Source organism: Chelon labrosus, assembly GCF_963514085.1.
Source record: "Chelon labrosus genome assembly, chromosome: 5".
Classification (NCBI taxonomy): domain Eukaryota; kingdom Metazoa; phylum Chordata; class Actinopteri; order Mugiliformes; family Mugilidae; genus Chelon; species Chelon labrosus.
In genome coordinates this window covers 29592052-29649374 of record NC_140341.1, presented here as the reverse complement: position 1 = coordinate 29649374, position 57323 = coordinate 29592052, and the positions used below count along the sequence as shown (strand labels likewise).

At 39.9% G+C, this 57323-nt stretch overlaps 2 protein-coding genes across 2 annotated transcripts; one reads left to right on the top strand and one right to left on the bottom strand.

Annotated features, from left to right (window-relative positions):
* Positions 1–10141: 10141 nt before the first annotated feature.
* On the top strand, positions 10142–38946 carry gpr39 (G protein-coupled receptor 39; the record flags this gene model as incomplete). The annotated part of the gene is made up of 2 exons (XM_084544185.1): positions 10142–10916; positions 37412–38946. The coding sequence occupies 2 exons, from the start codon at positions 10142–10144 to the stop codon at positions 37915–37917; spliced, it is 1281 nt and encodes a 426-aa protein (XP_084400311.1). The 3' UTR covers positions 37918–38946.
* Positions 38947–39334: 388 nt separating this feature from the next.
* Positions 39335–56349, bottom strand: LOC311487806 (ly6/PLAUR domain-containing protein 1-like; the record flags this gene model as incomplete). Its single annotated transcript, XM_084544186.1, has 3 exons — positions 39335–39686; positions 54991–55122; positions 56301–56349. The coding sequence occupies 3 exons, from the start codon at positions 56347–56349 to the stop codon at positions 39445–39447; spliced, it is 423 nt and encodes a 140-aa protein (XP_084400312.1). The 3' UTR covers positions 39335–39444.
* Between the last annotated feature and the right edge of the window lie 974 nt (positions 56350–57323).

Here is a 57323-nt window from a genome sequence, read left to right as displayed (position 1 = left end):
CTATCCTGTTCATCTATAGTTTGTCCCTATAGCTCAGTGGTTTTGCTGATATTGGTCTTCAGGCGTTGTTGCACACTATGACAAACCTTCTTGTACAAAGAGTATCATGTTGTATCACCAGATCACCAGATGATTAAAGTGTGTCTAAGTCTAAAAGACTCATTGCCTCAAAAAAGACAATAAATTCATTCATTCATTCATCTTCTGCAACCGCTTATTCTTGTTAAGGGTCGCGGGGTCTGCTGGAGCCTATCCCAGCTGTCATCGGGCAAGAGGCGGGGTACACCCTGGACAGGTCGCCAGTCTATCTTAGGGCTAACACAGAGAGCCAGACAACCATTTGATTTTTTTGATTTTATTTGGATCCCCATTAGCTGATGCAGAAAACATCAGCTACTCTTCCTGGGGTCCACACACAACATATAACAGACAAGAAATCAACATACAAACAAGAATTCAACATACAAGACAATAGATATAAAACAGGAAAAGAGTAAATGCTTTTCCTGGGGTCCACACACTAAAACAAACAAGAAATCACAACAACAATAGATAGGATGACAGAAAGGAAAAAAAAAAAGAACGTGAGTAAATAAAAATTCAATTCAGTAGTACATACTAGGATTTAGTGCAATCAGCTATAAGGTGTCGCTTTACTTGTTTTTTGAAACTAACTTTGTTCTGGATTTTTGATATCTGATCTGGAAGGGAGTTCCATTCAACCATAGCTCTACATAGTACCGTGCGTTGTTTTAGTGTTGTTTTGATTGTTGGAATTGTGTAGTTACCACTAGTAGCGTGTCTAGTGGGGTATGTGTGAACATTGGAGCTTAGTGTGAGCTGTCTAAACAAACAGTCTGGTTTCTTTAGTATATTAATGTTCTTTATGAAAGAAAGAAGGGATGCTTTCACCCTCGCATCAACTGTCAGCCAGCCGAGTTGGTCATGCATGTTCTTCACATTGGCTCTGTGTGTGCATTTAAGGGCAAGCCTTGCTGCTCTATTTTGTACTCACTGAAGTTTCCCTAGATTCATTTTAGTGGTACCTGACCAGACCACTGAACAGTAGTCTAAATGCGACAGCACAAGGGTTTGCAGGACCTGTTTGGTTAGATGAGGTGTTAAAAAAGAAGAGCATCTTTTAACTACAGATATATTTCTCCCCATCTTTTGCGCCAGTAAATCTATATGCCTTGACCATGACAAGTGACAGTCTAAGTTTACCCCCAGAAGCTTTGTTTCTTGTACTTGCTCAACCGCAACATTGTTCAGTACCAAATTCAGCTGGGGCTTAGAGCTTAGTGAGTGTTTTGTTCCAAATATAATGCTCTTAGTTTTTGATATGTTCAGGACAAGTTTGTTATCAGAGATCCATTTGAATACCTCCTGCAACTCTTTGTTGAGGGCTGAGGAGATTTCCTCAGCTGTTTGTGCAGACATATAGAGAGTTGAATCATCTGCATACATAGACACACAGGCTTTCTTACAAACAAGTGGGACATCATTTGTGAAAATGGAGAAGAGCAGTGGTCCATATACACTGTGGAATCCCACAATGTATATGTTGTGCATTCGAGATGCTACCGTTAAAGAGAACTGTCTGTGTCCTGTTGGTTAGGTAACTTTCAATCCATGCTATGGCAGATGGAGTAAAGCCATAACACTTAAGTTTGTTCAATAGTAAGCTATGATCAATGACATCAAAGGCAGCACTAAAATCTAATAGTACTGCTCCTACAATATTCTGTTGATCAATATCTTTCAACCAATCATCTGTCATTTGCGTGAGCGCTGTGGAGGTTGAGTGTCCTTCCCTGTAAGCATGCTGGTAATTACTTGACAAGTTGTTCAATGACAGGTAACAATGTATCTGATTAAATACAATTTTTTCCAGCAGTTTGCTTAGAACAGGTAACAGGCTGATCGGTCGGCTATTTGAGCCAGTAAAGGCAGCACGAGTATTTTTTGGTAGAGGGATTACCTTTGCCTCTTTCCAAATTTGAGGGAACTTATTACTGTCAAGACTAAGATTAAAGATGTAGCATACAGGAGTGGCAATATAGTCTGCTACAATCTTCAATAACTTCCCATCCAGGTTATCAATGCCTGATGGTTTCTCATTACTAATGGACAATAAAAGTTTTCTCACTTCATCTATAGTCACATTGCAGAATTCAAAAGAGCAGTTCTTGTCATACATTATTTTGTTTTGTATACATGAATACAATGGCTCATTGTGTGTTGTTGGCATTTCCTGCCTAAGTTTACACACTTTGCTAGTGAAATAGTCATTAAAATAATTGGCAATATCCATAGGTTTAGTTATGAATGACCCTTCCACTTCAATAAAAGATGGAGCCGAGTTACTCTTTCTACCCATGATGTCATTTAGGGTGCTCCATAGCTTCTTTGCATCCTGTTTTATGTCGTTTATCATTGATCCATAATACAATTTCTTCTTCTTTCTGTTCATTTTAGTGACATAGTTCCTCAGTTTACAATATGCTTGCCAATCAGATGTACAGCCTGACCTTTTCGACACTTCTTTTGCCTCACTTCTCTGAGCCATGCATTCTTTTAATTCATCATCAACCCAGGGACACCTAACAGCTCTTACAGTTAGCCTCCTAACAGGTGCATAACCATTCACACTAACATGCACACCTACGGCCAATTTAGAATCACCAATCAACCTAACCAGCATGTCTTTGAACAGTGGGAGGAAACCGGAGTATCAGGAGAGAACCCACGCAGACACAGGGAGAACATGCAAACTCCACACAGAAACGACCCAGTCAGCCCATGGATTCAAACCTGGGACCTTCTTGCTGTGAGGCATCAGTTCAGTGCTAACCTGTATCAATACATGTGATTCAAACTATTAAACTGTGGTTGATGTCATTTCATTCAGTCATTCCATTCAGTAGTAGAGATGATATACAAATGTTTATGTTCAAAAAATCAGTATTTTGTTTTGAAAAACAAAAACAGAATGCTCCTGGATTCCATGTCCTGCTTTAGTAACTACTGGACCTGAACCCACTGCAATTTGCATACCAGGAGAAGGTGGGGGTAGAGGACATCATCCTCTACCTGCTCCATTGGACTCTCTTGGACAGGGGAAATGCAGTTATGAGGATCATGTTCTTTGACTTTTCCAGTGCATTCAACAACATCCAGCCTCTGCTGCTGAGAGACAAGCTAATAGACATGGGAGTGGACTCACAACTCACTTCCTGGATAGCAGACTATCTCACTAGGAGACCTCAGGATGCCAGGTTGGGGACCTGCATGTCCAGAACTATCGTCAGCATTACTGGAGCACCACTGTGCTCTCCTCTGTCCCATTCACCCTGTACACCTCGTTCAGTGACAGGATGCTGTCTCTGTCTTGCTCCACATAGAGGATGAGGAGGTTGTTTGTCCCTCAGGCCATAAGACTCTACAGACTCTACAATGAGGAACCAACTGGACTATAATTATTGCTGCCACTATTGATATATATAGATATATAGGTGAGCTAATCTGTCACCACTATTAACCTGACAGCCTCAAACACTTTGGAGATTGTAACATATTTTCTTGAACATATACAATCACTTAGTAACTGTTGTAAAACATTTAACTCATTATTTTCCTGAACATATAAATATTAACATGTCTCCGTCTATAATATGTTAATCAGGGAATTCCTCCGACAATAGAAAACCACTGAAGACCTGTATTTGCTTACTCTGTCATTTAACATGTAAACTGAGATATATAAAAACACACTCACTAGTCACTTTCTTTCTCTCTTCCAGTAAAATGGTTGTCCGGTAGCTCCTATTGTTGGACAGATACTGTACAACATGGCAACCATGGCAGGATTGTTTATCAGAGAGCTTATGCAGCAATACATGTGTGATTCAAATTATTAAACTGTGGTTAATGTCGTTCCATTCAGTCATTCCATTCAGTAGTAGAGATGATACCCAAGTGTTTATGTTCAAAAATTCAGTATTTTGTTTTGAAAATGTTTATGATTGAATCAAACAAAAACAGAATGCTCCTGGATTCCATGTCCTGCTTTAGTAACTAGTGGACCTGAACCTGCCAGTCACTCACTGATCTTACTGAGAGAAAGTACTCAAAGTTGTTTTTGCTTGTAAACTATGTCAGACAGATTTTTCATCAAAAGACTTTTCGAAGTGGACCCACGGGAAGTGCAACAATGGTGGCGTAAGTAACAATGACCTACTGAAGTTTTTGATTCAAAAAACTGAATCACAGAAAAACTTTGGCACAGTAATAAGTCAGTAGTAATGCTTTTATAACACTATGTTCCACAGCACACTGGAAGCCACTGTAGACAGTATCCTGGAGAGTCCAGGATACTGGATGTACAAAAGGCTGACAAAGCTAAGAGGGATGCATTAATGCGGCATGCGGAAGGGTTGTGCGCTTTGCAGAAAAAATGCTGTTCTTTAGAGACTCACCATTCAGCTTTTCACACTGTCTTCACCTCAACCACCAGCCCTTCACAAAAGAAAGAAACTGTTCTCACGAGAATGGAGGTCTTTCTTGCCAGTCAGGTGGCTGCCCTTGCTTGCAGGAAGACTCCAATGGCATCTGTTACAACCATTTTGGTGGTATCTGTACACTCCAACCATCAGACTCAGGGTACTAATCTGTCACCACTATTAACTTGACAGACCAGCATTTGCTCCTAGTGTTGGACAGATCCTGTACAGATACTGTACACATGGGAAACCAAGACACGATAGCTTGTAAGAGAGCTTCTGCGGCCGTACTGTACATGTGTGATTGAAATTATTAAGCTGTGGTTGATGTGGTTTATGTTCAAAATTCAGTATTTTCTTTTGAAAATGTTTATGATTGAATCAGACAAAAACAGAATGCTCTTGGATTCCATGTCCTGTTTTAGTACCTACTGGACCTGAACCTGCCAGTCACACACTGATCTTACTGAGGGAAAGTACTTAAAGTCGTTTTTGCTTGTGAACTATATCATAATGATTTTTCTGAAAAGGATGGAAAAAAACAAATCATCAAACATCTTCCATTACTTTTGGAAGTGGACCCACAGGGAGTACAACAATGGTGAGTAAATAACAAGACTAATGAGCTACTGAAGTTTTTGATTCAAATCGTTTAAATGCTCAACGAACTTGAATTACAGAAAAACTTCTGCACAATAATAAGTCAGTAATAATGCTTTTATAACACACGTGTTCCACATCACACTGGAAGCCACTGTAGACAGGAAAACCCTTGTGGTCTCACTGGAGAGGCCAGGATATTGGATGTACAAAAGGCTGACAGAAACACTGAAAAAGACTGTTGTTCATGCTTATTCCCAGCTAAATAATTTATTACTTTTGTTTTAACATAAAAGGAGATGTATGTATTTTTAAACAGATCAAAGCACACTAAAGGAAAGGGAAAAAAATGGTATTGGTGTATTGTGTATTTTTAAAAATAGACTAATTTATCATTGAAATGTTTTAAAGTATTAATATGCTTATTTTAAGTGTATTTGAATACTATTATGCTAACAATGCCTTGAAAGACTTTTGAAAGTAGGAAAGTTGCACATGACAATAGTATATGAAAATTCACTGAAAATGAACTGATCTTTAATGCATTCAAAGCACACTACTAAGTAATGCACTAAAAAACATATTTTTGAAAGTGTAAAGGTGTACCTTTTATCAATACAACAAAAATCTGTTTAAGTATAAGTGATAATTAAAGTACTTATTGAAAGTACACTTAAGTACTACTGGGGGAACAATTCACTTTTAACTAGTATGTTTGTAATATACATTTATTTCACTTATGTTTAACACACAAAATGAAAGTGTACTGCAAATGTACTCACTGATACTGAAGTACATTTTTATTACATTAAATACACTTCATTTTTATTTGGGAAGACTCCCAAATAAAAAGAGTCCCACACATCCTTTGAGCACAGGGCCAACTGTCTTTTGGAAAGCACTGTTGAGTTTTCACCTGTCCTGCCATGTCCTAGTTGAGCAGTTCCTGCATCAAGGAACAGAGTGTCTCGACTGCCAGTGCTGTTGGCAAGTGAAAAGAAAAGGTTGGTTCCTCTGAAGACATACTGTTGAATGATCATGACTGTATTTAGTGGAAAAACTTGTCTATATGTCTGGACGCTTGTGAACTACTTCATAGTATTTTGCTGCAAACAGATGGAAACAAATTCTCTCTAAGACACATCTCTTGGATGGACTGGGACGCATCATCAGTGTTGTTTTCTGGGGTCAACAGGTGTTTCGGGTCTTACAACAGACACCCTCGCCCAGTCAACCCAGTCGGGGCTGATCAGTATGTCACCAATTTAATGGTTGTACACACTTTTATCATATGTCATCATTTTCCATAGTCTAGTTAATGTATTTCATGTATGAGTGTAACACATTTGGTCTTGTTGATCTGACATTAAACCGCAATGAAAAAGATCAGGTAGCCAGTACTTCTGCCTCATGGAAGAGGTGCTAGTGAGCCACGGGTTCATGCTGTTGCTCTTCTTCTACACTGAGTCAACTGTACGGCCGTGATCCGTTTATTGGGATCCTTTCTCTGTGTGAAACAGTGGTTAGCACTGATGCCTCACAGCAAGAAGGTTCTGGGTTCGAATCCATTGGCCAGCTGGGACCTTTCTGTGTGGAGTTTGCATGTTCTCCCTGTGCCCGCGTGGGATCTCTCTGGGTTCTCCAGCTTCCTCCCACTGTCCAAAGACATGCTCTTTAGGTTCATTGGTGATCTAATTGGTGTACCCTGCCTCTTGCCTAATGACAGCTGGGTCCCCCCCTGCAACCCTCCAGAGGTTACAGAAAATCACTGAATGTCAAAAATGGAAGCTTGCATATCTAAGCTTAAACGGCAGATTTGCTCTCTCTCTTATTCTCTCTTAACCACTATTGATTTGATATTGTCCCTTTGGCCAGATATCTACCTTATTCCTATATATGTGTAAATAATGCTCATTTGAAATATAAAACGTAACCAGTTAGTGTGTAAGCACCCAATTGAATGGCGAATTAAAGTTATTCCATTGGGTTCATAATTGTAAATCGGTGCCTCACCAGCCACGAACCTCGCCGCACATCACTGCTGTCAGTGTATGAATTCAGACAGCAGAGAACAGAAGACAGACTGTGCACCCCTCGCAATGACATCAGATCTTTTATCAGACTAATGACACATTGTTGACTCTGACGTGGCGTTCCATAAAGCAGTGATCACTTTCAGTCTTCCAGAAGGGAGTTTCCATTTTATCTGAGGCACTTAAAGTACATTCAGTGTGTCACTTTTTAGTGAGAAGTGGGCATTGAAGTGAATAAGACTTTTGTTTTTCTAGATATCCTTAAGTTTTCACAGTAAAATTTGGAGTTTGGCTATTTGATTTATTTTTCCCAAATATGTTTGACTTTCGTTATTTTATGTAAACACACACTATCATCACTGACATCATTTTCTGCCTCTGTGCTTCTGTTCACTCGTATAACAGCATCTTTATGAGCACACATGCCATAAATAGTACTTATGCATCCCTAGAATCATGTAATCTGGTTTGTATCACATATGCTACATGCATGCTTTAACCAGATCGATGAATGATATTATCACCTTGCTTGTGCTTCTCTCTTCTCTTCCTCTACTCCCTTTTCTTCCATCCCACATCTGTCTCTTTTACGTCTACCTGGCTGGCAACAAGTAGATAGGTGCCCAAATATGAAGTGGGTTTAGGCTTTGGGTTCCGTAAAGCATCTAAAAATAATTTGGATTGTTACTGACATTACAACACGGTGGCACAGTGGGTAGCGTTGGTGCCTCACAGCAAGAAGGTCACTGGTTTGAATCCCCGGGCCGGAGGCCTTTCTGTGTGGAGGCCTTTCTGTGTGGAGTTTCTCCCCGTGTCTGCGTGGGTTTTCTCCGGGCACTCCGGTTTCCTCCCATCATCAAAACATGGTAGGTGTTAGGCACCGGTCAGGTAGGCCCACAGTGGCGGCGTGCGAGTGCAGCGGCTCAGGACCAACCCTCCATGTCTGACCATGCAATCTCGTTATATGATACTATAAATAAAGGCTCTTTATCTTTATCTTTATAAAATACAGCACAAAAATGGAAAAGCAGAACAAGAGATGAAACTAAAAATTCTAGTAAAGTTATATATAAAAAGCTAAATGAGTATGGGTCATTACAGTTACAGTGCAATGAGCTAGTTAGAAAAGGGGAGTTCAAAATTAGCAGCAGAATGCTTGCAAATCGTGAAGCCACTTGGGAATTACTAAAAAAATTATGTGGAATCCATTTCTTTTGAAATGTTTCCTTGACCATCAGACAGCTCAGGCATGCAAGAGGAAAACACTCCGTAACTACAGTATTATGTGACACTGTGAGGATTGTGATTGTGCCACTTTAATGATAAAGAAATGTTCTCATAATATAAATTGTGAGACCATGAATCCATTTGTGTCGTTTAGAAATACAGTGGGAAACGGCCAGCCGTGCATATAATAAAAAATTGGCCTTATCTGCCTGATCCCTGAATGCCTTTCTAATGTCAACAATGGAGCATTAGTTAAACACTTATCATGTTCGCCAGCCATTTTATGTTGCCTTATTTCCTCCAACAGCTGCGGATGATTTCTAGCAGTAGAACACTGTTCAATATGTGCTTATCTCAGACTCACGAAGACAAGTTTGTGCAATCTCATAAAAGGGAGCACTTTAGAACTGAGGTATGACAAATGCATAGTCTCATGCTGTGTAATTACAAATAGGCGCCTGAACACAATAGCAGATCATTCAAGCCATAAATTAAGAAGCTTCTGTCTCATACTGAACAATCAGCTTTGATTTCACTCATTCATTTTTGTCGTTAACATCTGCCTGACAGCGTGATACCATGCAGTGCACTGTGGTGTAATTGACGGTATCTGACAATACTCAATCACAATGAGAGGTTAGTCAAAGCCTTTATCTAATCACGTTCAACCTGTCTTTATTATTTCAGCTGGGTTCTGTTAGAGGAATCTGCCTGGCGATGTTTTGGGAGGAGGGGTTCTTTTTTATTTTAAATGATGACAAACGTCTGCTTTTTGGATTCATGCTACCAGGTGTTCTTAGTGTTTAAAGAAAGAAATGGCCAAACATGAATCACTGCTTATCGTTAAAATACAGGAAAAACATAGAACACCGTATCTCTCTAGCCCTGGTGCTGAACTCAGTGAAAAATACAATCATCTGGTTTATTTCAGACTGGTTCCTGTTTGAAGAACTTCCCTACCCCTTCCCTATAATCAGAAAACAACTGACACTCTTGACTTCACAGTTCTCTTCTTCTAGGGGAACATGCTCAACCATATGATAGGTAAATGCAATGCTCAGAATCACTGAGTCATATCTCCATTTTTATCTTTAACTTTTTTATCTTGAACACAATCACCAAACAAAAGTCTAAAACAGGTATTATGGTCAAGTTTGAGGAAGTTATTTTTTTTCTTCTTATAAGTTTGCAATTTGAAACATCTTTTTAACTACCTCCATAAAAACCTGAAGTAATGTTTATGTAAAAAGGAGGTGCATTAGTACCAGTGATAAGAAGTGAAACCATTGCTCATGCTGCCTGTTTAATGTTTAACTACCTCCTCTCATATGAGGGAGGAGGAAATGTCTCTGAGTTGAACGCTGGCGAACACTTTGCTCAGACTGAGGTGAAACAACCCGTTTCTACACAAGGGCTCGTGAGGACTCCAGGGAATACTAGATGATCGTTTAGGCTGGGAAGAAATGGACCAGGCTTGGGGCCATACACTGGACAGGTGCATTTATTAAGACAGTGAGTATTTAGAATATAACTGAAAGTACAGAAGAGTCCTCATATTTTCTTCTGTGAGTGTTATACCTGTTGTGATCTGAGCTTCCCGCCCACTGGGATACTAACTTTGAAGAATCAAGAATAATTTCAAAGCAAATTCTTCAGTATAAGCTGTTACCTTGCAAAACCGGTCACCTTCGGATCTTGGCTCTAAACCGTGGGACTGCGCCCAGAAGGACTGATAAGCTAATCAATACCTGGAAAATCTCAGCTCAACACTGTGTAGCCATGAGTGAAGAACCAGAGATAGCAGATGATAAAGACTGGAGTGAGCTTGAACCCAACTACCCTCTCAAAATCTTCCTGACGATCTTTTACAGTGCCATGTTGGTGACAGGTATTGTGGGGAATTCAGTCACTATCAGAGTGACCCAAGTGCTGAAACGTAATGGCTACCTGCAGAAGAATGTGACCGACCACATGGTTAGCCTGGCGTGCTCAGACTTGTTAGTGCTCCTCATCGGCATGCCAGTGGAGCTCTACAGCGCTATCTGGTTCCCCTTCTCATCGATGTCAGGCAATGTTGCCTGCAAGATCTACAACTTTCTGTTTGAAGCTTGCAGCTATGCCACCATCCTCAATGTAGCGACACTTAGCTTTGAACGCTATGTTGCTATCTGTCACCCCTTTCGCTTTAAAGTCTTTGGTGGAAAACGCACCTCTACCCTTATCGCCTCTGCCTGGCTGATTTCTGTGCTTGTGGCCCTGCCGTTGCTGTTTGCAACAGGTACACAAGGACACATTCCCCTTCGATCAGATACACCCGTCCAGAATCTGACTTTCTGCACCAATCTGAGGGAACGTTGGGTAATGTACAGAGTCAGCATCTTTGTGGCTTTCATCGTCTACATGATCGTGTTGATCTGCGTGGGCTTCATGTGTCGGGCCATGATCCTGGTCCTGCAGAAACCTATGGCATCCTCAGATCCAGGGATCAATGGAACTCCAAAGCATGAAAGTTCAAGGGTCAAGACAGCCAGGAAGCAGACCATAATTTTTCTTGGTGAGTTCTGGTTTAATATCTTAAAAAGACACCTCCCTGTATCTGATCTAATTTATAGCTCTGTTTGTGTATGTTTGTACTGTGTTTGTACTGCTTGAGTTTTAATACTTGTTTGGATCTAAATCTCTGAATGATGCTGGCAGAAATGTTAGTGGGTGATATTATTGGGTACATTAAGTGTGTTTACCATTGCTGTTCATGATATGCGGATGTGCTTGACAGCGATTTCATCTGTTTACACCGGCAGTGTAAACACCACTTTGACTCAGTGCCACAAATGGAAGTGATGAAGACAAGGCCAGGCTATGTCTCCAGTGTTATGACAATTCAAATGATTGATTGCTTACAAAGACACCCACACACACAGACACACACAATGCTTTTATTTAGGGTGTGGTCTTAGCCTAAAAACATACAGCACAGATGATACCGTCTGTGATAGTAATTATGGCTTGTTTACACATGTTCAGTCCTTCCATGCTGTCAGGGAGTAGCTCCTTTCTGTTCTGTCAGGAGGCTATATTGGCCCATGTTGTAAATTGAGTCATATAACAAGCAACAACTGACTTCATTATTTGTCCAGATGTGCACTGGGTGCAAAAACTACCAATAGTTGGCCAACACTGATAAAAACTGGTTACATACAGGTTGCGAGCGCTAGGGTGGGCATCCTCTGGACAAGAGCGCGCCTTGTTCCACTGGGATCAGCTTGGGTTCGACATGAGAAGAGAGGGACATGAGGAGAGAGTTGATATGCTCCACTGCAGACTGGCTGGAATTAAAATTGATAGGAGACACACCATTACAGTACAGCAAACTTCTGACAGTCCAACAGAAGACTGGTTTCAGGATGAAGTCAGAAGGATGCACTGTGCTGACATTTTAATAAGATTCCAGCGTGCATCCTAAGATGTGGATTTGTTTGAATAAAGGCATGGGAGCCACAGCACTGGAATTTCTTATGCACCCTGCTGGCTGATGGAGCTGGCGGATGGCTGAGTCATTTCTGTGTTCTGTTCGCCTTGCAACCTGTCCTAGGTATGCAGGGTCATGCTTAATGATAATGGAAAGATGACTGTAGAGTTGTTGAATCTCTCTGTTCTCAGGAACATTTGAAGTTAAATAGTAGATTTTCCTCCTAAACTTTAAACCATGAGCATTGAAGGGGGCAAAAAGGAGAGACTGAGGGAAAGATATGGCGTGATGTGAACACAATGGGAAGCTACTTATAGTGCAGTGGCTGTGACACACAGTTAATAGAGCCAATTAAGATACTTGGAAACCTGTAGAGCTGATTGATGCAATTTGTGTCAATAATGATGCTTCTCCTCTGAGATATAACTCTGTCAAATAATGCACAGACACACATAATTTTAGATTCAGTGCAAATCACACCTTCCTAGCATATCACAATTATGCATCTATAAAGCTACTCAGAATGAATACAAAAAAGACACTCCATACAACTCCACAACTTCCTGAGAACCACTGACTTTGTAATCCAGTGATAGCATCACATCTATGCCATAGATGCATCAACACTGAAACTGCATGAACAGTTTCAAGTTAAGAAAGCTAGCATTGTTACAGACCCGAGTGTGTACTGTCAAGTACTGTGCGAAGTTAAAAATTCTCCTTTTGTGAAACTTAGTTTTACTTGTTGTATTTCTGAATGTTGTGAGAGAATAATCATCTCTGATAGAAGTACTACAACAAAGAATGACACTGGGAAAGCTCTTTTCATGTTGCAATCATTATACATTCTACTTCTACCTCTGTGGATCAGGCTTGTTCCAGTGCATACCACAGATACTTGATCAGTTTGGGATCTAGTGAATTTGGAGGCCAGGTCAACACCGTGTGCCGTTTTTCATGAGTTGTTCCTAAAGCGTTTTTGTGTGTGTGCCTGTGTCAGGCTGCATCCTGCTGGGGATGGCTGCTGCCATCAAGGAGTGTCATTGCTATGGGGTGGGGGTGCCTGGTCTGGTCTAGGTGGGTGGTACATGTCTAAGTAACATCCACATGAATGAAGGTCCAAAAGTTTCCCAACAGAACATTGAAATGTTATGAGATGGTCAATTTTATTCACTTCAGTGGGCTCAGTGGTCATAATGTTATGCCCGATCGGTGTACTGTATACTAGAACACACAACAGAACAATAATGATGAGACACTAACACCGATGACGATCACAGAGCTTCCATGTATTTTTGGAAAGTTCAAAGGTAAACTAAAACCTGTACATCAAAAAGGAGCGTACAAAATAAAGTACACGAGTGCGCTAAAATAGTTACAAAGGGACACATGAAAATTGGAGAGGGTGTGCTTAGTCACATTATTAAAAAATGAACAAAAAATTGTTCTGAATCATCACTTATCTCGAGTGTGGATCCTTTCCAGAAGATAGTGCTGTGACTTTAACTAAGCTTACGTCCTCTGGTTAGCTATGTATAAGCCACACTGAGACTCACTCAGACAATCAATCAGCTTCACAGCTTCCTGCGGGAAGAAACTGAATGCTGGATACATGCTTAAGTTTGGTCGATTCCTTTGCTATTTGTATTTTGATGAGATAAAACTCACATAACAAACAGTTTTTCTTCATTGCTTGCCAAACAGTTCCTGATTGATCATTATGTTCCATCTATGCATACACAGCCGGGTAATGTTTCAGTTTCCTGGAGAACTGGACTGTCTCCCTCTAGTCGTGCTCTGATTCAATTACTTTTCAGTCCCCATCAGCGTAGTTATGTATTAAGTGTTGGACAGAATCAGATTGAGTGCATGCACTCTTTCAACCTCAAATGGATGGCAAGGAGGGGTCAGCTGCATTACAGACAAGTCATAAAATGGGCTCATGTCCATTTTATACAACCACTGTACAGCCTAATTGTGTGATAGCATATCATTTGTCTTGATGGACATGTGGACATGATTTTGAACCAGCTTGCAAAAACTTTTGATGGACTGTCATTATCTGATGGTGGATGGTGACACAATGATAACTATGGTGATGGTGATGTTTATCTTTATAATACTTGAAGGAATCTCCGTGTACACAGTGTGTGTTTGTGTGTGAGGCAGCATACTTAGTTAAGACACTTCTAATTAAGTGAAGATATTGATAATAATAATAATGATTGAACAGGGAGAACAGGCACACTCCACACAGAAAGGCCCCAGACAGCGACACAGTGCCGACCACTGCAGCACAACTCTACATACAACACAAAAAAGTAGTTACATCAGCCAACAGCCAAGTCAGTACCCTGAAAATGTGATCTAAACTTTAGAGTACATAACAAATTCCAGCACCATGACTCAGTCCCACATAGCCACAAGTTCAATGTCAGACTGATCCAACTTGACATCATGGATGCCTTTATTCAAACAAACTGTGTGAAGTCAGTAAAAAAAAATCCCTACCACAGATAGATACTGGATTCATTCCTCCAAACAGGAACCACTGTGTTTGCTGTCTGATTCGTGAACATATCTCATGATCACACTAGAATCTTATTCAACTTTTAATTAAACTGGACTATATTATATGCTGCTCTCGCCATAGTACATCCTGATCTGATATGCAAATAATGAAAATATTACACCTGCTCCTGCCCTCCAGTGCAGATGACTGTTGTGCAATATACTCAGCCATGTGCCAACCATATTTGAAAAAGGTGATTAGTTATCAGCAGCAGATAGCCTATGGGATATAGAAGACACAATCGAAAACCTTTTAGGTGACGGAGCCTTTTCGCAGCACACTCCAGTTTCAGCGTTTGACACCTGCAGTTGCTGAGGCAGATTTCCAGAAATTTCCTGAACAGCATCAGCTACAACACTGAGGTACATACACAGCTGTGGTATGGTTACCTGGACGGTTATAGCATCTTTCAGCTCACAGTTTTGGTTTTACAACATACAGTTTGGTGCAGCCTCACCACCACAGCGGGAAGCTGTTCTCAGTAAATCTTTGCTAAGCCCGCTGTATGCAGACTGCCCAACACTAAATGCCAAGATTAGTAATTAACAGTTGGGCATTTAGTAGTTGGGGCCATTTCCCCCTGGAGCTGGTTCACACGAATTCCACCACTTTTACGCATGATTACCAGTTAATCTGTCAACAGCAGTCCGAATTACTGGAGTACACTAGTATACCACTGAGATCCAGTTAGTGGATCACTTACAATTATATATTCACTTCAGTAGCATCTCTGTTGAATACAGTTGAGACAGTTACCTGATAAAATTAATGTTAATGCAATAATCACAGTTATGAGGGAGGGGACAAACAAGCTATATGTATATGTTTGCCATTTTATTGGGTTGGCATTGATGCTTCTGCTGGATTTGATGTACTGTATGTGGTGCTGGTGCACAGCTGCAGTGAGTGAGAGGAGACTTTTTGAATTGTTCTAAGTGAGTTTCTTGCTTTAGTAATGGCATTCATCTCACTATATGAGATACCTGTCTACGACGCAACGTCTTGTTTTATTGCATATCCATATGCTGTTGATGGTTTCTATAGCAGTGGCATCATGACGATCGTACTAAGAGGTGTTTTCAATAAGGTTGGAGGGCAGTGAAGGCCTAGGTGGAAAATGCACGGCCTGCCACTGAATAGTGCTATAATAAAGCTTCAATTTATGGAAATGTTTGCATAGGCACATAGTTCGACTAACGGAATAGATTAACTCAGTAACAGAAAGTAATAATGGGTTTCTTAATTAGACACACAATACAAAGTGAGTGAATAAGCTGAAAATGAAAAGGGAATGCTCTGAAATTGCTTTGGCGGATTGTCACATATTAGAGACAATTACACAAAAAAAGTTAAAACTGTGGGAAAGTTCATTCTTATGGCTCAATAGAAACCAATGAGCCAGATTCAAGACTGTCAAAATATTGTAGATACATCAACAGAGGCACTACCCAGAAGATGCAGCTGAGTACAAATTTATCCACTTTAATATGGAAATTCTGTGGAATGATAGCACTTGCTACACTGTGGTTCCCTTAGTCTTACACAAAATTTAGGGGTGCTCAAGCACTACTACTACTTTGCATGTCCGCATCTAATTTGATAGCCCTGACTGATTTTTAATCATACAGTGTGTGATGGCACTTCTTAGTGTGCGATGCAAAACATTGTTTTATGCAAACAGTTTGCTCGTATTTAATCTCAGTCAGAACTGTGTGGGATGTTCGTAGCACACACTCCATCTCCACTCCCTCCTCCACTTCTAACCGACAGCCTGGAATATTGATATCTTTATAAATATTGATGAGGATGTATATAGAGTGGATTTTGTGGTTCTTATGGTTGAGATGCAAGTCAGGATTTTTTTAATATTTCTACCTTTATTGAACCCAAACTCCAATAAATCAAAAACTCATTATCTCCCAACAACCACATGGCCATATTCTTATCACTTCACTTGTTGTCTTCTCTAACATTCACTACTTAAAAATTCACAACAGCACAGGCCTCGTAAACAACAATTCAAGCATAAATACACAGTGAACTGGACTTCATTATCTTCATAATGGAATATTACATTTCACTGAATATTACTTTGAAAGTCATGACGCAGTGTGCTAGTATAGCATCAACAATATTTTCTGTCCTTATTGACTGCTGTCTTATTCTGCTGCAAGAATGAAAGATGCAAGAACTCCCACGCTTGCTCAAAGACAGTCGTCCCCGTTGTAAGCCCTGATGTCAGCTATCTCTCGAGTGGCCACGGTCCAGTCACTGCTCCACTTTACCTTGAAATAACTTTTAATCCTGGTTTGGCTCTGTGACTTTGGAGAGTAATTAAAAGCAGAGAACATCCTTGTTAAGTTGCCCACATATCACGTCCATGACAGAAGGTTAATTGCTTTAGATGGTTTTTTCAGTCGCAGGGAGCCAGCATTTGTGAAATGAATATTTTGCTGCCTTCTGCTTTTGGCCCCCGACCTTTGACTTTTCACAGGCCATTTGTGATAGGAACGTTCAGTGAGGCTGAAAGGATGAAGAAAGAAGGAACGCTTGTAGACTTGAAATTAAGAGAGCGGGGAGACTGCTGTTATTTTCCTTTGACACGTTCCTATTCAATATGTGCACAGTGATAATCATGCGTTTTCGCCTGTGTTACCACTGCTTAGTACCAAACAATATTTTTAACACAACTCACACATAGACATGACCTGACCTTTTGTAATGCTCAGGCAGTTAAATAATAAACACACATGCACATTTTGTATCATCACAAAATTTAAATATCAGATCTCCTTGTTGTATGTTGAATTTACCATTCAATCAATAGCCTGTTCTCCGGATAAAGAATAAATAAAGGCATAATCACTCTATTATTTGAAGTACTGTAGATTCAAGTAAATAGATACATTTGTGTTGTCCTGCATCAGTAATGCGTTTAATTATGTTCTGTGTGTTCCAAGTACCACCTACATGGTGCTTCACACAGATCTAAATACAGAAATGGGTCACTAAGGTTATTTGACAGAGAAAGATGGCCACGACATTCACAAGAACAAGTGTTTTATATGGATTATGGACAACAGGTCTTTATCCATCCATCCAACAAATATGTTATCCATTTTGTCCATCATTCATTCATTCACACAGAGAGACAGACAACCATTCACACTCACATGCACACCTACGGCCAATTTAGAATCACCAATGAACCTAACCAGCATGTCTTTGAACAGTGGGAGGAAGCTGGAGTACCCGGAGAGAACCCAAGCAGACACAGGGAGAGCATACAAACTTTGCACAGAAAGGCCCCGGTTCGATTTGAACCTTTGACCTTCCTACTGTGAGCCATCAGTGATAAATACCACTAAAACATAACTTATTTCTCATTTTTAGCAGCAAAGACAGATGAGTTTGAGCCAGTTATCATCTGTACCCATAATTTAGCCTGTAACCATTTACAAGTGAGGAGTTTTTTTCAGTGAATATTTTCAGGAGGCATCAGGGGGTTATTCAATCAGCATATGTATGAGGACATTCATTTCATGTGTTCTAGAAAAGTGCTCCTATTTCAGATCAGTTGGAGGTGTGCTGTTTAAATCAAATCCAGTCCAAAATCCAATGCTGTTCCTATTTTAAGAAGGGCATCTATAGACTGATTGCCTTGAACACTGCCAAAATCTTCAGAAAGCTTGTTAGTAAGAATTGTTGATATCATGAAAACCAGACAGGCTGTCAGAAAAAAATATAGATGTTAATGGGAAAAAACATGTGAAGCAGAGGTATATGTTTTGTAACTGCCCAAAGTAAATGCCTTTACAAAGTATTGAGAAATATCACCAATCTCTCTAATCTATGATCCAGTCTGCAGCGTACCTTGTTTTCTTTGTGTTTTTTTCTCACTCCCCAATAGATTTAAACCATATGATGTTGCAGTGGAAATTAGTACTGAGAGTTAATTGAATTCTTTATACAAATTAAGTTTCATTCTTTGGAAAGATGCTGTTTGAATGCATCACACCAAAGACATGCACAAGAGGTGGACTTCTTGGATTACATGGCCCTCTTGTAATGCTAATCAGGAGCAGACAGGGCTCATCTCTCATTAATCACGCAAGGTAATCTCTAAGGGCCTATTCAGACCTTGTGTTAAGATCCAATCTGGGGGATCCAATCATGTAAAAGACAGGTGTGGACACCCCCACTGAGATCGCATCTGAGAGATCTGATCTCTGATCACTTTTGGAGGTGGTCTGTGTCGTATGTGTCCGCACGTGTCCCCCAGGTATTAAAATACGTACCAAAAGCTGGTCACTTGTGATCGGATAGCCCAGATCGGATCTTAATGCAACGTCTTTGAAACTTATCAAACTTATCAAACATGATAAATTGTTACCATCTAACAGTGGAAGAAAATGTAAGGGTTAGCAGGATGCATAGGTTCTTTTGGCCTTTGGTCTTACCTGTTCACATCAACCACTTTCCACTGCTCTATTACAACAGGACCATAACTCATGAAGTGCGGCGACAGCCCAATTGCCATCCGTGAACCTCTCTCCTTTGGATCGATGAGGCTTATTTATTGTGTTTGACTAGACTCCCTGTCAGCCTGTTTATGCTGCTTGGGTGACTTCTTTCAAACACTTTTACCATCAAATGTAAAACAAACCTCGAGGAGGATTTGTTAGGCTCTATAGACAGGTGGATGAATGTGCCTTATGATTCCTCCTCCTGAACCGTCCCTCATCCACTCTGCACTGAGTGACAGCGCAGAAGCACAGTTTAGTAATAAAATCCAGAGCCCCATGGCCCCTGCCAGCCAGCATAGCTAAAGGCAAACCTTCCTGCTAGTGACAGCACTACTCCCAGAGAGCCGCATAGGAGACAATCCTGCAGATGACTGAGAGTGCGACTGGTGTGTCAGTGCTCAGAGGGGAATTCATATGTTATACTGTGTGGGCATGTTTACTTATCTGATTTACAACACCATACTGCATGGTGGCACACATAGATACTGTAGCATCCCAGAATCCAACAGTGACTGCTTTGGATGGTGATTAATTGACACATTTTTCATTTTTTAGCAAAGATGGAAGGAAGTTTTTTGTATATAACAATATATGTTTATATTAAATGTAGCTATAGAATTATACATTAGCAACACATACTTCAGATAATCACATACTTCAAATAATCACATTTTCACTTAATTTTAACATTCACATTATCCTCCTCAGTGAACATTGACTGTTTTTTTTAGAACAGATATCATTAGTATATGTTGAAGTGGTATTTGAGTTGATGAAATGACCTTTCGCAGCCACTTGGAGTAGAGAGGATGCAGCGCTACAACCTTGAGGCAAGATTAGATTAGTGACTGTGTCTGCACTCGATTGCAGTGCATAACTCACACTGGAGGAGATTCATCAGACTCAGACTTTCTTCTAAGTGCAGTGATTCGAATAATATATAAAACCTTTCACAACATCTTCTTGGCTTTGGTAATCGATAGAGGATGTGCTAGGCTAGGGCAGTAGCTACTAATTCAAATTAAACCTCACGTTTCAGCGTGTTGAATTGGCGGTGGAACAAGTTGCTCAGAGAACCAGTGACAAGAAGAATGTTGAGAATGAGGAAGGAGAAAAAAGAGAAAAGATCAAGAAAAAGGTGAAGAAAGTCGTAAAATAACGTTCAAAGGACACAGAAGGCTTTTCTCATCTTTATCTAAGCTGATAATCCAGACAGACAAATATTTTCTCAACAGCATAGTTACCTAGAATGAATAAACTGTAGACCAAATCAGCATGATTCAGGAGAGGCCAGTTCTGGTTAATACACACCTGACATGCTGCTTTTTACAACAACTAATGATGAAAGATCAGAAAAAAGGTTTGAAGTCTTTAATTCCAGACCACATCATAATGTCCCTGAGCTTTCTCTGTTCAGGAATCTATCAATGCACAACCAAAACTGAAAAATTGCTTTCTTCCCTAATGAGAGGCCTTTATCTTCCAGGATGCTGCCGAGGGTGAGGCTGGAGGCACTAGAGTGAGTGGGTGGGTTTGGAGAAGCTCTTTAGTGTCCTGTGGGACACAGAGCTTCAAGGAGCTTTGGCTCCATCAAAACAATGTGGCATGTTTTATCACATTCTCTGTTAAAAAGCTATTAAAAAGCAGGAGATGAGAGCATCGACTGTGCCTTGTAGGATGACTGATGAATCACGCTAACATGCTACTTTTGCTAAAGGACACATTTCCCTCATTTGTTGTAATCATTCTTGTGTTGCAGCAATGTCTCTGTGATGAATGGTGGTGCTGCTAGCCCACAATTATATATATACCAGATACAGTTTATGCCTGAGCCTTATTTTTCATGCATTATGTCTGTGGCCCCATTCAGACCTTGTATATACAATCCCAAGTGGCCAGGTGTGAATACACCCAGGACACATTAAGGACACAGTGAATGATCCAGTCTCAGACCATATTTGTTAGGGGTCTGGGGAGCGTTAAAGACCACCTGCTCAGCAGTAGTACTATAAGTGATGTTTTGCCATTCATTCAAACACAAAAAAAAAAACCCCATATGCATACGTATCTGCTAGTATAAATGATCACGTGAACAGGAAACACACCGTTAGTGATATCTGTCCATTGGTAATGTGAGTCTTTCAAATATTCTGTTCCCAAAGCTGTTAAGTAACTGAATAATATGTAAATCTAAACAGGAACTGACAACTGAAATTATTTATTATGTCTACACCGTGTGTGAATTTGTCATTAAAAAACACATCGACATGTGGTTAATTATAGATACAATCATGGTGATGTATTAGAAGCCACGTGGAGTTAAGTTACGTATTTCCATAATAATCTCTGGAGTCGTTATTTACCTGAACGTCTCTAAACGTCTGGACAAGTCTCCAGTCTATCGCTGAGCTAACGCAAAGAGACAGAACCATTCACACTCACGGCCAATTTAGAATCACAAATGAACCTAACAAGCATGTCTTTGGATGGTGGGAGGAACTGGGGAGAACCCACACAGACACAGGGAGAACATGCAAACTCCACACAGAAAGGCCCCAGTCGGCCCCAGTCGGCCCACCACACCACTGTGCCGCCCCAGCTTGTTTCAACATATGCATCATTTCTCTAAGCCATGATGAACACACAACGAAGAGTTGTTCATGGGTCTGATCCAACGGAAACCATCCATTAGAAACAGCAGGTGTTACAATATTCTACTGTGCCCTAAATTTCTTAAGCCTGAGTACTGTCTGGGGACACGTGGCATCCTGACAATGGCACAGAGGGTTTGCTGTGTCTCTCAGCACAGTCTCAAGAGCATGAAGGAGATTCCAGGAGACAGGCAGTTGCTCTAGGAGAGCTAGACAGGACTGTAGAATGTCCTCAACCCTTCAGCAGGACCGGTATGCTTTGTGCAAGAAGGAACAGGATGAGCCCTGCCAGAGCCCTACAAAATGACCTCCAGCAGGACACTGGTGTCAGGATCTCTGACCAAACAATCAGAAGCACACTTCATGAGGGTGGCCTGATGACTTATGGGCCCTGCCACTCAAGCCCTGTGCTTTTCACAGATGAGAGCAGGTTCACCCTGAGCACATGTAACAGATGTTAAAGGATCTGGAGAGGCTGCGGAGAACGTTATGCTGCCTTTATCACTGTTCACACATACTGTATCCATGCAGGTACGCACAAACCTCTACAGGCTAGGCAATGGCACCCAGACTGCCATTAGGTATTAGAATGAAATCCTTGGACACATGTCAGACCCTACACTGGTGAAGTGGATCCTGGGTTCCTCCTGGTGCACGACAATGCCTGGTCTGATGTGGCAAGAGTATGGAGGTATACAAGCATGTGGAGGTTATACAAACTACTGAGTACCATTTTGATTTGCTACAATGAAATTTCAGCAAAATGGACTAGCCTGCAGCATAACTTTTTCACTTTGATTTTTGGGGAGTCTTTCAGCTCTCTGTTCGCTGATCTCTTTCATTTTCATCAAACAATGTGGCATCCTTTGATTCTTAACACATTACCCAGTCCATATCAGTGTAGATATCCAACATGATTTATTTCCCATTGAGATCTGACGTGTTTACAAAGTGTTCCTTTAGTTTAAGCATTGAAGTATTACTTCTAATTTCCTCTTATGCATTTGCAATGCGGGGATATTTTTTGAATGAATCTTTTTTCTCTTTCCAATTTCATGAGATTGCTTGTACTACAGTCATAGCTGCAATCATCACATACGATATATTCTTGGAACATTCTTTAAAAAGTCATGAAAGTAAAGCAGCTTGAAGATTTGGCGTCAGATCTATCTTTGATAGCAAGGAGAAAAAAAGAGGGAAAAAATTAGTTATTCACAAGAGGCTAGAAGGCAGCATAAAATTATCAGTGGACAGCGGTAACAGATGCCTGACTGCACTCATGTAAGAACAAGGCTGACCCTGGTACAAGTCTAACATGATCCATCATTAAATAGAGTTGGGGACAAACAGTAGTTGTTGTTGTCATTAGCATGCTGATTTGTGGCAAAGCATTATAATAATGGACACTCATTCAGTGGAGCTGACCATTCTGACTTACATATCTGATGAGACTTTTAATTTAGACCAAATTCAGACTGTGTTTTCTGTTCATTGTAATGGGTTTTATTGACAGTAAAATGTGAGGTAATATTTCACAGTAAAATTTTAAGAATACATGTATAAACTTTAATATATGTATTAAAGTGTTTGTACAGTTTGCCAGCTGAGTATATGATTTGTTCTCTCTATGGTACTCCAGCCAATTAGTGTCACACCTCCTCAGTAAATGAGACATTGTTATGATTCCTCCATTTAATCAGAGTAAACCAACATCTGTCTTATTAGTGTGATTTACGCAGCCTTGTGATTGGAAATGTGCCGTTACATACGCTCTTGGATCCACACTCTTTTAATTGAACTCCTAGATAATAATCGAATATACTGAGTTCTTGTCTGCTGTTTGGCCCAGATTTGGCTTGAAGCTGGCACAGGTGGCATTCAGTCAGCACTGGCATAAGGCATATGAACCGAACATGGCCCAGATGTGGCAAAGGTGGCACTGTCTTGACTCTGGCAGTCAAGATATGTGCCACTTGTGGAGTGTAGTATTCAGCCCATCATCTATCACTCCTTTAGCTATGATAGCGTTCTTGTTGAAACAGTTGTGCAATGTTGATGTGTTATGTTGCTTTATTGAAATCAAGGGCAATAAGCACGTTTCACTACCTCTGGAAACTCCTAAAAACCTTGGATCTCATGATCCCATAGATTGCTCTTACACTGTCTATCATAAACAAACAATTTGATTGGCTCAGTAGATCTTTGCCTGAGCATAATCACTTCCCAATGGTGAGACTGCAGACCAAACTTCCCAGAAGTTGGTCTAGCTTCCAGACTAGAATGTCATACTATAAATTTCCCAGATAACAAGATAGCTGACTCTAATGTGAATAATTATTCAAACTTGTTGTGTTCAGATGTATATAAAAACCCCTGACCAGATTATAAACATTTTATTTAAAGCACTACGAGTATCTACGAGCTATGAGTGTTTACAGTAAGCTCGACAAAATGATAAAACTAGTCCATTATATCACTGCAGATTCGGTGTTGCCCAAGCACTCGTCATATTGCCAGTTATTTCAAAATGAACTGCAGAACCAAACATATACACAGCTCCTACTACTCCCATGATGTACTGCACCCAGTTTGTTGTATATGCTTCCAATAATATATGACACCATTTATTATTAAATAATCAATAATAAATACATAAATTAATTTATTCCCAGGCCGTCTCCTGCTCTTTGACCAATGAGCTCAGTCCTCATGGAATGGAGTCTTCATGGAATCCTGCAGTTATCCACTCCTACCTGATTGAACAATTCTCTAACCTGCCTATGATTCCTCTTACATTTTGAAACTGTCATGTAACATCATCAGTTTGTGTCATAAGATTCCACATGTACGCTTTAGTCAGATATGTGTATCTATGACAGATGTATGTTTATCTTGCTGTTCTCTTCTCTTCTCTCTTTGCTGTTCTCTTCTCTCTTTCTTCTGTCTGTACCCGGCTGGCCTTAGGCAGATGGGTCCCTCCATATGAGCTGGGTTCTGCTCAAGGTTTCTTCCTGTTAAAAGGGAGTTTTTCCTTGCCACCGTTGCCTTCAGGCTTGCTCTGGGGGTTTCAGGCCGGGTTTTTGTAAAGCGTCTTGAGACGATTTGTATTGTTATTGACGCTATATAAATAAAATTGAATTGAATTGAATTGAATTGAGCTGACAGTGGGTATCCCGCTCATCTCATTGGTCGAGGTACTGTTGCTTGTGAAGAAGATACTGGAAGACAACAAAGCAACAACGCTTCCTCACACTTTCTGTTTGCACTTTTCTTATTGCTACAAGAGGAATGTTCTGCTTTCTATTGTTTTAGATTAATTTATACAGTTTTAAGTTAAGCAGGACAGGTTTCTGTTTAAGGAAGATATTTATTTTATTTTATTTTAAAAAAAATTGTTGAATAATTGTTTTCCATGTGTTCATCTCACTCAAAAATATGCATCTAATTCAATTGAGGTTTGAGTCAAATAGTTAAAAAATCGTTTCACACACACAAATAAGGGTTAAAAAAATTCACCACGCTGGGGGTGAAGACAATTGGGTCGGCCAGCCATGCCAATGAGGTGTCCCTTATTTAGTTTTCAGGTCGTTGGCAACCCTAGGGATTGAACTGACTTTACTGCTGTGCCATGACGCTTTAAGCAGGAAGTCGACAAGTCGCCGATCACGTGACAATTAACAACGTGGACGCCTTCGAGTTATTGTAGCAAACTAGCAGCGGTTCATCAAGTGTGTAGAAACACTTCACTAAAGATGAAGCCCATTCTAACGTGACCGTGCATAGTCAGTCTTGAAATACAACAAATGCAATGCACACTCATCTGAAAAGACATCCGCTAATGCTATGACCAAAAAAAAAAAACAATCAACACGCTCTACAACCACAGCAGCAATGTCAACTAATAGAACACAGGAAGAACTGAACATAAACACATGAGCTTATCAATACTGTGCGCTGCGAATATGTATATCCTATGATAGCGTTTAATAGTACTTCACAGCATGTCCTAAGATAATATGATCTAGGGATAAAAAAATGCAGTAAATTGCAGAATCCATTTCTGTGTAGCAGCTAAAGGTCTATTAACTTTAGATAATGGAATTCACCAATTCACAGGCACATTGCTGGTGTACCCTGCTTCTCTCTGTTACCACAGAGGCCGAGAGGATTTGGACCATTCCTATGCTAGAATTAGCATTAGCGGATGCCTTTTCAGATGAGTGTGCATTGTAGTGGTACATTTGTTGTATTTCAGGACTGACTTACATATTCTGCACGGTCACGGTAGTCTGGGTTTCACGTTAGGTGTTAGGTTTCTCCACCCACTTGATGAACCGCTGCTAGTTTGCTGCAATGACCCATTGGGCTCCTCACCTGTCTTTGGAAGCGCCTGTGTTGTTATTGTCACATAATCGGCGACTAGTCGACTTCCTGCTTAAAGAGAAGCATCGTGGCACAGCAGTAAAGTCGACTAGTCAGCTAGTTGGTTCAAGCCCTACTCCACTCTAACTACAAAAACCTTATGTTTAATCCCTGTCTTTCCAGTGATGATGATGCAAGCTAATTCATTTTACTTTGTAATCTTGTGGAAACAAGATAATTTAAACTCACACACACAATGAATCAAAATCTAGGCACTTTTAAAATCTTCAGCAAGTGTTGTCTTTAAATAATGTATGTGTAGAACATGATTTACAACAGCTCTGCTCAGGAACACCTGTGCATATTCCTTTTTATTTTTCGAAGATAACAAACATAAATCTCCACAGCAGGATTATCTATCAGCACACACCCATGTCTCAGCGAAAATCTCGGCATGATGATTAGATTAGTTCCATTAGGACGAATATTCCTCTGTGACTGACTCAAGTTATTCAAGTGGTTTAATGACAGAGGATAACATGGCTTCAAATTAATTCCTTCACACTCTTCTTGTGTTTCAGTCCAACATTACTAACAGACACTTCTTTATCCTTTTGTAGTGGGGGAGGATATCACTCTATCTGACAGTCTCATAAATGACTTAAGATTTTCCCAGTCTGGGAGGCTTTTCATGGAAAAGATGTGATGTATTCAATGTAGTCGTCAGAGATTTGGAAGAAACCTTAATTCACCTTTAGTCAAAACCTACTGGAAATCTCTCTTCTCGGTTTTAATTTCACACTCTATATCTCAGACGGATGTCGACCGTGAAGCACAACATAGCTTGTGACAGATAATGTCTGACTATTTGAAACTAAGGATGTTTTTTTAATGACTGATGTCTACCTGGCACTGTCCAAGTTGGCCTGCTGGTTAAACCCATCTGGCAACCCAAAAACTCATTACTGTGCAAATGATATGCCAAAATTCTGAGCTACAAAAAGCTCCTTTATACTCTTGGTGGGTATAAATCATCCACTGTGATTCTGTCTACTCTAATAGTTTGTGGGTTCAAGGGATATTTGTACTTGCTGTCACAGGCTTTGATAATGTTTGCCTTCATCATGGCTTGCTTATTATCTACAGGACAGGATATGCGGTGCAACTTCATCAAATGTCCGAGACGAAAATCTTACCAGCTCAATAAGACGGGTGCTGGATTATTTACTCACCTCCGTGTTCTGGATGGCATTGATTTTCTATTTTAGTTTCATTTCCTTCACCAGTACAGATGTAGTTTGTGGTTACACATTTATGAACTCGGCCTGTGATGAAACACGTGTATGCAGGTTATCATGTAGTGCATTGCGTTGTATTTCTCCTTTAATCTCAAAATGTTTGGTGAAAATGAAGGCAATTTTGTAATTTACTAGTAATCTTTCAGCTCCCTCATTTTGCAGTCTTGTCACATTTAATCATTTGTCTCTCAGCATTTCTTATTAACCTCATTACATCTGATTTTACTAATGCTCATATGATAATGAGATGTTTGTCATTTTGCACAGACAATGTAGGGACTATTTTTTGATGCAATGGAAGTCATCATTATATTGACTTAACTTAGTATGATGTTCTACTAAGAGACTATTACAGAGGGTGACAGTTTCTTCATGTGGTGCAATAATAAATCGCCTAAAGATCAATATCAATAAAACCAATGCACTTGTAGGGTTCTAAGAGAGCACATAGAAACTTTACAAGTGGTTGAGGGGAAATCTCAGTTGGGTTTGGTATAAGAGCTGTAGGTTCTGGTGCACTAGCTTTCAAGTGCACCAAGTGTCCACTGCTAGGTGATAAAAATGTGGTTTATGGGATTAATTCTTAAATTATGGGCCAAGTGGTTACAGGATTATCATTATAAAATATTTTAATCTTAGGCAACATCTTCATTTGCAGATAGAAATGCTAATATTGTTTGTTTAGAGAAGTAATCACTATATTTCAGTGGTTCATACCAGTAAATCCCACACAGACTTGCATAAACAGCTGCTGAAGATGAAATCAGTTGCATAATCATACAGCAAACAAGTGAAGAAGCTCATTCCTTAACTCTCCTCTCATCATGCAAATCTTCACCACTCGCGCATCTGCTCCGTCATTAACACTTCCCATTTTGGCAATTTTACAAATTCCAGATTCCAGATTACGGTTTAAATCAATATGCAATCAAGACTGTCTTGTGGCTTTTCTGGCCACCACCAAGACTGAGTCCTCAGTCAGTCAGTATCTATAAATACTGGAGGAAATATTTCACTTCTCTTGATTATTCAGTTCTGGTCCATGAAGACGTTTCCAATCATGGAAATGAGGGGCATCACTGACGTGGAGATCTATTCTATTTACAGAAAAGTTGCAGGTGTGTAGTATTTCTGGAGTAAAAAAAAGCCAAGTGAAAGATTTGAACCGTTTGAGTTTTCAGAGTGATGTGTTTTTCGTCTGTGCCTGCGCCGTTGAATATTTATTTGATTACAGAGCATCGTCTGGCTTTGATCCAGGCGCCTCAGTGGCAGAGATTTACCTGTTCTGAGTCTGTCTCCTCAATCTGGACAGCCTGATTCCTTGAGAGGATAGAAAGAATGCCAGAAAAAACAAAAAGATTTTAAAATAGACGACTTGAGTCTACAACAGACACATTAATCATTTGGCATATCTTACCTAGTCCAGAGTATAGGCAACACAAGGTACAGGAAACTCAAAATCATGATTTAAACAATTTAATTAATATAATTATACAGCTATTCAGCTCTTAGACTTGTCATCAATTAGTATTCATTGCTTGCACATTTTTTTCATCTCTTTCTTTCTGGAAAAACAGGACCACACAGGGATTAATGCTATCATACAGAGCTCTTCTTTGCTGCGTGTTTGTCAGTCGTTTGTCTAATTAATAGTCACAGGCATTGCAGTCAATGCAACTGACTACTAAAAGAGAATTTTGAACATTTGCTTAAGGAGCATAGTTCATGTATTTCCTGTTTCTTCAAAGGCGTTACTGCAACTACCTTGGTTACTGGCAGTAAGTGTTGATTAATATATAGTATTAATGAGCAGCTACTGTTGCACTGCTAATAAACGCACAGTTGTAAGGACGAAGTGAGTCAACAATAACTTCAATGTTATTTTATGTCACAAAAGCATGACACAGAAAGCTGGTTACCTTGCTGAGGAGTGAATTTCAATAAAAACAAGATGAGGTTTGCTTTTAAGGAAATCTTAAGAATCAGACGAAAGAAAAATGGACGTGTAGAAGGTGAAAAGGTTATATCCTGATTTCATGGAGTTAAACATTATAAAGTTTGTTCTCCTCTTTTCAACACATATTAAAATAGTAAATAATACTTATTAGAAGTAATGATTCCACTCACCCAGTTTTAGCTTGCTGTGTAGTGCACCAAGGAACCAAGAAGCTCAGTTACTTCAAATACATAAAAGACAGACAATTAATTGTTCAGATAATTGCTTTATAATTATTAGAGACTTAGACAGTTATATTTTGCCCATGATATGAAAACAATGAGTCTGTGTGTGTGTGTGTGTGGGGGTGTGTGTGTGTGTGTATTATAGGGACATCATTGACGAGAATGTCTTATTGCAGTACTTGAGGAAGGCAGATTCAACTTGTCTAGAGAGCACAATAATAATAATAATAATGAATCAACACATGAGCTCTAAAACATGCATGCACAACCACTCAAACTTTCACTACTTCAGCTGCATACAATCTTCTCTGAGGGGACATTGCTGATCTGCTGACTCAGCAGCAATTTTCCAGATGGACGCCTAGATCGTGGTCAACGAGCCAACATGACAGGTAGAAGGGAAGAAAGAAAATCATCTTATAGAGAGATATTGCTGCTTCCTTCATCATCTGCTGTCTTGATTCGAGTGTGACCACTCTAATACAGCCAGTTAATCCGTATCATTCCTCTAAGTAACAATTTTTGTAGCATGCAGTGCATCCAGAAAGTATTCACAGCACTTCAATTTCCCACATTTTTAGCCTTATGCCAAAATGGATTAAATTCCTTTTTTTCCCTCAAAATTCTATGTAACACCCCATAATGACATTATGAAAAGTTTTTTGGGATTTCTGCAAATTTATCAAAATAAAAAACTAAGAAGTCACAAGTATTCACAGCCTTTGCTCAGTACTGTATTGTTGTATTGTTCATGCACCTTTGGCAGCAAGTCTTTCTGAATATGATGCCACAAGCTTGGCACACCTATCTTTGGGCAGTTTTGCCCATTCCTTTTAGCAGCACCTCTCAAGCTCCTTCAAGTTGGATAGGAAGTGTCGGTGTACAGCCATTTTCAGATCTCTCCAGAGATGTTAAGTAGGATTCAAGTCTAGGCTCTGGCTGGGCCACTCAAGAACATTCACAGAGTTGTCCTGAAGCCACTCCTTTGATATCTTGGCTGTGTGCTTAGGGTTGTTCTGCTGAAAGATGAACCGTCGCCCCAGTCTGAGGTCAAGAGCGCTTTGGAGCAGGTTTTCATCCAGGATGTCTCTGTACATTGCTGCATCTTTCCCTCTATCCTGACTAGTCTCCCAGTTCCTGCCGCTGAAAAACATCCCCACATCATGATGCTGCCACCACCATGCTTTACTGTAGGGGGAGTTCTGGTGACCATCGGGTTCTTGGTCACCTCCCTGATCGCTCAGTTTAGACGGCTGGTCAGGCATAGGAAAGTCCTGGTGGTTCCGAACTTCTTCCAATTATAGATGATAGAGGCCTCTGTTCTCATTGGGACCTACAGTATAAAGCAGAAGAAATCTTTCTGTACCCTTCCCCAGATTTGTACCTCAAGACAATCCTGTCTCGGAGGTCTACACACAATTCCTTTGACTTCATGCTTGGTTTATGCTCTGACATGCACTGTCAACTGTGGGACTTTATATAGACAGGTATGTGCCTTTCCAAATCATGTCCAATCAAGTTTACCACAGATGTACTCCAATTAAGCTGTAGAAACATCTCAAGCATGATCAGTGGAAACAGGATGCGTCTGAACTCAAATTTGAGCTTCATGGTGAAGGCTGTGAATATACTTATGTATATAAGATTTCTTATTTTTTTATTTTTTAATACATTTGCAAAAATCTCAAAAAACGTTTTTCACATTGTCATTATGGGGTGTGGTGTGTAGAATTTTGAGGATAAAATGAATTTAATCCATTTTGGAATAAGGCTGTTACATAACAAAATGTGGAAAAAGTGAAGCGCTGTGAATACTTTCTGGATGCACTGTATTAAAATAGTGTTTCCTCAGAACAAACTCACACAATCACCTCTCCAAGTTTCACTGGAACTGGATCGGTGCAGTATGTGGTATGGATAATACTTTCATTTGCACAATTATTATCATTTATAAAGATGTCAGGATAATGGATGGCACGTATTCCTGAACTGATCTTAAAAAGTAAAAAACAGGAATTTTAAAAACAGCAGTATTGCACCATTAGGTAGCAGAACTTAAGGGGCCCACTTAGAATGACTACTACCAAGAGTTTTTGCAATTATCTAAGTTCGGGTTGAAACAATCAAGTATCAAAGAGAAAATGAATCTACAGCCTCGGTAAGGTTCCTGTTCACTTATCAAACAAAAAAATGTTTCTGAGTTCTAACAAAAGATTTGCACATTGCCATTCTAAGTCAATTATTTCTGTTTTTTTAGAGTGTTAAAAAAATCAGCAATTAAAAGCAAGACTTGGAGCACCAGAGATTAAAAGTCAAATTATACCACAACCTGGGCCATTTGAGTCCCCCACCCAATCCCCATGAGCTCTGTGGCAATTAAGGCTCCAGCTGGGTATTGCATTTATGCAGAGTTTTCCAAATTCTTCTCGTTGTCCACTGCAAAAAATATATACCAGCTGGAAATGCAGGCTGCTCTTGTCTGGGTTTATGCTGTTAGCTTCACTACTACCACAGAAACTAGACAAGGAACTGATTTATAATGGAGACAAATACAGTTTCAATTTGTAGCCACCCTGCGATGGACTGGCGACCTGTCCAGGGTGTACCCCCGCCTCTCGCCCGATGACAGCTGGGATAGACTCCAGCAGACCCCGCGACCCTTCACAGGAACAAGCGGTTACAGAAGATGAATGAATGAATTTGTAGCCATTGTCTGTCCCTTGTTCAGACTTTTGGTTCTTTTGCTTCGGATTCTCATGGTGAACTCTGTTTCAAGCCAACCTTTCAACAGGTTCAGCATTCATACTCAGGCCTGGGTGATGCAAGCACATCTCCATAACTTCCATATTGGTTAAAATTGGTGATCATTCATTTTACTTTTGTTATAGACAATTACAAAGCTGGTGATATTAATGACATGCATGTTTTTAGCATCAGCTGCATTTTTGTTAATTTGGATAGACAAGGTGCAACCATGAAATAATGATTTGGTTATTTTAACCGCCTGTCCTACTCATTTATAATCTGTAATGTGATTCATTGTTTGCAGCAGTAAAAAGATTATGTCATTCAGGTTTGACTGTGGAAAGAAGAACAACACTGTACATTGGAGTTCTCTAATTGTCTTCGAGCTTGCTGACTGTCTATAAATCACAGGTTAAAAAAAAAAGTACAAATCACATAAGGTAGCCCTCAGTGATGGTGCCAGCATATGCGAACTTTTAAAATGCCAGAAGACAGCACCTGAAATGCATCATCCTCCCACATCATAATTCAACACAGGGCATTATGTTCAAAACTGAAGGGCCTTCAATTATAGCTTCCTTGTTTGTTAGTCACTGATATTTTTAAATGCTGGAATAAAGTGTGATGATGTGTCATCATTCCACGTTCCATCAGTGCAGTCTAGAGGCTGATTTGACCATGGTGCCTGCAGACAGCGTCACTTATGTTTTGATTTAAGAGGACATGAATGCTTTATCATCTAGAAATTTCAAGTTCTGTAGCAAACATTAGCACTGGTAAAACACGGTTTAAGGTTGATTCCTGACTACCTCGAGCCTCAACTGTGGCTGTAAATGCACCTTAAAATCCATGAAAGCACAGAGCAATGAAAATGTGTATTTGGACTCTAAAAGCTGTTATTTTGCATTTGCATAATATTCAGCACACCCAAAAAGGTTTCCAAAAAGGTTTCTTTCCATTCAAACAGCAGGATGGGATGCTGTTAATCTCAAATCTTAGAATAAAGGCAGAGTTGTCACTTGCTCCTTGAGCAATAAACTTAGCCTGGCTGATCAAGTATTTGTATTTTGGATAAGGTCATACAGAGATTACATTTTGATACAAATAGGCCCATTCATTTATCATAGAATCTTTAATCAGCTATTAAACCTCCAGGGAAAAATGAATCCTACTCCAAAGTAGTATTTATCCTGAAAACAGCTTGCGTTGGCCACCTCCATTGATTCCACTCACTCGTTTCTGTTCTACTTCTCTAACAAAGTGCATTTGTATTCCACTGTTGTAACGTTCCCTATTCCATTCTCTTATCCTCATGACTCGTTTTCGTCTCAGTTTTCACACAGTTTTCGCATCTTTGTACTTTCACTCAGAATCTCTGCCTTTCTTTTTCTTGTCTGCACCAACTTCGATTAGACTCTGCCTTTTAGAAGTGATGATGTTTTGTTCGCTCTGAACTGGAGTTATCATCATTGACATTTTATTGCATTGTATTTGAGTCCGCATGGTACAGCTAGTCTTAATAAACAGCACTCTTCTTTTTTTTGTTGTTGCTTTTTTAGTCATTAAAAGAACTTTTGAGTGGAACATGTCAGTGTGTGTGATGTATTTGACGGACTTTTTGTGTGTGCGTGTGTTGTTTCTTTTCTTGAAACTTGGCAAAGTTCTTTGACTGTTCTGAGGCAAAACTAGAATGGTCTATATCTGGGCTTGCATACAATATATTTATAATTTGGAAGACACAGAAGGGTCAAGTGCTTTTGTTGAAATAGGGATAACAATGCAGATCCTATGGTACTTTGGTAAAGACAAAGGTTGATAAACAGCATGATTTAGATTAGATAGATTTTTTTACCTCTTGTTTGCACTGAGTAAAAGCTATTCGGTCAAAATGAAATTTTATTTTAAAAAAACTGGTGATGAAATGTTCAGTGACCCTGCTAGGCAACAGCATGCATTGATCTTGGGTTTATCTTTCCTAACAGCTAATAGACTTAAGTCACATCAGCAGGCAGCTGGACAAGCCTCTAGCCCCATAGAGATGTTGTGTTTGCACATGTCAAGACCTACTCTGTGGCTCAGTACATTGTGAAAAATAAGTGCTGCAGCAAGCAGTGGAAACTGGAGCTTGTGCAGAGAAAACAAGACGTGTCTGAGCTGAACGGCCAAAAAAACCTGGCTGAAACAGCACATCAGCAGAGCAGACAGTCAGAATTGAGCTGTTGAGTTTGAGCACAGCATAACAGTCACAATACCTGCATATTGTGAGTTGTTGTGCTGCTTATGTAGACAGCTAGTTTGTACACCGATCAGGCATAACATTATGACCAGGGGAGAAGGAGAAGTAAATAACATTGACTATCTTGTGACACTGCAATGTTCTGCTAAAAAAAACAAAAAACAAAAACAGCACAAGGTGTTGACATGGCCTCCAAATTCACTAGATCCCAAACTGATCAAGTATCTGTGGGATGATCCACAGAGGCCCCTCCCCTCAACCCATAGGACCCAAAGGCCCCCACTAACAACATTCTGTCTTCAATAAAATTCTTCAATACTGCTAAGGACATGTTGTTGTCCTCAGCTATAGCCCTGGATGCTATAGTGATCAAAGGTTGCTGACACTTGAAATGAGCACTCAAACACAGTGGCCACACTCAAACACACAAATCCCTATTTCCAACTAAACTGATGCACCTAAATATACCCTCAAATACTGTACCTCATATAGGTGCTTATCACTAAATTAATGCATTATTAGTAATTATATTTTATAGAATGATTCCTACCAAATACATTTGACTTTGAAAAAAGAACTACATTTTTGTTTCTCCTTTTTTACATGACATTGAGCATCTCAGCAGTCTTGGCCGGTCCATTTATAAATGTGTTTATATTTGTGTTCCTCAACAGGAAGTGTTGTTTCAAGTCAGATCATTTTGTGAATGCTGTCTGCAAGTCTGTTTGGTCCCAGTGTAATGCCATTAAAAACACCGCAGGGAAACAGATAAACACCAGATTAGAAAAAGAGGGTCTGTTTGTCCTTGCACCAAGTAAGGGCATACATCAATAGCACGGCGGTGGGCTGGTTTAATGGGAGTAATCATATTCAGATCCTTTGCAGAGGTAATACCACACTGAAAAGGGTAGTCCATTGAATTAATAATGCTCACCAAACATCACTTAGTATGTAAGTAATCAGGAAAATGTGCTGCTTCTATTCAGTACAGTATAAGTACACAAGAAACTTGGGACACAGTGTCAGCTGTGACTACTATTGCAGTGATGCATTTGTGTCATTGGACCATTTATTGTTGATTGAGGTGGCTATTTTGTAGAGGACTGCTGCTGCATAATAGATCAGTCAGATTTTTCTTTCAGTAATTTTACATTTTGTAAAAAAAATAATAAGAAAAATATAAGAATGGCTTGTTTATAGTTATTTGGATCTCAAAGTGACAAAATCCTAATTATTATTTTGCTAAACAAACAGTGCATACCCCTGAGGACGGGCTGCAAATTGGCACAATTGAGTAAAATGATAATAAAAATAGTGTCTGATTAAGTTTCTGTCAGTCAGCTAATCAGTGTGTCGATTAATCAGCACTACTGAGTAGTTTATATCCAGAAACCTTAAGTAAAACATTATTAAGTAATATCCAAAAAAGGTTCAAAAAAGGCAACTGGACTTAAGTAAATAACCTGTGACTAAAGCTGACAAATGAATGTAGGGTAGTAAAAACTACTGTGTTTTCCTATGGAGTCACGAGCCAAGCATAGTACTTGAATAAATGTGTTTAGATTCTTCACTGCTAGGAAATCAAAAACACTATCCTGTGTCCTAGAGGTCAGTGCACCACATTTCTGTTTAGTCTATCAGTTCTAAGTAATGTGTGACTAACAGGGTGTGTGGGTTATGTTACTCACACACTCAGTCTTGGATACTGTCTGTATTACAGGGTTCTGACAATTTGGGAATGGTCAGACTCAGTGATACTGAGCAGAGAAAAAACACAACTTCCAGTTTCTGTAGACGATGTGACTAAATGAGCACTGTGCTCATCTCCCTGGGCTCTCCAGCTTCCTCCCACTGTCCAGAGACATGCTGGTTAGGTTCATTGTCCTCTTGCCTGATGACAGCTGGGATAGGCTCCAGCCCCCCCACTATCCTCCAGAATGCAAGCGGTTATAAAAAATTAATGAATGAATGTAGTCAAGTACAAGAACATACTTGCACAGATTCAGGCCCCGTCCACACGGAGACGCTTTTTGGTTTAAACGCAGATGTTTTGCATCGTTTTGGCCCGATCGTCCACACGAATCCTGTAAACGCATTGCCTTAAAACGCACTTTTCTGAAACCTGGTCCCAGGGTGAAAAAATTCGCAAACGCAGCTCTTGAGTTTTCGTGTGGACGGGGAAAACGGCGAAAAACGCATAAGTGCGTTTCGATGATGTCATCGCCACACCCCTCGAGCAGCCTTCCACCTCCCGCGAGACGGATCCGTGTGTACGCAAATATTCTTGAAACAATGCCAGGGAAAACGGAGGGGGGAAAAGTTCGTTTTGGTACGTGTGGACGGGGCCTCACTTTGTTGCTGAGAATTTGCAGGGACGATTGATCTCCTATCGGTCTCTGTTATATGATAATTAACAGACTGTTGCTGTGCTTAACATAAAGACTGGAAAGGGAGAAGACCGGCAGATGGAAACAGCTAGCCTTGTTCTGTTTAGAAGTCTGGCTATCAGGACCTCTGGCTTGCTAGTAAGTGGTCAGCTCTAAAGGACAAAGAGACACTCATGGAAGTCACTGCACCTCTGAGGTCAACAGTCCACTTGATAACCACGCTTTTATTGTTTTTTCTGATTAAACCAACAGATAACATAATTTCCCAATTTACAGTCTTTATGAAGCTCCTGGCCATCTCTTTTTTAAATTCTCAGCAGACAAGCAAATTACCTTTGTCCCCTGAATAAACATATTTTGTTACATTGGTTTGTTTTTTAGTTTTTGTATTGTGTCTTGGCAAAGTTGTAATAAAGTGCTCCAAAACAAAGAACACCTTTCTGAGTTTTATTATCACACTTGCAAGCGGGCACAACTTTCAACAGAGAGTGTCTCAGACCAAGATAACCCAGTAAATTATTATAATCACTTTAATATTCACATTTGTTTGCCACAGAATTGTACTTTTCCCTCCTAGTCTCCTTCTTTCTTTTCACCTTTTTTTATTTTTGACTTTCGCCAGGTCTCATTGTGGGATCCTTGATGGTGTGCTGGCTTCCAAACCAGATTCGGCGTCTTATGATGGCCGCCGTGCCCAAGTCCCACTGGACTATTTCCTACTTCCGGAGCTACGTCACCCTCCACCCTGTGGCCGACTCCTTCTTCTACCTGAGCTCCGTCCTCAACCCGTTCCTCTACAACGTCTCCTCAAAGCAGTTCCGGGAGGTGTTTGTACAGGTGCTGCGGTGCCGCCTCACCATCGAACACGTCAACAGGCGCACCTTGCACCACTCCAATGTTGCCTCTGCGCGCTCCTTGCAGCCCCTGCTTCTGAGGTCACTGCGTCGCAACAGGATGAACCAAAGCCCAACCCCACAAGAGAAACCTCCTCCCGCCACATTTACAACTTTTCAGGCTCAAAGTGACTCGGGGGTGGCTTCAGATACCCAGATGTCCCTCAGCCCAAATGAAGATTCAGATTCGGGTTTCAAAATTAAGACAGATGTACCATCAGAGAGTGACATATAATAAAGTGCTCTACAATTTAATGCAACACAGTAAACACTTTGCTTTATCAATGGGTGCTTATGCTGTGCCATCAGAAACAAGTATACACATATTCCTTACACACAGTAAACACAATACAAGTTAGGAATTTCATTTCAGAAATATCACATTCAGCAGACAGTGCCGTGCAATAGAAAGCTTGACAGGTTGGGTGTCACTAAAACAGATTATTTACCTTAACAATGTCAAAATGTTTCAAGTCATTAAACATGACACCTTTGAGTCTTCTCCGTACTTTTGTTTTTGTGACATGTGAAACATCACCATCCCATATGACCCCAGCGAGTCATGCGAGTTTGCAGCTCTGTGCTCCAGCGAGTTCAGGTTAGTTTCCCTCCTGAAAGGAATATCCTGCCATGTCTGCTTTCATCTCAGAGAGGAAATTTCAGCAAGTCCTGGTTTTTGTGTCTCTGTAGTGTTTTTTATATGACAATGAATTTCTCTTGGACGAATTTTGCTTTCATAAATAATCACTTAATTAAAATTTGTTGCTGTCACATTATTTGTTTGGAGGTAATGCATGAGAGGGATCTCTGTGTACAGACACCACCACAATAACAAATGTCAATAAAATCAATAAAATTGAAATAAAAACCTCTCAACAGGCAGTGCAGTCAGATCATTTATAGTTGGGATAGTTTTGGAACAGTACATGGACTGTGTTGTTATGCAGTCACAGGTACTGATGTCTGAAAGGATGCTGATGTCCCAATTGCAAAGTTATTGGGCTGCATTCTCCTCAGAAGTTTGGACTGTTGAGTAAGGGCCTTCTTTATATCACCCTCAACATTCAGCAGCCCAGATTATATCACATGCTTACTGCAAACTGGTCTCATTTCAGTCATTTGGGTGCCATGATGAGACATTTGAAACAAGTTGTATATAAGTGTATTAACTTGCTCTTGTAGCGGTATGAACAGATTGCAGATTGTTAGGGAATGAATAGAGGAACAATGTTTATATATATATATAAACATTGTTCCTCTATTCATAAATGGTGCTTTTTAGGTGAACTGCAGTTTTCTTCAGAACCATGAGTTTGTCTTATTCAGCTTGGAAATGCACTGCAAAATTGGTGACTGTTCCCTGTAATCCTCTACGTACAGCAAATGTCAATTATTTATCCGAGATATATTTTTCTAGGAGGTTAAGGTTAGTACTAAGAATATACACTTACTGTTATGTATCGTTTGACCGTGAAGCAAATGTAATAAATAAAAGGAAATGGGGATGAGGCATCTTATGTCCACCTTACTCAGCTCCTCCTGATGCTGTTTGTGATGTGACGATAACATTTTCCAGTGCTGTGTAGTTTTTGAGCTTTTGGAAGCAAGTTGCGACTGAATGTCAGGGACTCAAGAGAACAAATACCGTATAAAGCTTACTCATGTATATACATTTCAAAGTATGTATGTCTCAGCTTATACAGTTCCCATCTATGCTGTCTCCACTATCAATGGTAAAACAGTTTTCAACACCCAAGGTATGTCAGCACAGGATGGAGGACAGCAGGAAGAGAATGAGGAGAAAAAACACAGGGAGGCGCGGCGTGTTCAGGGTAATGGCAGCTGATGGCTGGGGCCGTTTCTTCTGGCGTGGTCCGTTACATAGCGGTGTGTTGCAGCAGGTGATGCACACTGAGTTGAGCTTTCCGGTGCAGAACTGCTGGTATCCAGAAGAAGCAATAAGACAGGCCCCTGACGAGGCGCAGGACTTGCGGTAGTGTATGCCTGTAATAAGGTCAGAAATCGATGTATTAGGATCGTAATGACAGCATTAAAGGCTGCATTTGTCTGTCTGTGTCTGTGTGGGAGAGGGAATAAGGAGAAGAACTGGTTGGTGAAAGTAATTGGGGATAAACATCATCTACTCTTTCATCTCACATATCACAACTTGAAAGGAAACAAAGAAACAACTGCTGTAATGTTCCTAATGCAGCTATTATTACATTACACTGCTGCTTCTCTGAAAGTCTCCGTGCCTTTAGAAGACATGCACACAAGTGTGTGTCAGTGACAGCATTTACTGACATTTTCTTGCTTTTTAACTGCTGAACTCCTTGAGAGAGGCATTTTCTCCCCCTTTGAGTCCATAATGCTAACCAGTGAATTACCAAGTGGCCTGTGAAACAGAGAGCTGTGAACCATGCTGTAAGAGCAGTAGACTAGAAACTTATTTTAGGTAGTTTATCATACAAACCAGACAGTGCAGGGAAATACTGAGACTGAGGCATGCAGCCCAAGCCGTCAGTTAGTCTAACCAGAAATGGAAGCACAAACCAGATGATACAGATTGACACAACTTGCAGTGAAATAGATGATAGCACGACTGATATCTTGGTTTGTTTTATGCCAGTTATCTATCAGCTGCTTACTGTTACAATCTGTGCAGAGACAGCTTAACCCCTATTCAGAAATGCTCAGTGATGGCTCACTTGACAGCTTAACAACACTTCCTCAATAGCGGGGTAAACAAACTCAATGACCCTCAACAACCCCACAAGAAGAAAAAGTTGAGGAACCTGGAATTCCCCACCAGTCAGCTTGGGACGTTGGATGAGAGGTGAAACTTCTTCAAGGAAATGATGCAAGTTCAGGTGCTTTAAATACTTTGACGTTTAGTGGAGTCAAGCAGTTCCCTCCTCGTGCGGTGCAGGGTAGCTCTTCTTGTGCTTTCTCTCTCAGTCGGCTATGGCCTGCACATCAGAGACTGTCTAAGTTTTCTCTTGCAGTGAAATGTTCAGGCATTCACACTTTTCAACAGCAGAAGCAAGTTTGAGGCGCTACATAGTCGTAACCAATGCTGTCGAGTAACCACTACTGCCCTAGCACAGCTATTATAGTAAGTCTGAAGTTCCCATCTGCAGGTTGATTCAGTAATAGAGACTCATCCATCAGGTAGCATTTTTATTGAGACTGTGCCCACTGTTCCTTGAGCAGTTGAACAGGTGTACCTAATGAAATGCTAAGTGGGTCAGTCTGTTTAGGCTTGTTCCTCTCTTGCTACTTGCCATAGAGAACTAAATATTTTCTTTAAGCAATGCTTTGCCACCACCTGCTGTTTACCCTATGTGCTGGATAACTGGCTGCATGGATTAGGCTGATGAGAACTCGCAGTCAAGTAGTAGTTGAAGGCCTCAGATTTTTGGCATGCTGTGAATTTGTCAATTTCTAATTTCTGAAGTGTGCACAAATGAAAGCAGCATCAGCTCTTTGTCCTAAAGGCTTAAAGAAGATTGATTTGGAAATCCCTTGCTACAGTAAAATCACGACACTCCTCTCACCAATGGGCTGTAATGCCATCCATGGAAAATCTAAAATATATCCCAGAGTTTGTGTTTCTATACCCTGAGGATGTGGTTGCTCTGGTTTTATGCAGTGACTGAACCAAATTTAGACCCTTCCACAACTGTTCTAAAGTAAAAATACACTGTAGTGTTTCCCATACTCATAACTACCTATAACACAATTCATCACAATAGCATGACTACTGTCTTTGATTGATTAAAGTCTAAATAAGTGAGCTCTTTATTCTACTACACTGCTTAACACAGACTCAACTAGATTTAGATATACAATATAGTATATTAATACTAATGGAAAATGTAACAAATAGTTCTAAGTCCATATAATTGAAAAACTGTCACTGTGTAATTGTTATGATACAGAATTTTGGTCTTCTGTTGTTTTTTGAGTTTGGACCTTGTTCTGTTATTATACCATGAGTTTTGGTCTGAACACATCCTGACCAGTATCTATGGTAACTCGTGTTGCCAGATCGGCTGGTTTCAGACCCAACTGGGCAAGTCGGGCATTGTGCTAACTCAGGGAAATACCTTAATAACTCTAGACCATGACATTTCCATCACCAATAGGTAGGAGGTTCTTCTCATGAGAAGCTTTAGGTCTGTGGCCAGGACATAGGTCCTCCTGCTATGACATAACATGCCTGGTTTGAACAAATAATTTACAGAAGAACTTAGACTAACTCTAGGTTCCGATCAGATGATCAGGTATTGCCTTATCAGACATTTTCTAATCCATAGATTATGTGAAGGTGCCATTAAATATCATGTTGAGATAAATTACCAGTGGGGTTGCATTAAAATGAGACTTTCTCCACAATGACATCAGGACCCACGAAATTATTAAATCATTTAACATCATGACCGTAGGCAACGATGCGTGTCGTTTACGTATACCCCGTAAAAAATACAACACACTTCAAAGTGACCTGACAATCTCCATTGAATCATCCTTGATTCAGGGTTATTTTCCACCTCATTACACTGCTGTTCGCTAATGATCAGCTTGTGTTGTGTTCCTTTTCCATTCATGTGTGAAACCTTTGATAGGATAATTTATCGGGCCTTTTCACTGGAGACATTATGACTCGTCAACACAAGTGTATTAATGATGTCTCCGTCCCATTAAGTGTCCATGTAAGCCAGGACAGTTGTTGCCTTCAAATGGAACTTGTGGGCGTGTGGTTACATCACAAGAATTTATCTACACAAAACTGCCGATTTAGTGGTAACATCAGCTGTAATTCATGAGCGCCCTGCCTCTAGACAACTATTGCTGTCTAGAAGCCACAGTGGCTAATAGTTTAGCAAGCGTACAACCACGTAAGGTAAAAATGGAGGAAATGCCAAGCCATATTGAAAGCAAAGAAAAATCCATTCTCCAAGCACTTCTAAACTATATTTAGAGCCGTTTCCAGTGACTGCATTCAATTTTCACACCACTTTCGAAAAAGCATATCAGAAAAGTTGTCTCATCTCCACCCGCTATAATCCACTTCACAATAATGTTTGGTGTGGAAGCTAGGGCAGTTAGGAGACCCTCGGCTGTGACCATTTCATTTGGCACCACCATTTTTCTCCACATTTTGTATTATAGACAATTAATTAACATGAAACGCTAGCTGTAACATGTCAGAGCTGTTTGTGAGATTACTTGGGGGGAGGCTTTAACATTTGGCTGACATTTTGTTTCAGAGAAATTTAGTTATGAGCGCATGAACTTCAAACAACCCTTGTAATATCTCTCCCACTTTCCACCCGAGTGCAACAGATAAAGACATAGTAAGACCCCAAGAACTGCAGGTTCATTTGAAATGTGCATCCTCCCATATCTTATGTTCTGCAAATATCAAAAGAGGTCCCGGAAGGTGTTGAGTAGCCCAGTGGAAACACAGTTTAAAATGTTGCAACGCTCTGAAGGGAAATAACAGGACTCACTCTGCATTTACGTCTCAAATGTTAGGATTAATCGTCTCCGAAAAATGGCGAGCGATAAAGGTGGAATAACTGAACAACACCAAGAAAAATGTGCTACTTTATCTTAAATAACATCTTTTAAGCATAATTTCGGACACTGACATTGAAATGTTCATTCATATCTGTGCTTTAACTAGAGTGTCTCATAAACCCTCATTTCTTCTTTTTTTAGCCATTCCTTGGTGGATTTGCTGGTGTGCATTAAAGGCCCCTTCATTGAGGCAGCAAAACAAGTCTAGACCATGACATTTCCATCGCCACTAGGTATGAGGTTCTTCTCATAAGAAGCTTTAGGTCTGTGGCCAGGACACTGTCGTCTGCCCATAGCACATTATTTGAAAAGGTCGACATAATGTTCAGCGTCTGATTAAAGACACACAGACAGTTACAGTTACCCTCTATGTAACAGGCATATTACATTCTGCTAAAATAACTACAAATTACAATTTTATGTGCCTTTTCCTTCCAATATATCACATTTATTAATATGCACTGTTTCACAGGGGATCAACTGTTTGCTTGGTTTTCTACTTGTTTACCTTTCCACTTGATTGCATGTAGAATAAAAGTAAGAAAAGCCTGTGTTAGTAATTGAATAATCTGTTGGTTTTTATGTTGAGCAGTATTTGGAAAAGGACCATAACACAGGCAGTCAGTGGAAAATGAGCCATAGTAAAAGTGTAAAGTGATATCTGGCAGAGAATACGGATTTCACAGCTTTTCTCATCTCACATAGTCACACGGGCTGTTTATCAGTGTAGCCATCCATGATGCACACTAACCATTCAACGTTTCCTCCTCAGCCTCCTGCTCATTCATACCTTTAAGTTGCATGATTTTTGTTTTACCCCTCTGGGCTTTACAACTTTCTTACAACTTACACTTTTACATTACAGCTCTACAGTTCACACATCAGCTACTGTGTGTCTGGCTCTTCAGTATCTCTTAAGTAACTTTTATTGCGTTACCTGGTTCATTAAACTAGTGTTTTCACCTCTGTCTTTTCGACAGACAACTGCTTTCAGTGCTGACAGTTTGTCTGACATCTGAAGTGCATTCAGCCTCCACACAATTTTGCCTCTTCAACTGAGAGGTGAAATACTTCTCTTAATCTATAAATTGTTCAGTGCTTTAGAATGAAGAGCTGACTTCCTGTGCTTCTGTTCAAATGGCTATTCTACTTCAATGGTGTAGTACTATAACAGACAAACTGACACTTCAGATTTACTCAGACTTTTTGTATTTTTTGTACCTTATTATGGTGAACTAATTCAGTGCTGATCCTAACCCTAGTATCAGCTGACACTTCAACTGTTTGAAGGCAACTTCCATTTAACACCTCTGACACAAATGAATGAATGAATGAATGAATGAATGTTTTAGTTGAGAGTGGGCCGTTAGTGTATTGGTTAGCACTTTCACCTCACAGCCAGAGGGTTATGAGTTTGGACCTGCTGGTTGGCTGAGGCCTTTCTGTGTGGAGTTATGCATGCTGTGCCTGTGTGGATATTGTCAGGCTATCACCTGTGGCCCCATGCATGTTGGACTGATTGGCCTTAAGGATGGTTGCCTGTCTCTGGAATGACTCTCTACATGATGAAGCAGGTATAGTTTGTGGTTGGACAGTAACACAGTAACACGGACTTTGTGTAGCTGATGTGATGAATTTAATTTATATCTGAAACACCTATCAGGAGATAAAATGTGTTTGGATCAACGTATCTTAAACAATCTCTGTTGAAAATTAATCACTGAGTCTGCTCAAATTAATATTTTTGGCAATTCTAAAATGCAAAGAGGACTCCATTGTCATTACAACATGAAGTAAATGGTAAATGGCCTTGCTTTTATATAGCGCTTTTCTACCTATTGGTACTCACTTTACAGTCACAGACACATCTACCCATTCGCTCACACAAGCACACACCAGTGCCACACACTGGGAGCAACTGGGGGTTTGGTGTCTTGCTCAGGGACACTTCAGCACGTGGCACATCCCGGGGATTGAACCGCTAACCCTCTGGTTCGTGGACAACCAGCTCTACCTACTATACCACAGCCTTAATCACCCAATCACGCTGAATGGGGGATTAAGGCCGTCAGACAAAAAGTTATCAGGGATTTGAACAACAGCATAAAATACTTAGGCAAGCAATAAAACCATTTTTATTTATCATCACATGCACATTGGAATAACGCTGTTTTAAGCCTATGTGCTTTAGGATAAAGTAAGAAATATCTTGTTAAAAAAAGCTTTGTACTTTAAATGCAAATTATTCCAGCACAAATGATAATTACATTCCAGTATGCGGATGAAAAAAAAAGGCAGTATTTTCATTTTCAAATTGACGCCAAAAACATTTCAGTTCATTTCAGTTAAAAAAAGTTGTTCGATTGATCACAGACACCCATTGTAGAAATGACTAAATAATTTGTCCTCATTTATTTATGAACTGCTTAAAGGATCTGTGATATTATCATTGGCTGGCTACCTCCATAAACTCCAAACCATACTGCTTCCACATCAGTCCCAACAGATAAACGAGCTGAGACAGTGCAGTACTTTAAATACAATAGTAAAAGAGTAAGGAGCTGAGGCAAGCTTTGCTGTTGCTGTGCTGACTGCTTTGATACAACTGTGTAAAGTAGCAACTGGTTTTGATCATTGCAGGTTTTTCTGATACATTTAAAAACAGAAAAGTAGCAGTGATGTATTCAAAGTCTGTTACAGATCACAGTAGTTTCTTTTTCAATTGTAAGCTGGCAAAGTAAAATATTTTATTCATTACCTTGTGATCATGCTTTGCCAGGAGGACATCGTAAAATGTTGTGATTATATTCTGTAAGCTTCTATAAGTTTGAGCACAGAGAGATGTGCTGCATTTGTTGAGTAAATACCAACACAATGAGTCTCACTCGGCAAAACAGCAAAGCCCTCACGTTATAACATTTGAAACGCTTTAGGGAAATCTCATTTAATGCGTGTGTGTGAATTCTAAGATTCAGTACTTCAATCTAAATTATACCGTTGAGTTAATTTGTGGGGACATGGGTGAAATTTCTTATCAGCTTTGGAATGCTCAGAGAACTAGCAGGATTTAGTCTAATGAGAATCAGCATGGCTGGCTGCACAGGGAGGACTGAGCAGTCCAATATGTCCAAGTGTTTGGAGAAACTGCCTGAATCTCTAAATGACTTTTCAACCACTAACAGAATCAAGCAATCGCTGCTCGTACTTGTGTAGTTCTGACAGATGCACAGAATACTATCTACAGGAGCATGTGTTATGTATATAAGGCCAATTCAAGCATGAATATCTGCAGGAAATATCATTTGTTGACCCTAGTTCTTTTTAATTTTTACAATAAAGCACTCTGGGTAACAGTGACCAGACTGTCCTCAATGTCAATGGTTGCTCACTGTTGACTTTGTTAGAGATGTATGAACTGATCCTGTAGGGTTTATTATACATCTAAATCCACCCTGACTAGCCAGTAAAATTAGATGGCAGTTGGTATACGAGCCGACATAAAGGTGTCATCCAGATAAATGGTCAGCAGGGACAATAAATTTGACAGCAAGTATTTTTGATGATGAAAGACTGAATCTTTATGCAGAAATTCAAATTAACACCAGGTTCTTATCACTTGAGCCAAATCAGCAGCACATTTATTTGGACTGGGAAAGAGGAGTGTGGTGAAATAAGAATTAGAAAACTAAGGGAACTGCAAAATTTTAAGGCTTTAAAACACAGCAAGAAACATTTGGAAATATGTAGAACTAAATCTTGGTATTTGACCAGTCCACTATGGAAATTATGATAAACACACCAAAACTAATAAACCAAACAAGGTAATGCTTGCTTGGCATTGGGAGCACCTAATAGACATATTTGTACCAACTGCTGTCTGATAAAATGAGTAAAAGTGCACTAGTGCAAATTCAAATTCTGTTCCATACTTGAGTATTCTTACATCATCCTCTACGCAACACAGTTAATATATATATAAAATATGACTAGTACAGTTCCTACACGTTCTGGCCTGCCTTCAAAGCACTTTGAAATCTGACAGCTGAGCAAGGATGATGTTTTATCCTCAACAGATATCCAATTTTTTATTTTGGTACAGCAAGTTGTCACAGCTGATAGATACCTTACTCAAGTGCTCCTTATCTGGATCAAGTCCACATCTTCCAAAAGAGATTGTTGTAGCTGCCAGAAGAGTCAGTTTCAGTTCTTAAGTTCATGAAATTTTTTGAGTAAAAATACTAATTTACATTTGACTAACAATATAGTTTGCTTCTTTATTAATGAACATAATTGTAATTAAGAACATAGTGTACAGAGGGATTTACAAGCACAACAAATGTTCTTTGTCACAGAGGAGAGTTGGGTCATTATTATCTGTACAAAAACTTCATCAAGAGGCAAATATTTTATCGGTGACGATAGAACAGAAGCTGCATGTTGGACAAGATGTAGCTTAATGAAAACTCGAAACTGTATGCGGTATTCAAACGAAGACGAAACAAAAACTCCAGATATTACACACTGTTCTGTACAGGTAAGATAATGGTGTATTCATGGAGGACTCAATAACTTATAGTGATAAACTTTGAGAAAATAAGTCTGCAGAACCTTTATCAGCTGCTAGAAATCTTGTCTTGACTGCAGTGAAACTGACCTTGCAGCAGTAATGCAGTAGAGTGTGATGGCAATAAAATAAAGTTTATCAGCTTAGAAACGAGAATTGACTTTAAAAACATATCTGTATGTGTGTGTGTGTTTTTTTTTTTATCACATTAAGTAATAATTGAACCTGATGCAAAACTTGATGCATCCAAATGCCAATAAAAACTCATTTAGCAGCCTCTGTTTAAACCAATGAATATTCACCAATAAGCCACAACATTAAAACCACTGACAGGTAAACTGAACAACATTGACCATCTTGCGAGAATTCAATGTTCTGCTGGGAAACTTTTGGAGCTGGCATTCATGTGGATGTTACTTAGACATGTAGCACCCACCTAGACCAGACTAGATACCCCTACTCCATAACAATGACACTCCTTGATGGCAGCAGCCATCCCCAGTAGGATGCAGCCTGACACAGGCACACATGTAGTGGAAATTTCTGTTAAGAAATAAGAAATCAGAACACTCTGGTCTTTCAGTGTATTTAATTCAGCATCTGCAGATGGGCTCACAGCGCAGACAAAGCACAAGGCACTGATAGTAGCGAATGAGGAATTTCACAAGTTCACAAAATAGGTGTACTTTATATCTCCCATCTGCTGAAGGTCACATTGTTCACATTGCTCCTCTGCCTTACAGAGACAACTGTGACCTGACTTAAGGCAGTCAACCAAGGATGTCTGGGTTCTGCATAGTTCAAACACATTCCAAATCATGAGTATATGTAGGACAGAGTGTTGATGGTGTCGTGTGATACAAAATTTTGATTACACACACAAAAACGGTTTAGGAGCAACTCAAAAAACATGAAGAACAGCACAAGGTGTTGACCTGGCCTCCAAATTCACTAGATCCCAAACTGATCAAGTATCTGTAGGATGATCCACAGAGGCCCCTCCCCTCAACCCACAGGACCCAAAGGCCCCCACTAACAACATTCTGTTGCCAGACACCACAGGACACCCTCAGAAGGCCCATGTCCATTCTCTGATGAGTTAGAACTGTTTAGGAGGCACAAGGGAGACCTACACCATATTAGGAAGGTGGTCATAATGTTAGACCTGATCGGTGTAAACAATTGTGACTGAATCACATTCTGATTTAATTTCTTCTGATACCATACATAATTGAATAATGTCACAAGGAAAGCAGGGGTTTATATTCTGTTGTCTATTCTGCGCTGCGGTGTCTTTATTATTCATGACAGGATCATTAGTTGTCGTTACGTAAACTGAACTGGTCCGGAGACTGAGCATTAGTCAGGTATAAGCATGTAAAAACTGTCTAAAATGAGTTGGGACTCTGGGAGATTTGGAGAAGGATTCTGTATGAAGCCAGCCTCGCCTCAGGCACATTTGCATCGAGTACAGTGTCTGAAAGCTCATCATCTCATGTTGTGAGAAGGCTGCAACCATTAAGATACCCTCCTGAGCCTTCTCATGTAATTAAACAAACCCAGCCAGTTGAATATAGATATTGAACTACTGCCTTTACAACAGCAAGATGCATCAACAACCTATTTAGAGAGGAGATGTAACAATGTCAGTTGGTGAAATCCAGCTTCAATGCTTTCTCATGTCTGGATAAAAAGAAAAACAACATCATTTTCTAAGGTGTCTGTTATCCCTTTTCTTCAGCCAGCTGCACAACATGCACTGTGGCAAATCAACCTCTGCTGCTAGATTTTCAGAGCCTTCCAAGAAGAATCATTATACTTATTCGTCTTGTCATCACTATTCTGCCTCAGAAGACTGAAGATTTACATCTTCAGTGTGAAGACAAACTGTGGGAGTGACTAATGTATGCTGCAGTGAGTGAAGGGAGCTGTGACATAGCCATCTGAATGACATTAAACATTTATTTTAACACCGTTTTGGGGGATGAGATAGCACTGCTCGCAATAGCAGGAAGGCATTAGTTGACAATGCTCCTGCTGTTCAAGGAGGATCTGTGGTTCTTTTATTTTCAAAGTGAACTGTGTGTTTTCATTTCCTTCCTTATGGTAAAATTGCGGAATAGTCCCTCCTATAACTTTGTTGTAGTTAGGTGGAAACCTATAACAGAACATACTTACGTCCTGCTGACCACAAGAGCTGTATTATCTAAATTTGTGGCTTGGCCCCTTTAGACCAATGTTGCCAGGTTGCTATTTCACGCCCAAAGAGGCGGTTTTGAATATTGGTTTGGAGAGTGTGTATGTGAGCACTGAATGCACGCCGCTTGTGCTGTAGCATAATTCCATAGGCCATTCCATCAGTGGACTACATGACGTCAGTCATCAAATGGCTTCGGAGTAGCCAGATGTGAATAGCTGTGATGATTGGCTTCTGTTACTGGATGAGTTCTGTGAATTGTTCTGTATGATAGACTTCACTAGTGTCAGGTTGGTTAACGTAATAAACAAAATATCAGTCTAATATTTTGAGCAGTTTTTTTTAACAGCTTTTTTTCTCAAAACCATCAGTTGTATCTGGCAACACTGCTTCTGACCTCCAGTTTACATGGCAGTTTCATTATTTCCCAAGACAGTAATGAATCAGTGCCTTAGAGCTAAAATAATGTTGACTTTTGGTGATTAATTGAATATTATTTTTAAATCAAAATGAATGAAATTCAATTCTTAAACACAAAATATTTAGTCATTTTCATAGTTTTCACCCTCAAACGATTTGTGATTTGAACATGATCATGTAATGTTGTATTATCGTCTATTTTGATTATTTTATACACCAGACAGTCAGTTCATTATTATGTGTCATGTGTCCCAATGATAACAATGGTTTATTGCAGCCCAATAGCACGTCTATTACAGAATCATTTGTAGGTTTGTGTTTTAATTATCTGATGCACAGAAAAAAGGAAACCAGAAGACGCACACACCAAAACAGAGGATGGAGGGCATGTCATATTATAAAGATTATAATCATCTGACAAACTGAAGTCTAATTTCAATCCCATTATACCTCTATTATGGAGGAGCTTAATGGTCCACTAGGCTCACCACCTAGTCGCTAACTCGACTATCTGCGGTGGGGTTCTAAACGCCTATCAGACACCCTTTAATGATAGAAGCTTTGAGTTCAAATCAAACAATATACTGTATCTGTGGGTCAGAATAGTAACTAAAAACTGCCTAAAAGACATTTAAATGCTTTTTTGAAGCTGACAGGAACTGTGCTGTGGGGTGTTGATCTCTCTATCTGAAGGAGATTATCGAAACAAGCAACCCCTTTTGATAGATAGACAGGATATCCTGAACAGCTCTTCACTACAGCGAAGATGAATGATACAGTATATTGTTAAATCTGCTGATTAATGCAGCTTTAAATTCAGACATCAAAAAAATACTATGTCCTCGTTGGACAAATAATATGACTAATCCTATGCTTTTTTTGGTGTGTGCTTGTATGTGGCATTACAGGAATCAATCAACAGTGCATGGCCGGAGAAATTGAAAGGCTCATCAGTTTAATTCAATTCAATTCAATTCAATTCAATTTTTTATATAGCGTCAACAATACAAAGTGGCCTGTTGGAGCGCAACAATCATCTCCACTCTAAAGACAGAGGTAGAGAAACCATCATCTCTAAGGTAAAAGTACACTCTTTTATCATTTCTCAGCACATAATCAGATGAGAATGATGATGATTATAGCAATAGAAGACAGGAAGGCTGGCTTGTCTCATGCTACCCAGCAAAAAAAAAAATAGCCATCATCTACAAGGAGTGTGTAATGCTGCATGTGTGTCTGTCTACACTTGGTGGTTTGACCAAGGCTGTTCACTTCTGATTGATGCCTCAAAGTTTTGCCAGACTCCTTCTGTGCTGGAGAGCCTGGTCGTGGGATCAAACACAGAAGGATTGTATAACGCCCTCCAGATAGAGAGGGATTAATCTCTCAGCCAGAAAATAGCCCGGTTGAGGACAGATGTACTTTTGCAGTTATACATCTCTACACTGTAGAGCTGTATCAAAAGATGCAGGCTTGTAGAGGCAAACACTGGGAAAGTGTACTTAGTAGGACTCAAACAGCTTGGTCAATTTTTAGTCTTATCACTTAAACACACTGCTAGGAGGTGGCTTTGTAAATGTGAATATATCTATTGCATTTTAAGCGGTGATAAGGTGCGGTCAGTTGAATTTCTAAGCCCTCCTTTTTATGCACAGCAGCAATAATGATAACACAGGGAGATAAAGGCTGGGATGTACATGAGCATTCATGCGGAAATTTTCTTATTAAGGAACTGTCGACGCTATAGTGCGATGAGCCTGCCCTTTGAATTGGGAGCCGCATTTCCACAGACATAAACTTACTGAGTTGGCTCATCGTGCAGTAGAGATAGGGAATAAAAAAATGCTGGGTGTGAAAATGAAGGAGACCTCAGAAAGGGAGAGTGACCTTTAGTGCCTGGCTTTTAACCAGCAAGTAGGCATGTGAACAAAGCAATAAAAACAAAGCGACACATGGCAAAAACCTACAAAAACAAGTGACTTTCAGACATTGAATGTTTTTGAACAATATTAACAAAAAACTCACAAAGAGGTTCTAAATTTGTACTGAGGAATGTAAACTTAAACAATGTGGGTGAATGAATCTCAAGAGACAGCAGCAGCAGAGCTAACCTAATGTCATGGTGAGGTTAATGATGGCACTCATACAATGCGGTATACATTAAGAGTCATACTTCAACCACTGACAGGTTTTAATTTCAAAACCTAATTCTCCAGAATATGCAGTGACTTTTTATCTGGTAAATGGCCATACTTTTATATAACACTTTTCTACCTTTTGTTACTTAAAGCACTTAACAGTCACAGACGCATCTTCCCATTTGCTCACACAAGCCCACACCAGTGCCATGCACTGGAAGCAACTGGGGGTTCAGTTCCGGGGGGGGGGGGACCCTCTGATTCGTGGACAACCGCCCCTGTCTTGAACAGTTGCAGAAATGTAGAACCTGAACCAGAACTATATCCAAAAATCAGATGAATCAAGGGCAACTGGACTCAGTGAATCATCTTCAAGAAACTTTTCTAGTCCAGTTGCCCTTGTTTCAGCTTGTTGTTTGGATATACCATGATTGGATGACTGAGAACGTTCACAGAAATGAATCAAAACACCACCAGATACTGTACAATGAACTCACAGTCAAGATCCCCTAATAATTATACACTGTGCTTAACATCTGAAATATTGATGCCTCCTTTCTATTTAAGTGTCCCATAAGACCTGACAGACCTATCAGCCAGCCTGCACAACACCAGGACCCTGAAACTCTAGCAGCTGAATAGACATCAGTCATCATTCATGGCATTTATAAGAAGAACAACCCGTTCTTGCCGTATTCACAACCATGTAGCTGGAAATTTTGGATAAGGTCAAAGTTCAAATGTTGTGACGAGTTTGCTGACAATTTCAAAAATGATTACACCTTTATGTTTCCTATGGCCTTTTAGATGCTAACAGAGGAATAGAAGTGGTGCTCTTACAACTTACAGTCGATGTTTCCTCTCAGGGCATGACTTCCCACAAGTTAACGTGTTCCATTTGAAGGAATCAAAAATCTCTTCTGTGAAAAGTGCCTACCTACCAAAACAAGGTAATGTGTAGGTACTACTATTGGTACATAGCCTTAGTTGTTTGCGGCCACAGGGACACAATAAGAACCCTTTTGCCCACGTTCAAATGGTAACACAAAATCAGCGAGTATTTTTGTTCTCAGAACTCAGAGCAACATCATCAATATGGAATCTTGTTGTAGACACCTGATTTACAAAGGTCCAGTTTTCATCTTTATCTTAACCACGTTTTGCTCTCCATCAAGTCCTGACAAAACTCTAAATGCTCCATATTCATCAGGTAGCTACTGATTTTCTGCATGTTCATCAGAGCTCCTTCACTGAAAACAGCTGTCGTCTGTGGCTAAATTTGAGCGAGACTGAAACTGACAGCAAAGTTTTGGGTTCTAAAAACCGAAACAATGTGCTCAAATTGCGTGAATCTACTGTAGAGAGGACATGAAGAGCAGAACTGAGGAGCAATTATCTGTTCATCTCTAATAGTGACCCCTTTAACATTACACATACATGGGATTTTTTATTGATTTTTTAAAAAAACTGCTATTGAGCTATTGTTTTACTGTAGCATTAGCTTTAGATTTTGCTACAATTCCCTAAGAAATATTGGTACAGGTGTCACCAGTTACGTTTCCATCCAGTACGGATCAAATGTTTTGGGTCTCTTTAGTGGAGCCAAAGATTCTGTCACGCTGAAGTGACCTGCTTAACATATGATATGATTTATTCGCTGAACCCGTTTCAATTTTTGTCACATTTTGTTTTTAATTGAAACAAATAATATATCACCTCGATAAAATGTAAAACTTTGACTGCATTGTGATGTCTGTTATTCTTGCAGGATACGAGGCTTTGGAACAGTATGAGATCAGACAGAGGACACGTCTGTCTCTGTACAGGTGGGCTGAAACAACCTCCCCTCAAATGAAATAGCATGGTATGTGTAGCATGGCTGCTACTTTTTAATGCTGACCTACAGCTAAGACTTTCATCCTCTATCGATAGCTGTAGTGCTGTCCTTGCTGACCTCAGATCAGATTCATCTCTGCTCAAGGCAGAGAGCCTGTCTCATGTCTGAGTGTGATGGAAAGCTTTCTTTCTTTGAACTGTCTTAAAGTATTAGAAGGAAGTATTAAAACCTGTCAGCAAACGGTTTCCTTGGGCACATTTCAAAACATCCTTTGGTCGACCAGATTCCTATTGATGGAGAAAATATAACTGCCTCCGGCGCGTGAGCAACTAGACGCCACTTGGGGCGTATAGCGGTGAACATTTTCCCACTCACAGATATGATTTCTATCACTTCACTAATGAGTAATGTTAAGCTCTGTAAAACCACCATAATCTGATCTATTACCAGTAGTTTGAGACCACCTTGTCCCTACATGCTCTGAAATCTGCTCCTGCATTGGCATGAAATCATATTTATGAACATCGGAGTGATGGAATGAGGAGCACACCAGAAATGCAGCTTACCATCATCCTTCACCAGAACCTCCTTTTGGCACATGTCCTGCACATTCACCGTGCAGTTGACGATGAACTCCGGCGTGGAGCAGTCGTGTGTCATCTCCTCACATTGGTAACACTGAATCTGCAGAGCCAGCCCTGCAACGCACACATCCAGGCAATTATTCAAACCATATTAATGATACCACTGTCACAATCCACCATCAAGTGGCCGTACGCTCGACCACTTATTTATTTTCTCTTGTTCCATAAATAAAGAATTATTGCAAATGTTTCATCTCAGAGTGCAAACTAATTTTATTTTGGTGAACATTCTGACTTTTGCTCTTGTTGTGCTCTAACCGTTTCAAATCAAAGTGACAGCTACAGTCTTTTATTTAGCTGTGTTTGTGCTGCTGCTGCTGCTGCTGCTGGTCCATTTATTTTAGCATCAAGTTGCTGCAACATTTCATCATGTCTTGCTTTGATAGTTCGTATTTGTCTGTTTCTACGGTCAGACTGACTTGTTAACAGTGAACTCACTTTACAGAGTGTCATTCAGAGTACTTCTTTATTTGGGAGGGGAACCATCTATGGCTCTGCATGTCATCATTATAAATGTTTCTATGTTGTTATTTTTATCAATTGAATAGTAAAGCTTATGGCAAATTGCATATAGCCCAATTCCCAGGCGTTTACTCCTGATGATATTGGCTTATATTAAAATAACAATTAAAATAACAGTTATTAGTAATATTGCAGATTGTTTTTCCATTGATGGACATTCCCTCGGAGATCTGAATCACCCCTCCAGACTGATCAAATAAAATAAATCGCATCAGCATGCTTGACAGGAGAAAAAAAAGCGCTTCTTCATTTAGTCACTGCGGGACATTATAGAAAACTACGACTGGCTTGTTTAACTGTTTGAAGAGGAGTCAGATTGGACCGCTGATCAGCAGCCTCTATCAAAACTGGTTTCAGGCGCACGAGCGCAGACAACAATCTCTTGTGGTAAAATAAATAAATAAATAATAATAAAGCATGTTCTACTTTAATTTGGGTTGATCTCAACATATCCCATCATCATAATTACGAATCATAATCAGAGATCTGCTCAACTGGAAAGAAAGACAGCGTTTGATCTGCGCTGATCTCTCCAAACTGTGCGCTCCGCGTCTCCTGGTTTGCCATTTACCAAAACGGAACGCCTTCTTTTTCGGAGGTCCTTGCGCTTCTTCTCCAGGAATTAAAAACCTCTTTTTTTTTTTTTAAGTTTTGGTACCAAGCCAAACAAATCCCCAAAGTGATTTGAAAGAAAAGCTGTGAATCCGTACCTGAACTGAAGAAGAGCAGGAGCAAAGTTGAGACAGTGAGCAGCCACATCGTCCGCTTAGTGCGTCTCCGAGCAAAATCATGAGATACGGGTTATGCGCCGGCTCCTTGGTGCAGACAGAGAGGAGCAGGCAGACTGGCATGGAGAGCCCGACACCTCTGAGATGCTTCAAGTCTCTTATCCGCCGCTGACGCACGCAGACACAATATTTTGTACCTCGTGATTTGAAAGTGACGCTGAGAAAAACGCAACCATCTTCCATATTATTATTATTATTATTATTATTATTATTATTATTATTATTTTACTTTCACCGCAGTAATCCTAAAGTTTGGAACCATGCCTCTGTCTGTGCTTTACCAATCCCCCTAAATCCTTATACAGCAGCAAGTACTTCCCAACTCTTATTTATAGCTCATTATTTAACAGGAAAGACTATAAACTGACAGCCAGCACAGATTTAGAGCCGTGACCTCCAAAGTCCCCAGTCAGAGTTTTATTTATCTCAGTGTTTATTACCACGCCTCTGTTTTATCTCCCACTTTGACCGAATAGATGGACTCCCTGAAAGATGACGGCTTCTATCCACTTTTGATTATAAAATTGTTTTCATTTACTGTAAGGAATGAAAAAAAAAAAGAAACACCTGATTGAAGGTCAGAGGTTAGAAAAAGACAAAGGAATACGTGAAAAACTTGAATTCACACAAAGAATGGATGTCACTGTGAATGGTGATGAATTTAAGATCTCAGTAATGGGTGATTTTTTTATTTTATTTTTTTTTTATGTAACACACAGTATGACCTGATGAATAATTGAGTGTTTTCAGCCCCAGTGAAACCATAATTCCCATTCATATGTCTTCCAGAGAGCAGCACACTGAAACAAGTGGAAAAGATGAAGCTGGTGTTGTTCTGTGTGACTCAGCACATTCACAGCTTCCCCATATCTTGTCTGTAGGATTCAGCTTCAAGCCCACTGGTTACTCCTAGAGATGTAAATCTTTCAAAAAAAAAAAAAAAAT